The 54,215-nt window shown below is 41.9% G+C and overlaps 1 protein-coding gene and 1 pseudogene across 2 annotated transcripts; both read left to right on the top strand.

Annotated features, from left to right (window-relative positions):
- Positions 1-5,018: 5,018 nt before the first annotated feature.
- LOC147439857 (uncharacterized) lies at positions 5,019-34,387 on the top strand (annotated as a pseudogene).
- A 10,110-nt stretch (positions 34,388-44,497) lies between these two features.
- On the top strand, positions 44,498-48,410 carry LOC147439858 (protein XRI1-like). 2 transcript variants are annotated; one of them, XM_086485591.1, is made up of 9 exons: positions 44,498-45,104; positions 45,285-45,330; positions 45,524-45,640; positions 45,880-45,983; positions 46,315-46,405; positions 46,758-46,884; positions 47,409-47,443; positions 47,537-47,623; positions 47,706-48,410. In XM_086485591.1, exons 1-9 carry the CDS (start codon positions 45,087-45,089, stop codon positions 48,050-48,052), a joined length of 972 nt encoding a protein of 323 aa, XP_086341717.1. In that variant the 5' UTR covers positions 44,498-45,086; the 3' UTR covers positions 48,053-48,410. The 2 variants fall into 2 exon arrangements, with proteins under 2 accessions (XP_086341717.1, XP_086341716.1); XM_086485590.1 differs by lacking the exon at positions 45,285-45,330.
- Positions 48,411-54,215: the final 5,805 nt, after the last annotated feature.

The raw sequence follows: 54,215 nt of genomic DNA on the forward strand, positions 1-54,215 counted from the left end.
TGAGAAACAGTGAGGAGTCGGCGATGCCGAGCAACTTGCCCCTTGCATCAAGTCAAGCAACAGGATGTATCTATCTTCTTGAGAGACCAAAACTCTGCAAATTTTCTATGCATTTGCATCAAATTGATCCACCGTCTAACTGTGCTTGATTTGGATACTTCTCAATGATATATGCACCAAGTATGTAATGCATATGATAATTGTCACAAGCCGTGCTCATGAGCACCCTTGTACGGAGCCTTGATCATTGCAATACCAGCTACAGCCTGATTGACCAGTACTGCGAGGCACTTTGGCACCCTGCAGAAACTATGAGGGTAATCAACTTCATAGAAACAAAATTGAAAGAATGTACCTTGTTTCCGTGCTTCTAGAAAAAATTTAAGTTCAATTGGAAGTATGGTGTATTTAAGTTCAATTGGAAGTATGGTGTATTGGAAATTGGGCTTCTAGAAAAAATTTAAGTTCAATTGGAAGTATGGTGTATTGGAAATTGGGCTTTGCCAATCATGTGTTGATGGTGGCCTTACCTTGGCCAATCGTAATACATACCGAGGCTCCTGGCTGGCTTTCAATTTTTATACGCCCCACTTGGGCATGCCTTGACGAGAGCGAAAGACACGTCTACTATTTGTGTGTAGATCACCTCTCGAAATCGAGGAGCTTCTTTGCCACATAAAGGCATCATAATTTCTGATTTCATGTTATTGATAGCTTCTGAAGACGAGGTTGAGTCCGTGATCATGATGTACTTATCAAAAACTCCATTCGATGAGCAGATAGTGGATGTATTTGTGGCGGCTTGGCGTCAAGTCGATGGCTCATAGCCCTTGTAGTACTCCTCATGATACAGTCGAACAATATTCCAAGTTGCTGCTCCTTAGTGTCTGTCTGCTGCTTTCCATACCTTAGTGTCTGTCTGCTGCTTTATATAAACTTTCAAAAGCTTATTGCAAGTGAAGTTGAATGGGTTATCAAAACCATGGAAGAAATTGTAGAGCTTCTGCATCAAAATACTGAGGATGCTTGCCCTCTTTACAAGGCAGACATAAACGATGAAGTTCACCATGTATACTTTCTCACGGTGCATGCATGCGGCTGAGAGCTTGAATCCTGTGGGAGTGGCCCCTTAGTGTGCTTTAGGGCACCTTTAGGGTGCCCAATGTGAAAAAAACAAAAAAAAATACACACCCCAGCGATGGCGACGATATGCAGAGACTGCATCACCACGCGTACTGCGTTCGTCGAGCCTTTGACGACTTTTGCTCAGCAGGCTGCCATGATCTAGCCAAGCTCAAAAGTTTGCAGTTCCACAAAGGTTGACTCCGACGCTCCCTTGTGTATAAGGGTGCTTACCCGCCGCGGCTACAACTTAGCCGATACCCGCTAGGGAAGAGGCCGATTCCATTGCGTGCTTGTCGGGCCTTGCCTTCCTCTTGTCGGGCCATGCCTTCCTTGCAACCAAAGCGTTCCCCATAACCTTTTTACAGACCGCCTTGCTTGCCTACTTCGCCATGCGAATAGTCCCGAACGAACGAGAGAGAGAGAGAGAGAGAGAGAGAGAGAGAGAGAGAGAGAGAGAGAGAGAGAGAGAGAGAGAGAGAGAGAGAGAGAGAGAGAGAGAGAGAGAGAGAGAGAGAGAGAGAGAGAGAGAGAGAGAGAGAGAGAGAGCATGCAAACTCCATGAGAGACCTCCATCTCCCCTCTTCCATAGCTCCCTTCTTCCTCCTCCCGCCTTGCTTTGATACCAGTGAAAGGACAAGGGAACTCGAACATGCTCATCACCACCCAGCCATGCCCTATATAGGCCCTTGGCCTTCTAAATATAGGGACCCCCTTGACTGCATGTCCGTCTCGGCCCTTGGCCGTGCCTGGTCCTACCCTTGGCATGACAATCCAACACCTCGTCTCTTAAACCAGGCATCTCATTTTCCACTTTACTAAAGTGTCCCTACTCATAGAGCTCTGCTCAAGTCACAACATTTCAGATGCCAAGTGAGGGTGGACATGAAACACTTAAGAATAAAAAGGTTCATCTCGAACAGGAGCTGAAAGAGGTAATCACACAGATGGAGATAGGTTCAAATGCTAACAAAAGATCTAGCTCACAGGCCGAATGCAATGAGGTGTTTGAAGAAGGGCTAGCGGATCGTGCCTACGATACACTTAAGAAATCTCTCCCGTAATAGGTGGAGGTATTAGAGGCTATCAATGTTGCAATCGCTCCAGCACCGATTAAGAAGCACCTTGCTACGCAAGCTAGGCTCACGCTTGTATTTGGATTTAGTGGTGGGCGAGTCCCAAATAGATACAAGTTGACTCAATGGATTTAGGGACCACAAGTTCTTGGGCATGGAGGGGCTATGGAAAATACGACTTACGTAAAGGGCTTGTGCTCAATAAGATTTAAGGAGAACTCCAATGTATAAAAGGTCCTGGAGAAAGGCCCCCTTAGTTTTAACAGGACAACTGTATGTGTGGTGTCATGGGAGCCGATCTTTGACTCGGTGGAGTCTCTCCAAGGGATTCACCTTGTCTAGGTCAAGTTTGTGGGTTTGCCTTGTTGGCTCTGGGATAACATCAAGATGCTAGCTAGTCAACTGGGAACCCCATTGTTTGTCCCTAACAAGAGGGGTCTTGGTAGGACCTCCAACCAGGTTTATAGGCTAGAATGTCGCTAGGACACCATCGAAGAGCATGTTGATCAATGTGGGATCTGGGCTTATAACAATCCCTCTCAATTTTGGAACCTACTTTGGGCATGCTTCGAGTGTAAAAAATTTGGTCACTTTGCCAAGGATTGTCCCAGAAGGCTAAAGTTAGCACTAATCCTAAAATGCAAGATGTTGTTATGGGGCATAGTAATCAATTTTGTGGTGGGGAAGCAATATGGAAGAGAGTGAGAAACAGATAGAGAAAAAGGATGAGACTGGAGCAAGTGGGGAGAAAGAGGCCAGGTTGGGTAACAAAGAAGTTAGGCAAAAGCACGAGAATACTGTGGAGAACCAAAGTGTAGTATCACGCATCCATGAGAGCCCAAGAAATGAAAATGTTTTTGTTTGCTAGACTCAAGTATTAAAAGGGGCCTCATCAAACCTATCCCAAAGCAAGTGTGATGCTCTCAACTGAAACATTGGCACCCCATAACCATGATGTTGGTAGCCTACAAGATCATTGCAAAAACGGTTGCCATGAGGCTCTCCCCTCCTGGACTAAGTGGTCACTCCCCACCATCATGGATATATCAAGGGAAGGTCAATATGATAATATTTTGGCAGCAATGGTCAGTATTGAGTATGCTGACTTCACCAAGCAAGAGTGTGTCTTGCTCCAGCTAGATCTTGACAAAAGCTTACGAACGGATCATGTGGTCATTTATTAAAGATGTCATGAAATCTCTGGGCTTTGGGCCTTGGATGTGTTGGCTAATGAGCGCTCTAGGTGCAGGTAGTCATTTGGAGATCCTCTTCATTGAAAGAATCGTGGGAGCCTTTGAGGTCAAGAGGTCCATCAAACAAGGGTTCCCTCTTACCCCTATGATGTTCTCCGTGGGGTCTCATCCCTTGGTGAAAATGCTCGAGGATAGTGCTACAAGAAGGGAGATTCAAGGACTCTCTCTGCCTGAGAACAACCAACTTCTTGCTAAGCTATTTGCGGACGACTCATTACTCTTTTTTAAAGTCCTGCCCTTGGTTATCATAAAGGCTTTGGAGATAGTGCATATGTATGCCATAGCATCAGGGTCAAAGTGAAGTATTGAGAAATCAAGATTGATCTCTCTTACGGAGAGCGACTCATTTGACTCCTCTATGTGGTCTAGGGAATTTGTGTCGAAAGGAAAAATTCTTCGTCACTTGGGAGCCCCACTAGGGATAGACGTAACACACGAGGAAAAATTCACATGGGTCATGGAAAAGATAAGATGCAAGATGCATAGATGGGAGTACGTGCTCGTTCCCTTCTCGAGTAGAGTGAAAGTGATCAACTTATTCTTGCTCACATACATAGCTTTCAATGGTCCGCTGCTCAAGCTTGGCCAAAGTAATTGCAAAGAGTTCATTAAACCGGTGAAAATATTTTTATGGAAGAACAATACAAAAGACAAGACATCCTAGCAGTGGTCTAGCTAGGAAATAGTTGCGAGACCTCTCAATCAGGATGGTCTCGGGATTCTTGATCCTAGTATCCATGCCGAGACCTAGTGTGCTAAGTTTGTGGCTGCACTCATGAAGCATGACCAATCTTGGGCTATGATGACCCAAGCCATGATTGATAGGTCCAAGCACACATTGGACCCTTGGTGGGCTTGCCTGAAGCGAGAGGGGGGGGGGGGGGGGGGGGGGGGGGGGGGGGGGGGGGGGGGGGGGGGGGCTCAAAAATGCAACACAGCAGCGGAATCTCTAGAGTGGAGAGAACTAGTAAGGTACTTTCACAACTCTAAAACTCATTGGTCCCCTTGACTTTCCAAGACGGGGCACTTATATCTAAATCCATACTGGAGGGAAGCTGCAAGAAAGATCATTAACAAAGGTGTTTGATGTTTGGGCCAACTGTGGGACTATGGTAGTAATTGGTGGAAAAGTATAAGCCAAACGGCTCTCCAGTTCAACCTCAATGGGATTGAAAGGGTATTGATTAGGAGAGTTCTTGAAAAGATTGATACACGGGGTCTACCTGGGTTTGAGCCCGGATTTGAGTGGAGCGCATGGCGTTGGCCCAAGGACACACAATTTTTTAAGCCTCGAATAAAAGAAGTATACCACACACTTATGGCGACTATGGATTGGTTCTCTCAATTGAGTTGAAAGGCTCTATTTGACTGCAGAAAGGAGTATTTAGGCCACTATCAAGAACTAAAAATGTATTCGTGTAGCTACAAGAACTACAAAACTCACTATAACAATGGCCAAGGGCTTCATGTTTGGCCCCATTTCTTGAGCCCTCTGTAGCCTCTTATACCACATTGACAAGCTTTTTGTGCTGCATTTCTGAGTGAAATTTGAGTGTCGGCTGCTTCAATGGGGGGACCATTATCAAGCATGGTTTTGCTTCCAGACTCTACTTTTAACAAGGACTATTGATATTTTTTGCTCAGTATGTGCATCAAGATGCAAGCCCAAACCCTCAAAATTGGTCTTTTGGCACTCTTTTTCTCCGTTTTTCCTAGATTAAGGTCAGAAGATTCCTTCATGTCTGACAAGCAAGCCAATTTTGCCATGCGTATCTGTGAAGCTAAAGCCTCAAGCCGTTGAACCTTTCCTAAATTTTGAGCTGTTTAACATAGCAGATGACTTTGTTACTTTTGAGGAGCATGGTGAGGCCAATTGTATGCTATACGGAGAGTCTGTGCAAGGACCAGATATGACCAAGAGGATGCAGTGGAAGGACAAAAATGTGTGGCTTTCTCTCACCAAGAAGAAAGATGATGATGAGTAGGATGATGAAGAGGACAACCACAATGATGTTGCAAATGAGGAGGGCATATGTGATGATGGAGGAATTGGAGGGCCATGTTTGTTACCATATACATGTGGTAGTGATGTGTGTGAACACACTAGGACCGCCGGGGCATTTTTTCCCTCTTTAGGAGGTTCTTCCCCCCGTGCATTGTATATACGCCCATCACTCTAGGGCTATCTATCTTTCCATTGCACACCAAATAACACACTCTCTATTGTGTGCCTTGAGCTTCCTTCGTCTTCTCCAAGCTGTGTGCGTTTCCCTGCAACCCTAATTCCAACAATTGGTATCAGAGCAGGTTACGTCCTCCCGGGTTTAGTCGCTAGCTGCTCCAGCACACGCCTGCTCACTTTCTCCAATTACAGTGAGGTTTGGCGAGCGTTCACAGGTCTGCACAGGCAATTTTGGATTCATTTCGGCCTCCGTTTCCACTACAGGCAAATCTGCACAGGCAATTTTGTCTTTTTGTGCAAAATTTTTGTCAGTGCCGTTTTCTGCATAACAAGTGCCTTATAGTCATCTACGGTTTGTGCTATATAGCACGTGTTGTTCCCGCTTCCTTTCTCCTCTTTTCCGACAGTTTTCACATCAGGTGCAGCATTTACCATGGCTGACAACAACACAGATGTGTTCAAGATGTTTACTACTGAGGACAGGTTGGATGGGGACAATTACCCTATGTGGGCTTACATGATGCAACATGTTCTTGTGTCAAAGGGCGTCTACAATATTGTGCATGGCATTGATGTAGGTACTGGTTTTGAGGATGAAGGCGATGTTGAGGATGTTGCAGGTCTTGCTGCAAGGATTGCTGCTATTAGAGTTGTTTTGCCTCGGTAGAACAATCTCGTTGGGATGTAAAGGATGCGCAGGCTCATGCATTGATTGCGTTGTCTGTGAAGCACACCATTGTTCCTCACATTCGTTCAGCAAAATCTGCAAAATAGGCTTGGGATGTATTCGCTGGTCTTTATGCAAGTCGCAATGAGGCTAAAATTGCATTGCTGCGTAAAGAGCTGGAGTCGAAGCTTATGCATGAGGAAGATGATATAGAAAATTTCCTTGCTAGTGTCAAGGATATCAATGAGCAACTTATATCTGCAGGAGAAGTCATCTCAGACAGTTCCCTTGTGCAGACTGTTCTTGATACCTTACCAGATTCATACCAGACTTTTGCTAGTACTTGGAGACTAATGACCCAAGGAAATCCTGAAGTTGTCAAGTTTGATACATTATGCACATTGCTATTGCAAGAGTCACTTTCTAGAAAAAATAGGACTACGCAGCGTGCAGTTGAACAGACTTTTATTGCTTCTCAAAGAAAGGGTGGTAACAGCAATGCAACCACTTCTTATGGTTCTGTTGCGAGTGGCAAAACTTATGTTCCTAATGCTTCTACTTGCAGCAATTCGTCTGGAAATTCTGGTGATAAGGGCAAAAAGAAGATGAGTTGCCATTATTGTAAAGCTAACGATCACTTGATCAAGCAGTGTCCTAAGTTGAAGGCCAAAGAGGCTAAGAAGAAAGAGGGTGGTTCCACTGCAAATGCTGGTTCCACTACAAATGCAGCCATTGTTGAGTCTTCTGTGAAAGGAGACTGTGATGTTGATGTCGATGTAGAATGGGCTTTTAGTGCAGAGTGCACTTACAATCCTGTTGTCCATGATGCATGCTTGTCATTTGCTGCAGATTCACATGTGTGGTATTTTGATAGTGGTGCTACAAAGCACATTACCTCACATCGTGAATTGTTCACCTCTCTCGAGTCTGTCCCTCATGGGAATTCAGTCACTTGTGCCAACAATGCCTCTTATCCGGTTCAAGGAGTTCAAAAGATTGTGCTTACTGCTACAAATGTCAGTTCTTTCACACTTGTTGATTCACTTTATGTACCTGGGATCAAGAAGAATCTTTTGTCTGTATCTGCACTTGCTAGACTTGGACTTGTAGTCAAATTTGTCGATGATAGATGTACAGTTCATGATCTCAATTTTGGTGATGAAATTGTTGCATCTGGGCTTTTGTGCCATGGGCTGTATAAGCTCACTTTGTATGACAAGTGTGGAAAAATTTTTGCAAATGCAGTTGCAGATTCAAGGGCTATTTCACATGCAAAACTTTGGCATGCACGTTTTGGTCATCTGAATTTTGCCAGTTTGCTGCGTTTGCAGAAATCTGATATGGTTGCTTCTTTGCTGCTTGTTGAAGCACCTGTCAAACATGTTTGTGAAGGCTGTATTCTGGGTAAAATGCAGTGTTCTCAATTTCCAAAGGATGGTATAGTTATGGCCACATGCAGGTTGCAGCTTGTGCATAGTGACGTTTGTGGGCGTATGCAAACTCCGTCCTTGGGCAATTACCTGTACTTCATGACTTTCATTGATGATTACTCTAGGCATGCATGGGTATTTCCGCTTAAAGCGAAGTCCAAAGTTTTTATATGCTTCAAATAATTTCTGGCTATGGTTGAAAATGTCTCGAAATGTACTATGGGCACCCTACGTTCCGATCGAGGGGGGGGAGTATATGCCTCATGAATTTAATGCATTTCTGGCTAGTTGGGGGGTAAAACACCAATGTACAGTGCCTTATACACCTCAACACAATGGTATTGCTAAGAGGAAAAATAGGTCACTTACAAAAATGTCATGATGTATGGTCAAAACTCAAGCCGCATTCTTTTTGGCTTCAGGCCATTATGTGTGCCACTTATGTACTAACCAGGTGTCCTACAAAAGCTTTGCAGTCTATTACTCCATATGAAGCATGGCATGATAGAAAGCCTTCTATTGAGCACATGCGTGTTTTTGGCTGTTTGGCATATACTTTGGTGCCACAAACACAACGCAAAAAATTGGATGATAAGGCTGTCAAATGTATTTTTGTTGGTTATAGTGCTGAAAGCAAAGGTTACAGGTTATATCATCTGAAACAAAGCGTATTCTGGTTTCACGGGATGTAGTGTTTCTGGAAGATTTTGTTCAACCCTTGTTGTCATGTACTAGAGACAGTAATGTAAGCTCACAGGATATTTATGACACTTTGTTGCCTCTTTTTAGTGGTGGAAGTTCGAATGTAAATTCCAATGAGGCAAATGTACAGCCTATGGGGGTTTTTGAAAATGTTACAGATCAACCTATTACTGATGCAAATATACATGATGTACTTGATAAGGAAAGGGCTGAAAATGAGCAGGCTAGAGGTATGCCAAAATGGCTGGTGTACACTTTGCGTGACAGTAAATTGGATGCACCTTTGTCTAGTAGTACTCGTTCAGGCTCTCGCTATGCATCTTATGCATCAGATTGTTATGCTTTGGCTGTGTCTAGCTTACATGATGTTGAGGAGCCTCTGTCTTTTGATGAAGCACAAAATTAAAAAAATTGTATGGCTGCCATGCAATCAAAATATGATGCACTTATAGAAAATGACACATGCACTTTATGTGATTCGCCTCCTAGCAAAAAGGCCATTGGTACGAAGTGGATTTACAAGTTGAAACGCAAGCCGGATGGTGAGATCGATCGCCATAAGGATCGTCTTGTTGCAAAGGGTTATGCATAGAAAAAAGGCATAGATTATGAAGAGACCTTTGTTCCCACTTGTCATATGACTACTGTGTGTTTTCTATGTGCATTCGCAGCTCATTTTGGTTGGGATGTACATCAATCAGACAGTGTTACTGCTTTCTTGAATGGTGACATATTTGAGGAAGTTTATATAACGCAGCCTCGTGGTTTTGTCAAGAAAGGACAAGAGGACAAAGTGTGCAAATCTAACAAGGCTTTGTATGGGTTGAAGCAATCTCCTTGTGCTTGGTATGAGAAAGCTGACACTCATTTGGTGAAACAAGGCTTTCATAACAGTCCAAAAAAAAAGCACATTGTATGTAAAGCGTGAGGGTGATGTACTTATCATTGTGGTTCTTTATGTAGATGACTTGCTGATCACTGGACCAAATGAGAGACATATTGCTTAATTTAAGGCTGATTTGAATGCTACTTTCAAGATGAAAGATTTGGGGTTGTTGCATCATTATTTGGGCATACAGTTTAAGCAGTGATGGTGGTATTGCCTTGTGTCAGAAAAGTTACATAGAGACATTGCTATGTAAGTTTGGACTTGAGGATTGCAAACCTATTGCCACCCCCATGGAAACAGGTTTGAAGTTGAGTCTACATGATGCTGGCGATCTTGCTGATGTCACTCTTTACCAAACTGGTGTTGGCTGCCTCATTTATGTATGCAACACAAGAGGCCAAATATTCAGTTTGCAGTCTCACAGGCCAACAGATTTATGCATAGCCCAGGGTCTAAGTATTGACAGGCTGTCAAGAGGATTTTCCGCTACCTTAGTGGCACTTTACATCTCGGCTTGTTTTATCCCAAGGAGGGATCATTGCCGCCAGATATACATGCTTTTTCGGACTCAGATTGGGCTGGTTGTTTTGACACGCAAGTGTCCACAAGTGATTTTTGTTTCATGCTTGGCAGTTCATGTATATCATGGTTGGGCAAGAAGCAACCTACTGTGGCCACTTTGAGTTGTGAGGCTGAGTACAGAGCAGTCTTCACAGCTATAGTTGAGTGTGTATGGCTCAGACGCCTTATGGATGATTTGGGTGTTGGACAGGACACTGCCAACACTATCTACACTGACAGTCAGAGCGCACTGGTAGTTGCGAGGAAACCGGTTTTTCACTCTTGCACAAAGCACATTGAGGTGCATTACCACTATGTTAGGGAGAGGCTCTCAACAAGAGAGATCAGCTTGGCTTATGTGCCAACACAGGACAACCTTTTAGATCTTTTCACAAAGGCATTGTGTCGTGAGAAGCTCGAAGCTTTCCACAAAGCTTTGGGCTTACTTCGCTTTGTGGACTGATCATGTCCTCAGGGCATGGCACTTCCCTTTACTCATGTGCCATATCTCGTTCACCGCATCACTCCAGGGGGGATTTGTTACCATATACATGTGGTAGTGATGTGTGTGAACACACTAGGACCGCCGGGGCATTTTTTCCCTCTATAGGAGGTTTTTTCCCCCGTGCATTGTATAAACGCCCATCACTCTAGGGCTATCTATCTTTCCATTGCACATTATGTAACACACTCTCTATTGTGTGCCTTGAGCTTCCTTTGTCTTGTCCAAGCCGTGTACATTTCCCTGCAACCCTAATTCCAACAATGTTGGTGGTGGAGGCGAGGATGATAATGAAAATGGAAAAGGGGATGATGAAGAAGATGAGGACGATAAAATTGAAGTAGAGGATGATGATTATGAGGATGAGTAAGATGATGAAGAGAGAGAGAGAGACATTAAATATTTTATCGACAAAGATTAATCCCTAAAGACCTCAAATATAAATCCAACAAATCTTGACTCAAGACCCGTTTTACTAGAGAGACTTCAAAGGTCTACCTGACAAGCCTTGAACCCTAGATCTAACATCCTAAAGAGCTCAAACATCTACCCAAAAATTATTGAACTCAAGACGTGTTGCTAAAGAGAAGAAGGGAAATCATAACATCATGGGGACAATCTCAAGGGTCCTCAAAATCCAATTTGACGAACCTTGAACCCAAGATCTAATACTTAGCATGAATAGGGATAATAAATATACCACACTAGGGTTGTAGAATGATTGTTCAAGCTTCCTCTTCTCATTCACACACATACACTTATGTGTGTGTGTGTGTGTGTGTGTGTGTGTGTGTGTGTGTGTGTGTGTGTGTGTGTGTGTGTGTGTGAGTGTGAGAGAGAGAGAGAGAGAGAGGAGAGGAGAGGAGAACAAGGAGAACTTTTAACTGCATTTGAACAATTCCAAGAGACCTTAAATATCTGGATTTGATGAGTCTTGAACTTAGAACATATTAGAAGACTTGAACTCAAAACTAGGACGAAGAGAAAGAGAAAGAGACAGAGAGACAAAGAGAACTTTCAATGTCATAAGAGGGATCTCAAAGCTCTATCACCTAGACCGTATGTGTGTGTGTGTGCGCACACGCGTGCACACGAGAGAGAGAGAGAGAGAGAGAGAGAGAGAGAGAGAGAGAGAGAGAGAGAGAGAGAGAGAGAGAGAGAGAGAGAGAGAGAGAGAATATAATTTTCAAAGATCTTCCACCGATGACTCTTGAACACACACACACACTCTCTCTCTCACACACACACTCTCTCTCTCTCTCTCTCACACACACACACACACAGGGTCTAGGTGTGCTTTGTTAGATACACAAGCCCAAATAAACAACTAAACAAACTAGCACACATAATTTTATGGAGAGAGAGAGAGAGAGAGAGAGAGAGAGAGACTTGGTCTGCTTGCTCGATATACACACATCCAAATAAGCACACAAAGCTTTATGGCCCTTTGGAAGGAGGTGTTTTCATACTAAAGGGCCAACACATGCATATACATAGTCCCAAATTTTGGTCACTTCCAAAGGGCCATAAAGCTTTGTGTTGGTCGCTCAAACTTGCACGAGAGAGGAGGGAGCAGTAAAACTATAATTTTTTAAAATTTTGTGCACTCGACAATTTGGTGAGCAATTGCTCATCCTGCTTTGGCTCAAGGCTAAGATTGCGTTTGCATTTTCATGGTAGCAAGTTTGACCTCGGCTATTTCTTGTTGATTTTGGCTTGGATTGAGTGCTCCAAAATGGAGTCGTTGGAGATTCCATGCAATGGATAATGGAGCATAGTAGTATAGTGTAGTATAGTAGGAAGTAAAACGTATAGATTCTAGAGATTACAAAGGCGCTCTTTAGTTCCACAATGGAAGTAAAAACAACATATACCTTTAAATAAATCACACATGTAACATGTGTTGGACAATTCTAGAGGCAAAACCAATAAATTCTTCTTCTTATTCTCTTCTCTCTCTTCCCTCCCCTCCCTCCCTTCCCGGACTAAGTGGCACGAGCATGGGGAGGTGGAATCTATGCCGAGAGGATTGTGGGTCGTAGATTTGGGCGCGAATATCTTATATTACTTTTTTGTAGTTTAGGGTACCTTAGATTACAAAAATAATCTAGGGTACCCGTGTTTTGAAGTAATCTAAGATACCCCATTTTACGAACTTGGGCTTTGAACCCGTGACACCATCCATGGGAGTCACATGCCCTAACCACTTCGTCCTTGCACGTGTTTTTGAAGCATGGGGATCCTAATTTACTTAAAACACGTGTGCAAGGCGATAACCCTCGAAAGTAATCTAGGGTACCCTAGATTACTTTTGTAATCTAGCATACCTTAGATTACTTTCGACGTAGCCATCCAAATCTACAGCCCACAACCCCGCACTGTAGATCCCATCCCTTGAATGCCCGTGCCACTTAGTCCCGACCCCCGACCCCCGATCCCCCTTTTTCAATATCTTATTCATGATCAAATTTTCATCATTGCTCTTTCAGGCTTTGTTGTTATCGAGTGATTATTACCTCATTTAATCAAGGAAAATTTAAAAGTCTTCTTTTCACGATTGAGTCTTGTCTTTGGAAAATTTAAAAGTCTTCTTTTCACGATTGAGTCTTGTCTTTGTAATGGGTATCTTTTGTGTGCTCCAACCGATCCAAAATTTAAGCATTTTAAAACAAGCGATAAAATCATGAGGCTGCCAATGATGAGATGAACCTAAATAACTTGAGTTAAACTAGAAACAACATAAAGGAAACCTCGATCTAAAGCTTTAAAAGCAATTATTTCTTTGAGGGTAGTTGAACTTTGAAATTTAACAAGAAAGATGACGTCGAGGGTTCGAGCCTAGGTTTTACTCACCCACACATCTACCTGGACCACTAGGCTACAAGTCCATTGGCAAAGAATTTATTTCTCACCTTCTTCATCTCACTTAATTCAAGATCCTTTTTGAACAAAAAAGAATGGGGTGCCTGAAAGATGCTTTGCGATCTATTGGACCTATGATAAACTTGATGGTGCAGAGGTAGGCTAGAACATGGTGTTGGCTTACCTTCAATTGTATGCTACACAGAGGATGTGTATAATGGGGAGAGAGATCAACTAGCGATGGCGGAAAGTTTTGAATATTGCACGCTATTGGTCATGGTGATAATCATATTATGCATGGCTGCAACTATTATAAAGTTATATGCATTTCTGCTTTGGCTCACCACCATTGCATAGAGAGCCTCATGCTCCACAACTCCCCTCTCATCTCTCTCTCTCTCTCTCTCTCTCTCTCTCTCTCTCTCTCTCTCTCTCTCTCTCTCTCTCGCGTGATAATATCTCCTAAGGTTGTACTACAGAGTGGAAAATGGTAGCATCTTGGAGTGATTGTTGAAAAGCTAGAGTTAGAAACCCTTTTCCAAACAGAAAAAATGAGAGAGAGAATTGCCTCCTCTTCCACCCTCCTGCAACTCTTATCTCTTTTTCCTACATTATCCACGTCCCTTGCCCTCAAACCACACCCATCCAACCCACATTACCTTATGCTACAATCCATATGCCCCTAGGTTCCTTAGCCTCAAACGTCACACATTCCTTCGCACTCTTTGACCCTTGGCTACCTCAACACCACCTATACCAATGAGAGCTTGTGCCTGTGTACGTGCACGTGTGTGTGCACGCACACACACACACACACACACACAGAGATGTGAGTTCTAACTTCTACATGCAGACTGGCAGTTCTCACATGTAGAAGTGACAATTGTCCTTTTGTCTTTCCCAAAAAGAGGAGAGGATCTGAAAAGATTTTCCTCTCATTTGTTTTTGAAGACCTGGTGGCCCCTTGTTCTTTTGGCTCTTATTTTTTTTAAAATCATTCCTAGGGTTATTCCCCTAACGATTCTCTATACCTTCCAACACGTGTCTGGAGTCCTGTGACTGCTGTGTACACACTACACAATGCTTGTGAGAGAGAAAGAGAGCTCTACATAGGCTGATCTAACCCTCAACCTGCAGAAGACGTGTTGCTTCCCTTGGCCTGTAGTTAGTAGACGCCATGAGAGACAAAGGCAACTCTTGGCAATTGACATATGAGCAACAAATCTGCCCTTTTGTGTTTGCGTATGTTTGTGTGTGTGTGTGTGTGTGTGACACAGAGAGAGAGAGAGAGAGAGAGAGAGAGAGAGAGAGAGAGTTGTCCTTCAGTATATCGACCAGAGCACCGCCCACAACTAAGGTTACAATTGATGCTACCCCACACTATACACCTCCATTACAACTTCTCTGCATGCCTTGCATGCCTTCCATGCCTCTGGCAGCTGTGCCTGGCACAACATCTCAAAGAATTTGTTGGTGTAGAACCTAAGAGAGAGAGAGAGAGAGAGAGAGAGAGACTTGATGGAAAAAGAGCTCTTCCTTTTCTCCATTGGCTTTACCCTTGCCCAATCCTAGAGATTGTGGGCTCTGTTCCTTATTGGATGGTGGTGCGCGTAGTCATCATGGCAATAGTTTCTTGCTTAGGACAAAGGCCCTCTCTCAGCTTTCCCTTGTTAGCATGGGTGTTCTCAATACCTTCTGCCTAGTAGTCTTTGACTACCTCACAGGTCCCTGATGGTGCTTCCACCTCCTTGCAACTGACAACACCTTTGTCCTTCCAGCTTCAAGCTCCCTGCTCTATGAGCATGGTGTTTGATAGCCGTAATTCCAATCTTATTACACCATGGTTACTCTCCATCTGTTTCTCTTTCTATACTTAGGCTTCCCCTGCAGTTGGAGGTTTACGACTCATAGCACGAGAGTTGGAAGTTGGGTTGTCTTACGGACTTGGTTAGTGCCCATGTGGGATGGGAACTTCTTCTTCTTAATACTCCATAACACCACAATACCTGTGGTAGATTTTCATGTGGCGGATGATGCATGCACTCTGGAGCATCGCTAAATGCCAATAAGGACATGTTCTGAGCTGGAATGCTCGTATCTTAGAAAATTGGGGTTGTATGTTAGCATGCTTAAGTATAAAAGGCGACTAGTAGTGAGCCAGGTACTAAAATTTGCGCTATGTTGAGGAAATTAGGATCACACATGCCATGGATTTGGTCCAATTTTGGGGTTTGGGAGTTCTAGTCCACTCACTAGTGGACAATAGCGCTTCTCAAAGAATTGGCCTTTTTCATAAATCGTCCTTGAAATCAATGTCTTTTGTCTTTGTAATAAGTATGTTCTGTCTTTGTAATGAGTGTTTTTTGTTTCCACCAGCCAATCAAAAAACAATCTATGTTTTAAATATAACTTCTATTTTTTCATTAGCAAAAAAGGGAAGGCATCACTAAGGGCTCACCCCTTTGGGGCATGCCAAAAATAACCTTTCCTTTTTCATTAGAAAATAATCAAATAATTAAGCATTTAAACAAAAAAACCTTTCCTTTTTCATTAGAGAAAAGGGAAGGGCATCAATAAAGCCTTAACCCTTTGGGGCAGGCCAATTTTTTTGAAGAAAATTTCCATTGGGTGAATGAGGCAGTGTTCATTCATTAGATAGAGAGGCGTGTAAAGACAATCATAGATATATTTATTTCATTTTGTAGAACTCACAATAGTGAGTAGATTATATTAGCAGCCCAAAAGAATTACAATTACTAGTCATGCTCGTGCTAAGCCATGACGTCTTTCAGCAAAGATTAGTTAATAGGGGCGCCACCCCGCGGCAAGGGTGAAATACTTGGCTGGCTAAGAATCAGACTCTTACCCATGCAGTTTTGACATTGCTGCAGTCACAACCTTGTCCCACTCTTCACAGTTTCTCCGTTTTCCAATGGAAATAATCGCTACCTTGTTTGTTGAATGATCTCCGTGAACCTTGCTGTTTCAATGAGGTTCTCGAAAAGTCAACAGTTCCTGGCCTCCCATACGTGTTTAAAGTAACAGAACCTGACAATTTGTGTACTGATATGAAGTAATTAGCTCATGATCTCCTTCCCACCCAAGAGAAGATCGTTCTTGCAGAACCCAATCTTCCATGTCTTTTGAACCCACTTGCATATCTTTCCTGCCAGACCACATATCCCGGAGAGTCCTTGAAAAGGTGGGGGAGGTTCTCACTTGTTGATCTGCATTTGTGAGCATCTATCTCGACCAATACCTCTAGCTAAGACCTTCACCCCAGTCGGAAAGGCCCCCATAGCACCTTCTATATAAAGCTCTCATCCTAAGCGGCCATTGTGGGCACTAGATGTTCTTTATAATTGTCACCCATCTTGCCTCCGATGATTGCTTGACCTATTTTTTGTTCAGGAGAACCGGTCCAGTGAAGCCATCAGGATGTTATACACCTCCCTGGTGTGTGGTTTATGGAAGTGTCTATCTATAGGCCACCGCCATGCTTCCAATCAAACCTAGACTCGTAGGTCGGTAGGCAACAATAGTTAAGCTGTTCTAAAACTCTATTGACCAGCAATCTTTCACTAATTGTCTTTGAGCATTGTCACCAGGAGATGAGATCCAATGGCAAACAAAATGGGAGCTAGTGGGTAACCTTGCTTGATAGATCTTTTTACCTCAAAAGACCCCACAATCCGCTCATTAAATAAGAGCTCAAATTGGTTACTAGCCTACCAACACCCAATGTGCTAACCAACCGACACATCTACGGCCCAAAGCCTAGTGATTTCATGACCTCTTTGATAAAAGACCATGTGATCTTGGGTAAAGTAATGAAGAATTACATCATTACTAGGCTCTAATGAGAGAATTGCAAAGAGGGTCTCTCTACAAACCTTGACACCTGCCACTTCCACGAGACTAAGTGACAAAAAATTTAATGCGGGGGGGTGAAGGGATCGACGGCCCGAAAGTGGGAGGCGGGATCTCTAGGCGGACTTAACCCGGGCAACACAAAAATTGAGGCAAAAAGGAGACCGAGCAATGCAAAATTTTGGTTCTCTATCGATCGATTTTGAACCCACCACCTCGCGGCCTAAGTTTTGGTCACATGATTTAACCAACTCACCCACCTGCACATGTATCAAGGCTTGGTTTTATGATGTTTTTTCCTTAAAAAACATGCACTATCTGGGTTTAAGGGGTCCAATTGTGGTTGGGTTTAGTTTTGATGGGACTATTGCGGCTGGGATTGCATAAAAACTCGTGTGTGGACTTGGCAACCATGGATCCCCTCACCACCCTGCATTCAATTTTGTGTGTTACTTAGGCCCTTGTCACACGTGATTCTCGGTCATGTCTGGTGCAGCACATGCTGTCCACAACGCCCAAGAGACTTGCAGAATGCGCTGAAGCTGTCACATGAGGTGGAAAGACTGCGCTCCAATCAGCGTTGAAAAAACATCACTAGGGCAGGAGAGGGCGGGGGTGACCCCTCGGACGAAGTGTAGAAGCATTGGCCATGAGCTGGACCTCCACGTCCACTATTTCTCTTCGTGACCACCGCATTGTGTGATAGCAGCAAGCTCGAAGCGTGTTGCATGATTGGACCAGCTCAGAATGCAACTCATCCGTCCAACCTAGTGTGACACAGGTCTTAGTCCTGAGGCCTGCCACTTACTCTGTGTGTGTGTGTGTGTGTGTGTGTGTGTGTGTGTGTGTGTGTGTGTGTGTGTGTGTGTGTGTGTGTGTGTGTGAGAGAGAGAGAGAGAGAGAGAGAGAGTATGTGGTGAGAGAGAGAGGGGGCCGGGGGGGGAATGACATCCAGATATAGATCCTCCATCATTGCTTCTTCCTGTGTGTAGCTTGTTCCCTCTCTCTCCCTGCCTTTTAGGTCAAGAGTTATGGAGATCTCAATCATTACTTTCAGAAGGCCGAGAGCTATGGCAAACTCCACATATTCTTCTTCTGTATAGCTCGTTTTCTCTCTCTCCCTATCGCTTAGTAGGTCAAAGTATGGGTGCAAAGCCATTTGCAGGGTTACGATCTACAAACCTCACTCACTCACTCACTCACTCACTCACTCATGAGAGAGAGAGAGAGAGAGAGAGAGAGAGAGAGAGAGAGAGAGAGAGAGAGAGAGAGAGAGAGAGAGAGAGAGAGAGAGAGAGAGAGAGAGAGAGAGAGAGAGAGAGAGAGAGAGAGAGAGAGAGAGAGAGAGAGAGGTACTCAAGGGTGTGAAACCCTGATAGAGAGCTTATGGTGACTTTCATTGTTGCTTTCTCTGTGGAGCTTGTTTCCTCTCTCTCCCTGCTGATATCCAAGTCAAGAGCTATGGGCGACCTCTACCATTGCTTCCTCAAAGAAGCTCGTTCCCCCTGTCTTCGTGTCACCGCTCAATGGGTTGAAGTTCTTGGGATGCCCTACCTTCACACTTGGCGCATTTTTCTCCAATGGGTCTTGCCTCTCAATGGATCAACATGCTTGTTGTGCTGGCATATTGTTGATCCCAGAAGCACGTGGTTTGGGAAATTAGGTGGATGCTCAAAAGAGGGTTTCCACTCTAGATGGCTAGTCTATCACAAGAAGTTCTGAACAAATTCTCACAATAATTCCCACATTGCGACTTACCTCAAACATCATGAGCTTTTGTGAGGGAGGCACCGTATACCTAGCTAGGTATGTGGTGCCTCTTGAGCAGAAGCTCATGATGTTATGCAGTGTATAAAAAACACTGAAAAAGACTCGTTTTTCCTACATGAGAAATTTTCCAAATCTTCTTGTGTATGTACTTGGGTAATCTGTGCCTTGGGGCAATTTGTGGGTGATTCTTGTAGTGGTGGCTTTTGCTATTGCATTTTCTAAGGCATAGAGAGATTATGAGTAGGATGCAGAGAAGTGGAAGTACCCTAGTGATCTCCTCGGTTTCACTAAAATCGAAAGCAGTTTGGGGAGTACATTGCACAACCTGAAGAATCGTCACTCGATGTTGCTCACTACTAGGGAGCGCCTCGACAGGTTCTGCAATCTATTCAAGTTGGGAGTGGCAAATATTCAAGCCAGTGTCAATGGGCTGTTGGAAATCATAGCCAAATTGAAGGCCGGTACTCGCCGCCTACCGATGCGGCTCAAGGGCTAACTCCTCCAAGCCAGCCATTGCAAAAATGGTTGGGTTCATGAAATTGCTATTTGAGCTTTCCTTGTCATCCTTTGCTTCTTTTGCCACTGGTGGCATTGTTGATGGTGCCCCACATTTGCCACTTGGTCCTTTTGTGTCCTCAATCTTGATTGAAGGTTGCAACCCTTTTTTCGGAGGCTGCATGTTTTTTCATCTCTTTAGAGCCTAGTTAGGAAGAAGAGAAAGGTAGCTCAACAAAAGCACCAACACAATAAAACAAATATGACCACTTTAGAAAAGCACCAAAAAAATAAAACAAATATGACCATTCAAGAAAATCACCAATGCATTTTCTTTCTCTCTCTCTCTCTCTCTCTCTCTCTCTCTCTCTCTCTCTCTCTCCCCCCCTCCCTTTCTCTCTCCATTGTGTGTAGATATGGCTATCTTCCTCTTCAAACCCCCATGATCTAATTGCACGACCAAATCCTAACAAGTGGTATCAAAGCTATGGTTGGGGTGCAATTGTGTTTTAGCACTTTCTCTCCTATTGATCTCACCAATTGACTGTTACTCGTTTCTTAGTTAGCCATTGATCATGAATCACTATCTCTCATAAGAAAGTTTGTCATAGCCTTGGGCATGTCAAGTAATTAATCCACTTCCATCAATGCATGTATAACCTTTGTTTACACCGACCGAAGTCCAATTTTTGAAGCCGTAACCTTGTAGAATAGAATTTGGGTGAACTTTTGTGCATCACAAGAGTCACAATTAGCAATCTAGAAATCTACTATCAGCCAATATGGAATCTGTTTTGCACAATTGGTGGAGCAAACCACGCATCAATAGTAATTGGTAGTTGACATCTGCTATTGCCTTCCAACAATGCAGATCATCAATATTTTTTAGCGAAGCAGCTGTTAGACCCCTCCTTGCCTATCGCGGAGTGCTCTTGACCCTCTTCTCTTTGCATAACTTGAGAAGTCAAGGCCCTCAAGAAGCTCTCAATATTGCTACTAGGGACTCATCAGACTTGTTGGTGGCATTTGCTATACTAAAAATGCAAGATAGAGAAGCTATCTCTTAGTGAAGCAGCTCCTCCTAACAAATCTTGGCCACCATCCGCAGGCGAGCTCGGCCTCAAACTCGTCATCAATCTCACCTCTATAGAAGTGATCAGCTTTTAGTAGCGAGCATCCAAGGATACATACCGTTCTTTTGTACATATGCTATGTTGTAAAATGTATGATATTGTACATTTTTGTATTATTGAGTACTACAAAGTGTGCACTTTTCTTTATCTCTCTCTCTCTCTCTCTCTCTCTCTCTCTCTCTCTCTCTCTCTCTCTCTCTCTCTCTCTCTCTCTCTCTCTCTCTCTCTCTCGTGTGTGTAGCTATGGCTATCTTCCTCTTCAAACCCCCATGATCTAACTGCACCACCGGATCCTAACAAGTGGTATCAAAGCCATGGCTAGGGTGCAATTTTGTTTTATCAGTATCTCTCCTATTGATCTCACTAGTTGGGTGTTTCTCGTTTTGATTTTTCTTAGATTGTGTGCACAATCCTACTTAATTGATATAGTGTGTGTGGAGTTAGCCATTGATCGTGAATCACTATCTCATAAGAAAGTTTGGCATAGCCTTGGGCATTTCAATTTATTAATCCACTGCCATCAATGCATGTATAATCTTTGTTTACACTAACCAGAGTCCAATTTTTGAAGCCGTAACCTTGTAGAATAGAATTTGGGTGAACTTTTGCGCATCACAAGAGTCATGATTAGCAATCTAGAAATCTACTCTCGGCCAATATTTTTCTGAGTCGGCATCTGGTTTGCAAAATTGGTGGAGCAAACCACGTAGCAATACTAATTGGTAGTCGACATCTACAATTGCCTTCCAACAACGCAGATTATCGATCTCTTTTAGTGAAGCAGTTGTTGGCAAGGCCCTAATCTACACATGGAAGGTCAAGGGGACTCCTAAAATAGGGACCAAGGGTCTATATAGGTGTAAGGTTGGATAAAGATGAGCATGTGGTAGAACTCAAGTCCTTTAAGCTGTATTAAAGCCATGTTGTTGGCCACAAGGTGTGCAACATGGTCTAGGAACTCATGGAGTTTGGTTTAGCCAGTTGGATCAAGATTTATGAGGGTCCCTCCCACTCATGTTGCTAAGTGTTTATAGTTACCTCCACACATAATTAATTTTTGTACTTGGAAAATTTCTATTTACTGATATCACTATATGAGACATACTCTACATGGAGAAATATGCGTTGTTGGAAATGACAGTGGTGCCTATTTTTCCAGTTATGTGTCACAACAAAGTCCCTGAGTGTCAAATACGTTTATTAGCCCACTTAAAGCATGTACTATTAGGAACATTTTGGGTGGCCAAAAAATGTCGGATACCTAGTAAGAATTGTTAATGTTTCAAGTACTATTAAACATTATTAACAAATGGTTTTTCCAAGATTTTTAGGCTGTAATTTTGCATACCTATATTGCATATTGCAAGGCTATGTCCTGTTAATGAAAATGCTTCATTTCTTGTACATAGATGTGATTTATCTTCACATTCTATTATGGTCCAAATATTTTAGCAAGGCTATTGTTTAATTATAGTGGGAAGTATTTAGTTTATTTTGTATATATATTTGCACATTTATTCCCTCATCTTCCTATCAAAGTCAATGATGCAAAGCCAGAGAGAGAGAGAGAGAGAGAGAGAGAGAGAGAGAGAGAGAGAGAGAGAGAGTTGAACCAACCAACATTGGCAATCAATTGATGATTTACATGGGGACAAAATGGTGCTTCTATATTCACTTAAGAAAGTTTCCCTAACTAGACTTTGACAAATTAGTAAAATAAACACCTAAAGCCAAATACATACTGGGATCACATTGGGCTATTCACTTGAGATGCTATAACTTTAACACCCACTCTACATCTCATAGTGGACATATGTAGGAAGATCGAGTGAGTGAAGAAGCTACCATGGACACCCCAATAGCTATACACTCCATTAGATACACCTTGATTATGATTTCACCAATACTTTTACCATTCATGACTATGAGCACATCACATCCAAACTTTCCTGGACAATGAACTTTGAAACACGTCATGTCCATAATCTGGTCATCAATAATGAATTGGTGCACTTATCCATAGTGTTTTAGATACATTTGATTGGTTCCTTTTCCAAATGCATGCGCGCGCGCACACACACACACACAAGAGATTACCAAAGCATATTTACAAGTCTTTGTACATGGGTCTCCCTAGCCTCATCCGAACTTGCTATAAATTGTACATCTTGATAGCAACATTTGCATATCTAAAATGTGGACTCCCACCTAAAACGTGATGGACTTCCCACAATATACTCTCTCTTCGTAGGCAATCAAAAGGGAGTTCAACTCCGACACACTGCACGCAATATGCAGTGTCAAATCGATCATCTCACACATTCCCCTTGGATTCCATATATGTAAATGCAAGAGACAAGAGATGTCAGTGCTACCTACAAGTGGCAGAACACGAAATAAATGTATCCAAAAAATTAGGTAGGGGTAGTGGTTTTTCTTGCTTTTGACATGTATGCCTCGATCTTTTCTTAGATGATTTTGGCTAGAAATGTCTAAATGGCTCTCTATTTTGTTGTACACCACAAATCAATTGGTGGTTTGGTCATTTTTGAAGATAACATAAAAGCTTAAGTACAAAGGTACTTTCGAAAACTTAAAATTATTTGAGCATTGTGATGGTGCTTGAAGATACAAAGTATTATACTAAACGCATTGAAAACTAAATCATTAATGAGAAAACTTGAACTAGATAGATCTTTTCCATTATCCTTCATTTTTTCAAATATTTAGTTTTCTTGAAGCTTTATCCCTCTTCCTATCTGTGGTTTTTGAGTTTCAATGGCTTATTCTTGTTGTCCCTCTAACAACATCACTTCATATGTTTTTCACAATATAAGAAAAGATGGAAACTATGCCTTTTCATGTAAATGACTGGGCATAAAGGTGCATCCAAAGTGAATGGGATGAGATGCACTAAAAACCCAGTAGAAAGGATGCCGCCTTGCATTCAAAGTGACACACTTTGGTTGGTTGGACATGCTAGCTAGAGTACAACATGTTGCTTGGCAAAGGACATGGTGTTGAACTTAGATGAGTATCCTCATCTACATTGATTCTTTAAGTGAAACATATGTGCTCTCATACTTTGCCCAATGAGCAAGAATGGCAAGAGTAAAACATGTTTACTTGGCCAAGGACATGGTGTTGAGCTTAGATGAGTATGCCTATCTACATTTATCTTTTTTTTTTGGTGAAAAATTGTAGATGTCTTTCCAACCACACCGGTGGAGTGAAGACTTTTAGAAAACTTGAGTGGCACATTCAAAGAAATTCATAAAGGAATTGCAGATGTTATGTATCTATAAGACACCATCATTTTACAAAAGAATTGATTTGGTTGTGTATTGGCATAATATAAGGTTCCAACTGAATTGTGTACACATAGAGAGCTCAAGGACTTGCTAGTATGCCTTATTTATGCATGCTATACTAGGCTGGATACTCACTTTGCAATCTCATAGGTCAACAGATTTATGCATAACCCAGGGTCGCTGCACTATCAAAAGGATCTTTTGCTACTAAGTAGCACTTTAAATCTTGGGTTGTTTTATCCCAAAGGGGGATCATTGCCGCCAAATTTTGCTTTTTCAAACTCAAATTGGGCTGGTTGTTATGACACAAGAGTGTCCATAAGTGATTTTTGTTTCATGCTTGATATTTCATGTATATCATGGTTGAGCAAGAAGAAACCTATTGTGGCCACTTCTAGTTGTGAGGCTGAGTACATGGTAGTCTTTATAACTATGATTGAGTGTGTATGGCTTAGATGCCCATATGAATGATTTTGTGTTGGATAAGACACTGTCAAAATAATCTACAATGATAGTCAAACCGCATTTGTTGCGAGAAACCTAGTTTTTCATGCTTGCAAAAAGCACATTGAGGTACATTGTCACTATGTGAGGGAAAGACTCTTAGTAGGAGAGATAAGCTTGGCTTATGTGGTGACATAGGAAAACCTTGCAGAATGTTTCACAAAGACTTTGCCTTGAGAGACTTTTGAAGCGTTTTGCAAAGCTTTGTTCTTGCTTCCCTTTGTGCATTGATAATGTCCTTAGTGCATCACACTTCCCTATACATTATGCACCAAATCTCATTCATTGCATCACTCCTAGGGTGGATTTCTTAGCATATATGTGGTAGTGATATGCATTAACACACTTAGGAATGTTGAGGTACCTTTTCCCCCACTAGGAGATTTCCCCCCTTGTGCATTGTATATACGTCCATCACTCTAGACCTATCTTATTTTTCAGTGCCTTGAGCTTCTTCTTCTTCTTTGATCTGTGTGTGCATCTTACAACCCTAATCCTAACATAAAACCTGCCTCCACCAATAGATGCAATATTTGCAGGACCCCATACATAAGAATGCACTAACTCCAACACATTTTTTTGCATGCTTGTCATGAGGAAAAGATTCCTCTAAAATTGACAAGGCTCATGAATTTATTTAACTTAGACATCTTAAATCATGGGAAACTTGTAATAAACTCTTGAATTTGCATAGTTTCAACCTTTGTACATTAACATGTCCAATATTCTTATGTCAAATTCCAATATCTATAACAACTCTTGAACCTTATCGAAACATCCCAACTTTCATCCCAGATACATCTACATCCAGAGTGAACATTCTACCTACGTTCTTACCTGATCAATGACTTACATTCTTATTATGTTTCTCTACATAACAATCATCAAAATTAAACCTACAAACCATGTTGAACCTTTTTCCAATAAATACCAATTTTTTTGTAATGTTTGGTATATGCAATACATCAACTAGGTACTTCACTTTGACATTTTGCAAAGGTGATGGGACGTGTTATATATTCCCCATTTTCAACATAGCCAAGACTCTATAAACTTTGCAAGTACCTGGCACATTTCATATATGCACAATGGGATGTGTTGTATTATCCCCAATTTCAACATAACCAGAACTCTCTAAAGTGTGCAAGTCCTTGAACCATTCAGCATGACTAGGTATGTAATTTGATGCACCCAATTACACATACCATACGTTATCAACACATTTTGATACAATTGTAGAAATCATGTTCATCATTTGTTGCATTGAAAGAAAAATATTTTTCACTAATCTACATCCTTGCTAGCAGTTGGATAGTTCTTTTTCTACCTTCTTGAAGGATAGTCACACTCAAAGTGGTCTTGCCTGCTGCCACTTCTAGCATCCATTGCCATTGTTATTTGGATTATTTTTGCAATGAACCCCACAACTTATTTGACTCCCTGCCTCAAATATTTTCTTTATCATTGATATTTGTCTTTGATTATTATACATCTGCACAATGTCTTTGTTGGGTCGTAGGGAAACACACACAGCTTGGAGAAGACAAAGAAGCTCGAGGCGTGCAACAGAGAGTATGCATTGCTTAGTGCACAATGAAAGATAAGCTAGCCCTAGTGTGATGGGTGTATATACAATGCACAAGGGGAAAAACCTCCTAATGAGGGAAAAAATGCCCCAGCGGTCTTAAGTGTATTCACAAACATCACTACCACATATGAATGGTAACAAATCCCCCCTATGAGTGATGCGGTGAACGACAACTGGCACATAGAGTATAGGGAAGTGCCATGCCTTGACAAAAGGATCCTCCACAAAGGGGAGTACGCCCAAAGATTTGCGGAAAGTTTCAAAATTCTCACAAGGCAATGCCTTTGTGAAAAGATATGCAAGGTTATCTTGTGTTGACACATAAGCTAATCTGATCTCTCTTGCTAAGAGTATCTCCTTGAAATAGTGATAATGCACCTCAATGTGCTTTGTGAAAGCATGAAAAACTGGGCTCCTCGCAACTACCAATGCACTTTGACTGTTAGTGTAGATGATTTGAAAGTGTCCTGTCCAACACCCAAATCAACCATAAGCTGGCATCTGAGCCATACACACTCAATTGTGGCTATGAAGACTGCCATGTACTTAGGCTCACAGTTGGAAGTGGCCACAATAGGTTGCTTCTTGCTCAACCGTGGTATGCATGAACTGCTGAGCATGAAACAAAAACCACTCGTGGACACTAGAGTGTCATAACAACCTGCCCAATCTAGCTCCAAAAAAGCACGTAAATCTAGTGACAATGATCCCCCTTGGGATAAAACAACCCAAGATGTAAAGTTCCACTCAAGTAGCGAAAGGTCCGCTTAATAGCCAGCCAATGCTTAGAACCTAGACTATGCATAAATCTGCTGACCTGTATTGCATACATAAATAAGGCATCCAATTGATAAAGAAGAGGGACATCAACAAGATCACCAGCATCATGAAGACTCAACTTCAAACTTGTTTGCATGGGCGTGTCTGAGAGGCCCAGGAAACTACCTTGTTCAGATTCACCACCCAACCTCCCATATATAGCCCTTGGCCCTTGAATCCCCAGTCCACACTGGGAGCCGGCCTCCTGGCCCGGGCCCGTGACCCCCCCTGGGTATGCCCTTGGCATGCCATTACTCTCACTTGAAGAAATGTTTTCCTCCATGAAAATAAAAGTGGGAAACTTCTTCTTAAGAACACTAATGTTTTCCCAAGTGGCACCTTCTTCAAAATTGATCTTTCCACTTGACTTAAGCTTGACGACGTACATGATGACGTGTACATAAATCGTGATAGTTGAGGATTCGCTCACGTTCATGCGGTGGGGTAAGAGGTTCAGCAGATTCAACCAAAATCTGCTGGTTGACAACATTGTCGTCCCCATGCAAGCATTTACGTAAACGGCTTACATGAACTATCGGATGGACATGAGAGTTTGTAAGCACGATCACCAACTCGCTTGAGTATCTTGGAAGGCCCACAATATCTTGGAGATAATTTAGGTGTTGGCCCAGTCTTCAGACTTTCTGAATGCTCTGGCACACACAAAAATACCTCTTCCCCTTTTCAAAGGTAACTTGTCGACATTTATCATCAGCGTACTTCTTATACCGATCCTGCGCTTGTCAGACATCCTGACGAGTAAATTTTAGCATATCCATATGGTCTTTGATAAAATCCTTAACTTGTTGGAGTTTTTTGATTGCCAACCCCACCGTAACTGGTGACCTAGGTTGAAAACAATACATTAGCATGAAAGGACTAAATCAAGTCATGACATGCTTAGAACTATTGTAAGGAAACTCAAGAAGAGGTAGGTACTCTTCCCAGTCTGTTTGTTTCTTTCTAACGTATGCTCGTATCATATCCTCTAGCACTTGGCTAACTTGTTCAGTCTGACCATCCATTTTTGGATGATTTGCTGTACTGAGGTTGAGTTGTGTACCCAATTGTTTAAACACAGTCCTCCAAAAATGACTGTTAAACTTGGGATCATGACCACTCACAATGTTACTTGAAAATCCATACAACTTGTACAGATTGTCCACAGTTAACTTAGCTAATTCTAGAGTCTTTATGGTCAACTTAGTTGGAATAAACTTGTATAGTTTAGTCAACCGGTCTACGACCATCCATACCGAGTCATGACCTCGTACATTGGTTGGTAAACCCACAATAAAATCCATATAAATAATTTCTTATTTACCATTGGGAATCTCCAAAGGATGCAAGAGTCCTCTTGCCTTTAGGCACTCTACTTTGTTAACTTGACATTTCTGGCAATGCAAGACATAGTCTTGAACAAAGCTATGCAAACCTGGTCAGTAAAACTATCGTCTGACAAGAGCATAAGTCTTTTTAATGCCCGAGTGCCCTGCACTTGGACTGTCATCACAATCATAAAGAATTTGGCATCAAATGTTCGTGTCCATCGGTACACAAACTCTCCCTTTGTGGAGTAGGTACCCATTATCGATGGAGAAATTCTTCCATCTCTTCATTTCATCACTCGACGGAGGAGAACTGTGTGTGGAGGTTAACATAACACTACCAACATTGGAGTGAGAAGGATGCCACATGACTCCACACTTTGGAGTATGCGTCGTCATGCTCCCTTCAAAGAATCCAAAAACTCATTTGCGAAGTTCCGTGAACAAAAGAGAATTGATCTCAAGCATACAACTAAGAGCATCAGTCACCACATTGTATCGTCCTTTTGATACCAGAGCTTTGCATCATGCTCCTAAAGAATCTCAACCCACCTGGCTTTTTGACCCTTCAAGTCAGTTTGTTTTGTAAACCATTTTATGCTTTCGTGGTCAAACACAATCTCACACTGAGCTCCATACAAATATTGATGCCATCTCTTTAAGGCATACACTATTGCATAGAGTTCGCATTCATAAGCAGATTAATTTTGTTGCACTGAATCAAGCTTCTTGCTTTCAAATGCAATTGGTCTCCCCTAGTGTAGAAGGACTGCTCCAATAGCACAATTATTGGCATCCGTTTCCAAAAAAAATGGTTTCAAAGGATCCACAATAGCTAGAATAGGAGCTGTAGCTAATGCATCCTTAAGCGTATCAAAACTTTGTTGTTGAGTGGCACCCCACCAAAAGGTTTTCCCTTTGCCTTTCAGTTGGTCTGTCATTGGCACAACAATATGAGCATAGTTATTAATGAACAGTCGATAAAAACTTCCAAATCCCAAGAAAATCTGTAACTCTTCCAAATTTTTGGGAGAATGCCACCTCCGAATGTCATCCACTTTGGAGTGATCCATGTGCAGCACATAAGCTGAGATAACATGATAGTGAATTTCCTCCTTGAGAAAATCACAGTTTGATTCTTTGGCATATAAGTTGTTTGCTCTTAGCAATTCAAATACCTGCCTCAGATATTGCAAGCGCTCTTCCTCAGAAGCATTGTATATGAGAATGTCATTGATAAAAACAATAATAAACTTGCCCAAGTACGGTCTCAAGACGATATCCATGAGTGTCATGAAAGTTGCGAGTGCCTTGGTTAACCCAAAAGGCATAACCAAAAAATTGTAATGTCCAAACCTTGTTCGGAATGCATTTTTGGGTATATCAACAAGTCAAATACGTACTTGGTGATAGCTCGACCGCAATGTTAGATAAAGGCGGTGTGCCTCATCGTGCTTTGCGCGTGTCCGTCGGCCAGTGTCCGGTCGTCCACATGTATCTCCTTATTCTTTATACATACAAAGAATAAGGAGCTTTATTATTCTCACAGTGTGCTCATATAGTGAGATTTGGGAGCTCCACCCCACATCCCTGTGTTATGCTCTCTCTCTCTCTCTCTCTCTCTCTCTCTCTCTCTCTCTCTCTCTCTCTCTCTCTCTCTCTCTCTCTCTCTCTCTCTCTCTCTCTCTCTCTCTCTCCATCTTCGCTGCACACACACAAGTATTCAATCCATTCCTTAAGAATTGGTATCAGAACTTGGTCGGGGAGGCGGCGCAGGCGCGGATCCGCAGCGCTGTGGTTGTAGCAGTTGTTGGTGAGCAACCACCAGATCTATGCTCATGGAAGCTTGAGGGACATTCCCAAGCTTGAGAGTAGGGTGTATTGCAAATGTGTATGTCTTTTTTGCAGCCGTAATTGCAAGGAAAATGCAAATTTTCATTTCCGTAGGTCATTTCTCGGGTTCCAAAACAGTGTTTTTTGCGTAACTTTTGCATACAGAATGCGATTTATGCAAGGTTAGGGTGTAACCTGGGGTTTTGGCATGCTCCGGATGCAATGGTGATGTCCATTTGGACCGAGTTTGACCTCTAAATTTTTTCCTGCAGCAGCTATTTATTGTGTGTCGAAATGTATGATCTGTGTGGTCAAATGCTCAAGGAGACTCATGTGATTGCAGTTTGAGCTCGGCATGTATGTCTCGAGTATGTTTTTTGGTAGTCACAGATAGAGCAGGTATTTGTGTACTAGATTTGTAGGTGTTTGCAATGATGATGCAAAGTGTGGAGATTGATGCATGCATTTGGAGTGCGGTTTGATGCGCTTTGGTTGCTCATGGTTTTGAGCGTGCAGTCCCTTTGGTTACTGGTTTTGTAGCCGTTTTGCTGACGAAACTCTGACGATAATTTCCCAACAGTTTTATGCGCATTGTTGACACGATCAAGATTGTGATTGCTTGTAGCACTGAGAATTTGCGTACATTGTTTTCCCTTTTGGGTGGTGAATCATGGACGTGTTTTGCTCTGCATTTTTGGTCTTGAGCTGTGAGTGCTCGGACATTTGGAGCTTCCACTTTTGACTCTCAGCTACAGGTTGAGTCTAGTACTCCCACAAGTGCTGCCATTTGTAGTTGAGGAGATCTTTTGTAGTGTTCTGTCTTGCATACCGATTACGACATATCAAGTGTCTTGAGATTTTGCTTTGTGTATGCTTTTGTGGGATAGTGGCTAGAGTTTACTAGCCATAGTTTGTGATCGAGCTTAGCTCTCACATTGATAGGTTTACAGGCAGGTTTGAGGGTCATTTGTGAGCTGAATTTTTTAGCCATCGTTCCCTCTTTGCAGGTGTCTATGTATGGCTCATTTGTAAGCTAATTTGCGGCACAGTTGTGACATGTTTCTTTAGCTATTTTTGAGAGTTGAATTTGGGGTTGTTTTGGGACTGATTTGTAGCCATATTTTCCAGCCATACATGAGCTTGTGTTACTCTACAAGTAAAATTCTTGTTACTCTTGATAGTGGAGTTTTGACTCCCACTTTTACACAGGTTGTGTATGCTACGATTTTCTGACCCATTGTTCATTCATTGACACATTTTGGCAACAGTTTTTCACTCACATATGTATGTCATTTGTGGCACCGTTGAGCGATACTCCGGCTAGAGCGGTTTGGCTCAGTGTATGACTTTGTGAGGTGATTCCAGACGAGTACATTCCCGGGAATTTGTTGTTGTCTCCGTTGCGATTTACTGTTGAGTTTTTTTCTTGAGTTACAAAGGAGACTCTGCTAAAATTTTGCCAGATATGTATGCCTATTGCATCGTCTAGTGAGCTTGACCGTTTGCTCACCTTCTTTGCTTGAGATAGTGGTTTGCTCTTGGGTGGGAGAGTCTTGTGATCTAGAGCATTGTTTGCCATAGTTTTGGCGTGGATATGGAGACACTTGAGGGTAGAGGCGGTTCTCGCTCACGATCGCAACTGACATGTTGGCACTGCGGCCACGATGGGCATATTAGGCACCGTTGCTTCGGACGTATGAGGAAGCGGAAGAGACAGATGCATGGTGCTACTATGAGGACAGATGCTAGAGAGTATGCATGCGACAAGCATGTCACTTTTGCGTCTAGCTTGCCTTCAGACTACTTTGTGTCTTGGGATAGCACATTGTCTATGCGTTTTTTACTAGACAAGCATGTAGTTTTTCACATGACGCCACGTCGTGATTTGTTTTTCTCTTTCTCTACGAGATGTACGTTATGTACTAGGACTCAACCAGAGTCTCATTTCAGTGCGTCAATTGCAGAGTAGTGGACATTGTGTACTTCTTGGAGAGTGATCATTTCAGATGCATAGGGGATCACTGGTGATAGCCATAGGTGCTAAGAGTGGTTTGGTATACCCTTTGCATATTTTTGACACGCGAGGCAGTGTATTCTCTGTGTATTTGCAGCCATGTTTGGAGTAAGAGATGAGGCGTGTCTCTTTTACGGATGTGTTGCATGGAGAGCATGTCGTGCATTTGTCTTGTGGTGACGTTCACGCAGACACTGGTATCTCTGGGGATGCACAGCTTGGTCAGCCATCAGTTGAGGTGACATCAGTTGAGCCAGAACGATGCATTGTTCTATGATGCGTCTCATACGTTTAAGGGTGACAATGTCCTTCAGAGAGTTGTGTGTGATTGCAGTGGTGTTGATTTTGTGGTTTTGCAGTCATTCTCAACAGATATACCTTGGCCAGACGATGCTGACATGGTGATGCATAATCAGGTGGTTCCTGTTGAGGATGCATATGGCAATGAGGTTGCTGACAGGGATAGATTGGCACACATAGTGCATGTTTTGTCTGCTTTTGGGTCTCTCATGTCTGACCTTTGGTCTCGAGACTTGCTCTTGCTTATGCGGTTGGTGCATTTGCAGTGGGAGTTGTCAGTTGTGCGATGACTGACATTGGCATTGTGCATTGTGGAGCCATGCATGTCTGCCTTGTCACTTGATACTTGCATGATGAGTGTCATCGTGGCTCTAGTCCTAGTGGTATGCATGTTGCATTTCCACTAGAGCAGTTACAGATGCACTCACGTTGTTGCGTGCATTTTGAGAACCCCGTTTTTGGTAAATTTGTACATACGGACATGATGCCCGATGTCAAAATGGTGTGTGCACTTTCTTTTTGTGGGGTTTTTAGCTTGCTTTAGCAAGCATATGTACATGTACTGCAAGTCACTAGTCTAGTGACAGTTGTTGAGAGAGTTTTTTGAAGTGAGACTTGTATATAACTTAAACTCATGTACAAACTTAAAAAAGTTCAGCCAAACTCTATAATTTTGCAGGTTTGAGCTCGTTGTGTCTCCTTGATGGTTTCTGTTGCAAATTTTTGCCCCCACCTTGCCTACTCTACGTGTAGTCGTGTTGGGACAGCTCCCTGTTCGCATCAATTTTTCATGTAGCGGCATGTAGATTCAAATTTGTTCATCTTAAGCTTTCTCGCCATTCATTTTTCAAGCTTTCTCTCAAGCTTTAAAGTGCCCCAATTGGAGTTGTGCTCTTCAGGTTATGACTAGTTCTCTGCAGGGTTATGGCTATGACAGCCTAGTGGCAAATTGTGTGTAGACAGATTGGGAGGGCATGTAGCTATGAATTATGGAATTGATGTTGAAGCTGTGGGTTTGTGATGTTTAATGGTGAAAGGGGAGGCCCTTTTCTTCATATGCATTGGTCGGCGTGTGCTGTAAATCCATGCTTTGGCAGGGTTTTGCTCCTATGTGACATAGTCTCTTGGGTGGGTGACGGCCAGTAAATTCCCAAGGGGACTACTCTTGTTGGACTTGTGGTGTTTGAAAGGGATTTTCCAAAGCTTTTGGTATTATTGTAGTTCTTTTTCAACGCTCTTGGGTGACATTGCTATAGAGGTGTTTCAGTTTGCTTGTTGCCCAACAGTGTTTTGGTGCCCCCCACCGAGGATCTTCTTCAAGTGACCTTCAATTGACAGCTTTGATGGCTATGGTGATAGAGTTTCCAAGGTTCTATGGCCATGTTGGTGAGGATGCTGATTCATTTATTGAAGAGATGGAGTTTTCTTGTTTGATGGTAAATAAGGAAGATCCAATGATTATGCTCAAGATTTGTTCTTTTGCTTGAAAGAGGATGCAAGGATATGGTATGATGAGTATAATTTTTGGTTGAAATCATCTCAACCTCCATTGGTGATGACTTATGATGAATTAAAGAAGGCTTTTCTTGAGAAGTTCAAGAAGGTAGAGGACCCAACGGATGTATGGAACTCCATTGAAGGACTTGTGCAATGTGATGATCAAAGTGTAGATGCCTTTGTCAAGGAGTTCAATGCTTTGTGGAGAAGATGGTGTGTTGCTTTGGGTAGTGATGCTCCTCCTCTTATGCTTAATAAGTGTATGTTTATGCAAAGTTTGATGGCTGATTTGAAGTTATAGGTTGAGCTTAAAAGTCCACTTACATTTGAGGATGCAGTACGGATTGCAAAGCATAGGGAATGGAAGTTAGAGAGAATGCAAGAGCTTGGATTCCAAGAAGATGTGAAGCCAAATGTATCTTATGTTTTAGACATAAATATGGACAACGTATGCAATGCAGACTTCCATGTTTCTCATTCTCTTGAGCATGTGAAAGAAGAATTCCATATGCATAATGAGATCAAGATGAATGATTAAAGTATTCCATCTTTGTGGTTTAAGCGCTTTGATGTCAACCTTCATGTCAAAGATGATGATGCTAGTAAAATGGATGTAAGCAAGAAGGCTACCATGGTCATGAATGACTCTCAAATGCAAGGAAATGAGAATTTTGAATAGCCAAGTCACATGGATGATGCTTGTAATGTATGATCTAATGGGGAGGAGTATGTTTGTGATACAAATGTAACTCTGGGGAGTTCTCTTTGTGTAGATGAAGTAGTCAAAGATCACATGATGGAGGTCAAGGAAGTTAGCAATGGGAAAGATGGTGCTGTGTATGATGAGGGTTTTCAAGTATATGCTTTGGGTGATTGTATGAAAAAGGGTGATGACGCAACTAAGTATACTACTTGTGTTGTTAATGAGGACCCTATCAATGAGAAGCTTCATGGCGTGCATGATGCTGTGGGTGATCCTGCCTTAATTGATGAAGAGAATATTGAGTTTTTAGAAGATATGGAAAATGATGGAGATTCTCTTGTTATGCCTCATGTGAATATGGTGGATGCTACCTTGTTTGATCCTCTTATTAAGAAGCCTAAGGTATATATGGAAGATGGCTTACATATCAAGCATGATATGGTTGAATTGGATAGAGGCTTAATGAAGAGTGGGAAGAATGAAATGGATATGCATGAGGATATAAAAATGACTGAGGTAAAAGTTGAAGACTTTTTGGATGAGATGTTAAAGGCTTCCTTGCATGCTATAATGATGAAACGGTCTTTCTCTATTGTATTTGTTGAGAGTCCTTTATGCCTAAAGAGGATTTGGATTCTACACATGGTTTGTGCTTTCATATTAGGAGTGGGAAAACTGAGATGGCTGGTGTATCTTCATGCATTTTGTGCTTATGTTGTATGGCCTTTTGATCCAAGTGGGCAAGATTGTTATGCTACTCCTGAGCATGAATGCTCTAGTAGATTGGGGGGTTGGCAAACTATGTTGCGTGCATTTTGAGAACCCCTTTTTTGGTAAATTTGTACATACGGACATGATGCCCGATGTCAAAATGGTGTGTGAAATTTCTTTTTGTGGGGTTTTTAGCTTGCTTTAGCAAGCATATGTACATGCACTGCAAGTCGCTAGTCTAGTGATAGTTGTCGGGCTGCTGTAAGTGCCCGTGAGTGAGTTTTTTGAAGTGAGACTTGTATATAACTTAAACTCATGTACAAACTTAAAAAAGTTCAGCCAAACTCTAGAATTTTGCAGGTTTGAGCTCGTTGTGTCTCCTTGATGGTTTCTCTTGCAAATTTTTTCCCCCGCCTTGCCTACTCTACGTGTAGTCGTGTTGGGACAGCTCCCTGTTCGCATCAATTTTTCATGTAGCGGCATGTAGATTCAAATTTGGTCATCTTCAGATTTCTCGCCAGTCATTTTTCAAGCTTTCTCTCAAGCTTTAAAGTGCCCCAATTGGAGTTGTGCTCTTCAGGTTATGACTAGTTCTCTGCAGGGTTATGGCTATGACAGCCTAGTGGCAAATTATGTGTAGACAGATTGGGAGGGCATGTAGCTATGAATTATGGAATTGATGTTGAAGCTGTGGGTTTGTGATGTTCAATGGTGAAAGGGGAGGCCCTTGTCTTCATATGCATGCATCGGCGTGTGCTGTAAATCCATGCTTTGGCAGGGTTTTGCTCCTATGTGACATAGTCTCTTGGGTGGGTGACGGCCAGTAAATTCCCAAGGGGACTACTCTTGTTGGACTTGTGGTGTTTCAAAGGGATTTTCCAAATATTTTGGTGTTCTTGTAGTTCTTTTTCAACGCTCTTGGGTGACATCGCTATAGAGGTGTTTCAGTTTGCTTGTTTCCCAACAACGTATTTGGAGTGAGCCAGTGGGCATAGGTTGAGAGCCGTCTTTTCTCACCTCTTGTATATACTAGTTCTAGGCTAGTCTTCTCGCCATTTATTGGCACACAACCTTTAGTGGGAGAATGTTAGGTAAAGACGGTGTGCCTCACCGTGCTTTGCCCGTGTCCGTCGGCCAATGTCCGACCACCCACATTTATCTCCTTATTCTTTATACATGCAAAGAATAAGGAGCTTTCAATTATTCTCACAGTGTGCTCATACAGTGAGTTTGGAAGCTCCACCCCACATCCCTGTGCGTGCTCTCTCTCTCTCTCTCTCTCTCTCTCTCTCTCTCTCTCTCTCTCTCTCTCTCTCTCTCTCTCTCTCTCTCTCCCCCTCTCTTCTCTCTCCATCTTCGCTACACACGCACGCCTTCGATCCATTCCTTCACATGCAAGTCTATCTTTGTAAAATTACGAGCATGGAGAGCTTGTCAAATAGCTCATCCACTCATGGTAATGGGTACTTGTTCTTACCCACGGTAGTCGACGCACATGTGTATACTACTGTCCTTTTTCTTCACCAATAGAATAGGATAATCCCATGGTAAAGAACTCGGTTGAATAAATCTTCTGCTAAGATAGTCAGCAAGCTGACGTTCCATCTCAGCAGCCTCATAATTACTCATTCTGTAGGGTGGTTTACTGACTGGTTTATTGCCTGCAACCACGTCTATGCCATGTTGTACAGATCGTGTTGGTGGTAATCCTGATGGTAAGTCATTAAGAAAACATCTTGAAATTCCATTAATAAATCTTTTAACTGACTAGCAACCTTTGCTTGTTGAGAAGAGAGAGAAGTGCCATTGATGGAAGAGATGAGAGAGAAGCATGCAGCTTTGAGGAATGTTCAACAGATTCAATATTTGAAAGAAATTGACACAATGAGTAACAGAAGAAAACTTCTTCTATTTCATTATCAAAAGTGAGCTTCATAAATGTATGCCCAAGCAATGATGCAAGAGGTCCTAGTCTATTGACATCTCAAAAAAATCATTTAAGTTAGCCTCAAAATCAACAATGTGCTTTGGTGTAGGGAATTGTCCGTTTATCAATGTAGAGGACAATCATCGAAAGTAAACCATCTACATGATTGACTTACAAAGTTTCCTCAAGTGGACTATTCTAAAAACCATCGGTAGCCAAATAAGCATGTATCTGATCATACCAAACATGAACATCTTGCTTTAGACTATAAAGCCTTTTGCAACATGCAAACCATATTTTTCTAACCTTTTTGAACAAAAGCATGAGGCTGGGTTACATGGAGGTCCTCATCCAAACCACCATTCAAACAAGTGGTCCTTATGTCAAACTAATGTACATTGCAAAAACTTGAAACTTAGCCTTTCCCACATGTAAATGCACTCTAACTCCAAAATAGAGGCCGAAACGCGCTGAAATGGAAATTTGGATGCATGTCCCAAGGACTAAGAGAAATCTAAACCACATATCTCCCACAAAAATCATCAAAATTGGAGACTATTGTCGATGCCTCCGAAAGTCTTGCGGATGGGTGTAGTACCAGCTCAGAAGGGAAGAGAATGTGGAAACCCTTACCCTCAACCACTTTCTTTTTCTGCTCTTCTTTGTTGCTCATAGCCCCTTGGCCACAACTAGTCTTTGATACTAAGTCAAAGAATAGAGGAGAAGGGAGCTTAAGCTTGTTACCATATATATGGTAGTGATATGTGTGAACACACTTAGGACCTCCAAGGCATTTTGCCCCTCACTAGGAGGTTTCCCCCCCCTTTACATTGGGTATACGTAGAGATGTTAGAGATGCGTAAGCTCATGCACTGATTGCATTGTTTGTCAAGCGCACTATTACTCCTCACATTCCCTTATCTAAATGAGCAAAATAGGTTTGGGATATTCCGATTGGTCTTTATGCAAGTCTAATGAGGCTAAAATTGCATTGTTGTGTAAAGAGCTGGAGTCAAAGATTATGAATGAGTAAGAAGACATGGATACCTTTCTTGCTAGTATCAAGGATATTAATGTGCAACACATTTCTGTAGGCAAAGTCATTATGACAGTTCACTTGTGGAGACCGTTTTTGATACATTACCAAATTCTTACCAGATTTTTGCTAGTACTTCGAGACTTATGACCCAAGGAAACCCTCAAGCTGTTAAGTTTGATGCATTATGCACATTGTTATTATAAGAGCCACTTTCAAGAAAAATAGGGCTAAACATGTGCAATTAAACATGCTTTTTTTTGTTGCTCAAAGAAAATGTGGCAATAGCAATGTAGCCACTTCTCATGGTTCTTCTGAGAGTGGCAAAACACATGTTTTTACTTCTTCTACTGGAGTCACTTCATCAGGGAATTCTGGTGAAAAGGGAACAAACAAGATGGGTTGCCATTATTTTCAGGCTAATGATCACTTGATTAAGTAGTGTCCTAAATTGAAGGCAAAAGAGGCCAAGAAGAAAGAGGCTAGTTCCACTACAAGTGCATCTATTTTAGAATCTTTTGTAAAAGGGCATTGCGATATTGATATAGATGCAGAGTGGGCATTTAGTGTAGAGCGCACTTATGATCATTCTATCCATGATGCATGTTTGTCAATTGCTGCAAATTCACATGTGTGGTACTTTGATAGTGGTGCTTCCCTCATGGGAATACGTTCACTTGTGCCAATGATGCCTCTTTTTTGATCTAGGGAGTTGATAAGATTGTGCTGAGACTGCTATGAATTCACACTTGTTGATGCACTTTATGTACCTGGGATCAAAAAGAACCTTTTGTTTGTATTTTCCACCTCTTGAACCACCTTCAAAGCATATTTATGAAGGATTTATTTTGGGTAAGATGTAGTTTCAAAGTTTTGAAAGGATGGTTTAGTAGGGGCTACATGTAGATTGCAACTTGTGCATAGTGATGTTTGTGGGTCTATGCAAACTCTGTCCTTAGGAAATACTTATACTTCATGACTTTCATTCATGCTTACTCCAGGCATGCATGGGTGTATCTGCTTAAAGCTAAGTTTGAAGTGTTCATGTGCTTCAAGCAATTTTTGACTATAATTGAAATGTCTCTAAATGTACTATGGGCACCCTCCATTCAGATCGAGGGGGGGAGTATATGTCTCATGAGTTTACTGCATTTCTGTAAATGTACTATGGGCACCCTTCATTCAGATCGAGGGGGGGAGTATATGTCTCATGAGTTTACTGAAATGTCTCTAAATGTACTATGGGCACCCTCCATTCAGATCGAGGGGGGGAGTATATGTCTCATGAGTTTACTGCATTTCTGGCTAATCATAGGATAAAACACCAATGTATACTGATGTATACAGTATTACTGAAAGAAAAAACAGGTCCCTTATGACGTTGTCTTGATGTATGGTCAAAAGTCAAGCTTTGCCACATTCATTTTGGCTTGAGGCTATCATGTGTGCTACTTATGTACTTAAGAGGTTTCCTACGAAAGCTTTGCACTCTATGATTCCTTACGAAGCATGGCATGATAAGAAGCCATTTGTTGATCACATGCACATTTTTGGTTGTTTAGCTTATGCTTTGGTGCCACAAACGCAATGTAAAAAATTGGACAAAAAGGCTGTTAAACGAATTTTTGTTGGTTATAGTGTTGAAAGCAAAGGTTACACGTTAGTTTCAAAGTTTTGAAAGGATGGTTTAGTAAGGGCTACATGTAGATTGCAACTTGTGCAAAGTGATGTTTGTGGGTCTATGAAAACTCTCTCCTTAGGCAATTACTTATACTTCATGACTTTCATTCATGCTTACTCTAGGCATGCATGGGTGTATTTTCTTAAAGCTAAGTTTGAAGTGTTCATGTGCTTCAAGCAATTTTTGACTATGGTTACAAATGTCTCTAAATGTACTATGGGCACCCTCCATTCAGATCGAGGGGGGGAGTATATGTCTCATGAGTTTACTGCATTTCTGGCTAATCATAGGATAAAACACCAATGTATACTGATGTATACAGTATTACTAAAAGAAAAAACAGGTCCCTTATGACGTTGGCCTGATGTATGGTCAAAAGTCAAGCTTTGCCACATTCATTTTGGCTTGAGGCTATCATGTGTGCTACTTATGTACTTAACAAGTGTCCTACGAAAGCTTTGCAGTCTATGATTCCTTACGAAGCATGGCATGATAAGAAGCCATTTGTTGATCACATGCACATTTTTGGTTGTTTAGCTTATACTTTGGTGCCACAAACGCAATGTAAAAAATTGGACAAAAAGGCTGTTAAACGAATTTTTGTTAGTTATAGTTCTGAAAGCAAAGGTTATAGGTTATACCATCCACAAACAAAACGCATCTTGATTTCACGAGATATTGTGTTTGTGAAAGATTTAGTTCAACATGTACTAGGGACAATAATGTATGCTCACATGACATTTATGACACTTTGTTGCCTCTTTTTAATGGTAAAAACTTGAATGTAAATTCCAATGAGGCAAATGTACAACTTATGGTAGTTTCAAAACATGCTATGGAAATCATCTTACTCCTTAAGGAATTTGTGGATGTTTTTGCTTGGGATTACCTTAATGTGCAAGGTTTGGATCCACAATTTTATTATCACGTCATCAACTTGAAGAAGGTTGTCATGCCAACTAAGCAACGATGATATCAGATGAATCCGCATGTTGTAAAACAAGGGTAAACAGATTAAAGTTGGATTCATTTTCGGAATATATTTCACCCATTATGGTCATTCTAAAGAAAAATAAGAAGTTGCAGATCGACTATCAAAACTAAATGTGGCTACGATTCCCAATCCGTTTTCGTTGCCATTTCTAGATCCCACTTTAGATGATGTAGTAAGAAAACAAATGTACTTTTTGCATGGCTACAATAATTAAAATCAAGTTCATATGAATCCAAAAGACCAATCAAAGATGGAGTTTTTGTATGCACACGAATCAGTATGTACATGTACAAGATGTACTTGATGTGGAAAAAACTGAGAATGAGGAGGCTAGAGGCGTCATGAATCTTATGTGCTAGATTGTTATGCTTTGGATATTTTTGGTTTATGTGATGAGGAGGAGCCTCTTTGTTTTGATGAAGCACATAATTCAAAAAATTAGATGGCTGCCATGCAATCAGAATATGATGCACTTTTAGAAAATGACACATAGACTTTATGTGATTTTCCTCCTAGCGAAAAGGCCATTGGTACAAAGTGGGTTTACAAGTTGAAACGTAAGCTGATGGTGAGATTGATCGCTACAAGGCTCAACTTGTTGCAAAAGGTTATGCACAACAGAAAATCATAGATTATGAAGAGACTTTTGCTCCCACATGTCATATGACCATTGTTTGTTTTCTATGTGCATTGGTAGATCACTTTGGATAGGATGTACATCAATCAGACATCGTTACTACTTTCTTGAATGATGATTTATTTGAGGAAATTTATTTAAGGCAGCCTCGCGGTTTTGTCAAGAACTGTGCAAATGTAAGAAAGCTTTGTATGGGTTGAAGCAATCTCCTCGTGCTTGGTACGAGAAAACTGACACTCGTCTGGTTAAATGAGGCTTTCTCATCGTCACTCTATATGTAGATGATTTGTTGATTACTAGTCTGGATGAGACACACATTATTGAATTCAAGGCTGATTTGAATGCTACTTTCAAGACGAAAGACTTGGGACTGTTGCGTCATTACTTGGGCATATAGTTTAAGCAGTGTGATGGTGGTATTGCCTTGTGTCAAACAAGTTGAATAGAGACATTGCTATGTAAGTTTGGACTTGAGGACTGCAAACCTATTGCTACTCCCATGGAAATGGGTTTGAAATTGAGTCTTCATGATGCTGGTGATCTTGCCAATGTCACTCTTTATCAAACTACTATTGGATGCCTTATCTATGTATGCAATACGAGGCCCAATATTCAATTTGCAGTCTCACAGGCTAGTAGATCTATGCATAGCCCAGGGTTTAAGCATTGGTAGGATGTTAAAAGATCTTTTGCTACTTGAGTGGCACTTTACATCTTGGGATGTTTTATCCCAATGGGGGATTATTGCCGCTAGATTTACATGCTTTTTCGGACTCAAATTGGGTTGGTTGTTATGACATGCGAGTGTCCACCACAGGTGGTTTTTATTTCATGCTGGTTGAGCGAGAAGGAACCTACTGGGACCACTTCTAATTGTGAAGTTGAGTATAGGGCAGTATTTACAGCTATTGTTGAGTGTGTATGGATCAAATGTCTTATGGCTAATTTGGGTGTTGGGGAAGACACTGCAAACATCATATACACTGACAGTCAGAGCACATTGGTAGTTGCGAGGAACCCAATTTTTCATGCTTGCACAAAGCACATTGAGGTGCATTATCACTATGTCATAGAGAGACTCTCAATAGGAGAGATAAACTTTTCTTATGTGCCGACACAAGACAACCTTGTAGATCTTTTCACAAAGGCATTGTCTCGTGAGACATCCAAAGCTTTTCACAAAGCTTTGGGCTTGCTTCCCTTTGTGGATTGATCATGTCCTCAGGGCCTAGCACTTCCCCATACACAATGTGCCAGATCTCGTTCACCGCATTACTCCTAGGGGAGATTTGTTACCATATATATGGTAGTGATGTACGTGAAAACACTTACAAACGTCAGAGCATTTTTTCCCTCACTAGGAGTTTTTTCCCCCTGTACATTATATATACGCCCATTATTCTAGGGCTAACCTATCTTTCCATTGTGCAATAAGCAATACACTCTCTATTGTGTGTCTTGAGCTTCTTCATCTTCTCCAAGCTGTGTGTGTCTCCCTGCAACCCTAATTCCACAAAGCTCTTGCAAGCACACGGATACATAACCAAGAGGGCACATACTGGAGATGTAGGCTGTAAGCTGCTTCTTTTTCTTCACTATACAAAATGATAAAATAGTCTACAAAGCATAAGTAGGAAACTAAAACATAATGAAATGGCTATGTATAATGATCAATTTGAAACTACTAGTGAGTGAGTTGGCAAGAAAAGAGTCATCACTCTCGATAGGTAGACCATGTTGGTGAAGTTGGTGAAGTTGAGCTGTAGTGCCAAAGCTATAATAAACGTGTCCACTACCTTGTGCCATTGATGAAAGTGGACACCAATGATAAACCTGAGTGAACATTGTGATGAGCTTGATGTATGAACAAGGGGAGGGGACTCATGACTATTTAACACTTCAAGTGCCATATGGATCAATGGTCTCAAGGACTTGATAGGACACGATCAAATGTCCATTGTATGATCTCATGCTAAACTACAATTGGACTCATTGTGATCCCATTTGAATTGAGCACAAAGTGAACCCAAGGTGATCTCCATTTTTTGTTTTAAGTGAACCATAAGTAAACTACCTCTTAACGCCTCCTTGTTTTTTTGCTTTATGACTATACTCACATACATAGCAAGAAATGTGCAATAGCTTGTTGATAAAGACCCACACCTCACATGGGACTCTTGATAATGGAGGTTTCAATTAGTCTCGTGGAAGGTAGTGCTTGAAAAAGTCTGTTTTCCAAATACTTGGTAAATTGACCATGTTGTAAGGTTTTTATGCTACACTTCTTCAATTCGTGTGGATTTTCTTACATTTTGACATAAGAGATAGAAGTAAACTTAAGGGGGGTTTGTTGGGTTTGTGGGCTTTATCCTATGCTTTGGTATGTATCACCTCTAATCTATTGGATGCTTAGGGGGCATAAATCATGTCGTAGCATGTGGAAAAGAAGCTTAAAGTGTGTAGGTACCGATGAGGGGTATTTCTAAATGGTGTTGACTCACCTAAACTTAGTAAAATGATGCATAAAAGGGCCTAAAATAGTACCCACAAGTTCTCTAGTGGATTTGGGTTGATTTGGAGCCTCTTATGGATGTCATGTATGATGCCAGATGAGATGCCTTCTCTAGCTCTATATAATGAACCTCTTTGTACTCGCTTTCAAATCAATAAAGTTATCAATTTGTGTTTACACTCTACTCTAATTTCCATTGAGTAATTAAATTGTCATTAGCATGTCAACACCATGATAGTTCGGTGTTTTAAACTCCCTAATCCCTACAAAGTTGGCATATCAACAAAGATGAAGAGCTTTAAGTGCATCTGCTATGGTTCAACCTCTGTAACATGCAGATGTGAGTGTGTGAACACAATCCCGTAACACTAGCTCTTGCAAAAAAGAAAAAAGCCTTAGAGGTAAAAATGAAACCTTTATAGGTGGGCACTTTGGGGTTGAGTGAGAGCAAGAAATCTATAATACTTCTAAGTTCTCGGGATCGAGAATTGCACAAACAGAAGGGTAGTGAAAGCAAAAGTAGCCAGTAAAAGCAGCCACACTCACAACTTCACAAGCCAACAACAAGGTGCTTTAAATTTTCAGATAGTCTCAACATAAATGACCTTCTCCTCTCTCTCTATCTCTCTCCCCCCTGCCTGTGCATTGTGTTTGGAAAACATTCAGTTGCTTTGAAAACACCCCACCTCCATCCCCCACAGCTGCCTTCCTTCACTAGGGTTTTAGCGCCTTGTCCCTTGACTCAAAGATTTCCAATCCCCGACGCCATTGCTCCTGTTAAAGCTCTGTGGGGGTTTCTTTCTTGGCTACGGGCTGCTTCTTGCAACCAGCAAGAAGGTTTTTCTTGCTCATCGCGTATTCATCTTTTAAGGAACGCACACGCACACGCACAAGTGTATTACATTCTTCACCAGCTCAAATTCTCAAACTGTGGCTTCGCCGTCACCTCTGACCTGCATGCCAGTGAACATTCCCGCACTCACCTACACACACATGCATGCATGCATGCATTGTGAACCTTCTGTAGCCTTCGCTGTGCAAACGCTCGATCAAACACCCTTTTTGGAGAATCTCGCACCACGTTTGCAGTAAAGTCATTCTGAAAGTGTAATCGATATGGATGACAATAGTCTGCTGAGAGATAGCTGGACATGGATGGACGAGGACTTGAGGCTCGATGTTGGGTCCCCTCCAGGTAACCCACGTGCCTTTGCTTTTCACTTTGTGTCCTCTCCAGGCAATTGAAAGAACGTTTAAATTAAGGATAGATGAGATATGGCATTTAAGCGGCCCATATAAATTGTCAATCTGTTTATCTGTTTCTTTGCTGATATTTCCTTACAAAGAAACACTGCCTTTGCCATTATCTGCCTAGGTAGAAGGCAAACTCTATACACAGAGGATAATCTGCATCCGCAGATGTATGTGCAGTTGAAGCGCCTTTGTAATTATCTTTCAACTAAAAGGAACACGGAAAATGAGGTTTCAAAGGCCTACATTCCGAATGCATCGTAGGGAATTGGGCTTCACAAGTCAGCTGCTTCGTAATATCACATGATTGTTTTTGGAAAGGATGGTGATGATAATTGATGGCACATTTTTCTGGTTGTGCAGCCATGCCCGATTGTATATGGGATGATTTGGTGGACAATGAAGCTGTTGTGAGAAGCCTTTTCCCATCCTCCCCTCTTAAAGATTCAGATCCTCTTGGTGTCTCCTTGGAGCAGCAAGGTTCACACACCCACATGGGCATTCTCATCTTGTTTTGCAGTTTGTATTACCAATCATCATGTTTTTGCATTGCATGCATAATGGGTAGTAATCTTCTCAAAGGAAATGGCATTCTGCTTTAAAGAATGCTTCGTAGATGTTCCAAGCTTCAATATCATTTATATGCCAAGATATAAGTGTGTTCTGAGTTTCTTACATGTTGAGCTAAAGATTCTTGACTTTGCATTTATGTGATATAGACTCTCTGGATTGCAATCCGGCTCCTCTTAAGCGAAGGCGCATTTTGGAGTTAAGTGAAGACAATTTGATGGAGATTAATTCTTGCCTGCCTGAGCCGTCAGAGGTGATAAACACATTTTTTGAGTTATAATAAGGAACTTTTAGGTAATTAAATTGGCATACACCCAAGTGCCACATTCCCCATGATGTGCTTGCGCTCACGCCCATGTACCAGTATACATACCCTAGTTTTTGAATGCAATTTTATACTAGGCCCCGAGGAGCACATGTGGCCACCTGTGAACAAATTTCATATGAACAAATTTAATTGCAATGGTCAAATAGTCATAGGAAAATAGAAATATGGTGCTTGATAGGCCTTTTGGGTTCCCATTTTGTCATGTTTTGCATGATTTTTTATGGAATTTGTCATTTCCGAGACATGCTCATGCCAGGCCAGCAATGACTTCCTTGTTGCGGTGTGTGAGGATCTACAGCGAGCTGATCCTTCTTCATCTTCAGGCTCTGCGTGGTACATCACCAATGGTGAGCCAACTGAATTTTGGAGAGAATTTATGTGGCACTATGACGCATACTGCATATATCATGAAAATTACAATGCAATCGTGATGGACACCAAATAGCGCCTCGGGGCGGGCAGTCTTCAAAATGTGCACCATATCATATCACGTCGGTTATTAGGAGAGGATAATGTATACTCCAAAATTGTATACCTTCATATATATAAGAGGGGAATGAGGGTTTTCAAAAAACACTCAAAAGAGTAAATAGAGCATGTACATCGGAATATTATTGATAGTATCTACATAGGAAACTTTTGATGAGTGACTGCTGTGGGGATAGAGCCAATAATATGTTATTCCCTATAAATTTGCAGAGGAGTCACTTAGCTCTGTTGATGACAACATTGAGCAGTCTTCTGGAAGCTGGCGGATTGATTGTATTAGTGACAATGACACAAATCATGTGCAAGGACTAGTTCATTGCCCGGTTGACTCTCCTCTGTAAGTTGAGACGCGTTGGATGGAGTTTTCATTTTACTTTCATCACTACCCTTATCATTTGTGAATTTTTTTTGTGAAGGGCAAAGGGACCATTGCATTTTTTAAGTAACTCCCTTGCATTTTTCAAGTAACGTTTGTTGCATCTCCAGAAATTTAATTTAGAAATGTATGCTTGTCTGGGTGAGTGTATGTGTGGGAGCATATTCTGATACCAGTTGGAGACGCACTATTATGGTGAATACTAATACATAATGCAGCTGATGATTACATTATTTCTTACATGATGACCATCCTGCACTCTCCTTCACTATGGGTGAATCTAGATTTTCTCGATTCTTCTACGTGTCCGTAACTTTTATCAGCTCATCACGTTCTTCTGCATGGCTCTAAGGCGTAACTTTTATCAGCTCATCACGTTCTTCTGCATGGCTCTAAGGCGTCGGTCTTTACTTGTAATCTTTCCTTCTTTGGCACCAATCCCATTTCAAAAGTTACATGTTCTTATGTGCGAAATTCTATTTCAGAACCACCAAGGCCATAGCAGACTGCAAGAAGTCAGGTATTGATTGCAGATGTGGGAAGTCACTAGGTATAAATGTACATAAACATAAAAAATTCTTTATAACCTTTTGCAATGTTTTGTTTTCTTCAGTTTTCATGCCACCGACCAAGCGAACAATGAGCTCTGCCATCTCAAAGGGGGGGCGTCAGATTCATCGACAGACACTCAATTCTCCAGGTTTGGGTCACTCCTGCATCAATTCGTAGATTTACAGGCTTGGTTTAAGCTTCCAAACAGTTCTTTGATTACTTTCCAACAGGCTATGGTCAGTGCACAAAGTCATGGCAGGATATTGTAGAGACATCTTCTCGATTGAAGAAGCCGCTATCGGCACAGCCCTCAAAAGACTGCTTGAGTTCAAGGGAATGTGCGATTCCAGTGTTGGCATACCCCTTTGCACTCGTGAAGCCTATTGGAATACAAGGACATATTACACTTCAGGATATAAATCAAAGGATAAATTCGAGTCCTGGCAGGGTCAAGACCTGTTTTGAGCAACCCAAAAGTACATCATCATCTCCATATTCGGGCAAGTCTGTGCTTGCTCTCACAAAGATCTACACTGAAGGCAATGGGACTATCACGATAATGAGAACGAAGGGCTGATAAACATCTCATGAAACTCTGCACACTCTGAGCTATATTTTGCTTGATAATACAAGTTGAGCCCCTTAAGCCCAATTTTCAACACCATCCATTATTTTTGGATTTTCTTGAAAGCATACACCCCATATCCTTTTGGAAGCACTTAACCTTGTTAAAACCTGAGAAATTCTCACCGAATGCTTCAATGCCAAAGATGGCAGTGCTACCAAGACAGGGACTTGGTTCAAAATATAGGTCCTTTTGATTTGGCCTGAACATCTATTACGTATCGCAATGAGAAACATGGTGAACCCCATACATCGCTGTAAAATGCCGGCCGGTTGGTAGGGCTTGGCCACAAGGTAGTAAATAATTTAGAGTTGCATTCCAAAGTGTGTGTGTGTGTGTGTGTGTGTGTGTGTGTGTGTGTGTGTGCGCGCGCGAGACAGAGAGAGAGAGGGTTTTGAGACCATTGAGTTCACTATAAATATCAAGGGGTTCACAGGAATGTCAAGTACACATATTGCCTCATCTCTACATTTTACGTACCTCAAATGCCAGGTGGTAGTGTGGCGTGCCTCAATTTGATGTGGGTTTCAGGTTGGGATGGTACATGGGGCTTAATGTTTCCAGGACAGCCCCTTTAGAGTGATGATGGTGTCAGGCTGCTCTTCCGGTTGTTGTCGGGTAGTCTACCCAAGCTGCGAGCGATCGTTGACAACCATTTGCCATTGCAGTAGTAACGACTCAGACATTGCCCTTGGTGAATTTGAAGGATCTTGATGAGTTGCTTCGCTCCTAGGGTAGGTAGCCCACCTTCATGGGGTCTTGTTCAGCTATATTGCTTGCTCGAGGGTAATCTCTATGAAGGGGGATACTGAGTTTTTCTCAGCTTTGTCGTGTTGCTGCCTTGCTCACCGATCGGCTCGCATTCTACAATTGAGGTGGAGGGTTCGTACGGGGCATAACCGTTAGGCTCAATTTTGGTCTCTGTTTCCACTATTGACATGCACTTGCACTTTGAAGTCTATCCCATATCATGGATTGTGCTATATACAACTTTCTTTTGTGTGTAGTTTTTCTTCTACATAGGTAACTTTTGCACTAGGTGAGTACCTGCCATGGTTGACAACAATGATGTTTTTTTGCATGTTGTTTGTCTTGGACAAATTGGATTGAACAACTATCCACTTTGGGTATATAAAGTAATATGTCCTTGTTGCAAAGGATGTTTGGAACATTGTGCGAGGTTATGATATAAGACGAGGCTCTGTGGATATAGTTTCTTTTCATGATGACGAAGGTACTAGTAGTTATGCAACTATGTACTTTTGCCTTTTGTTGAACAGGTGAATTGGGATGTTCAAGGATACGTAACTCATGTGTTGATTGCATTTTTGTTAAGCATTCCAATACTCCACACATTCGCTAAGCACAAGCAACAAAACAAGCTTATTAGATTAGACTAGTGTCTTTGTATGTAGGTTTAAATTTGGCAAAAACTGCTTACCTATCGAAGCAGCTAGAGTCCAAGGTTAGGCACGGGGAAGATGTGGAGATTAAAGATCTCAATGAGTAGTTAATTGCTATTGGTGACGTCGTTCCAGGCAATGCTCTTGTACATACAGTTCTTGATGCTTTGTCAGATTCTTATCGAACTTTTGGCTCCACTCTAGGCTGTGATAGAGAGTAAATATGATGATATGAAGTTTGATACTCTTGTCTTTGTATTTTTGCAAGAGGCCCAATTTAGAAAAAGTAAGGCTAAGCAATGTGCTTGTTTACTTACGAAAGGGAGAGCCTTCCGTTTCTTTAGTGAGAGAGTGCAATGGACACAAACAAAGTGGATTAACACTGTGAATGAAGGTGCTGAGATTGATAGATAGAGAGAGAAGAATACGACACCAGAATGTTGTCAAACCCTCCTTCGAGGGTCCCACTCTCTATGGCGAGAGTGGTCTACTATTGATTGTACAAATCTCTACAATGCCTTAGACTTGCCGACGATGAGAACGACGACGAGATGGGTTGAAATCTGAAAACGCTAATGGCTAAAATCTGCAAATCTTGTATCTGTTGAATTTTGACTCTGTCGGTGATGATGTCGATAACGACGATGCAACGACGACGCGTTGAAAACGTAGATGCTGAAATTTGCATTTTTCGGGCTAAAACTGCAAACTATGTTGGATCTGATTGTGCGGCGAGGAGTTGCTGCGGGAAGGTGAGATCTGCGAGGTTGGGGGTTCTACTATGGCGTTTGATTGCTGAAAACTAAAAACGTTGATGCTATTTGGAGACTTGTCGCGATGAATCTGCAAAACGCTAGTAGGTCATGTTGATGCAAAAACGCTAGGGTTGAATTTTGATCTTGTTGAGGAAATCTGATAACGTTAGGATTGATTTGTGATCTGCTGTTGCAAGGTTGTGGCAAATGCAAAAATGTTGGGCTTGTCTGCAATGCTGAAAATGCTAGGTTGCTGATGTAGAAAACGCTAGGTGTCCTCTTGGGGTCATGTTGAGAAGGTGCTTGTTGAACACGCGTTTCCTGCTGCCTCCTCTGCTAGAAAGTGCTAGCGCTAGGTTTCTTATATACATGCTTGGTAAATTTGCCCTACCTAGTTCCCAACAAAGGTCACTTAAAAATAATAAGTGAAAATTGGCTAAAATAGGAAAAATAAGTCTCTCGATGGGTTCTAATGGAAATCTGATGATCATGCTGTGTGCAACTAGAGGATATGCATCTATTCTAAGTGTTTGGACATTCATGGTGTGCGAACAGACTCAAAAAATAGTCAGATCACTTCCTAATATAACTGAACTGAACCCATGTCATGAAGTAGCTTGTCTACGTACACATAGGGTTAGATGTGCACATGACATCCCCTCCTTTTCAAAGTGAGGTACTGGTACCGAACTGTATGGCGTCGAGGGAGATTGCCAACAGCGTATGGAATCCTGTGAAGGACTTTTCGCCGGCCCACTCCGATGCGTGAGTCATGCGATACTTCAACTTCATAAAGGTTTGAAACTCTTGCTTCTTTGGGCCATGCCGAAAGCGACACAAAGTCATCTGTGGCTCCTTCAATGCTTCAACTTCGTCTATAGTCATGCGTCTACCTTCTTCAAGAATTTTTGAGAATGAAAATTCCTGAAACCACTTCCAACACAAAAACATGAAGATACCCATTCCATGTAAAGTGACTGGAAAATTCGAGTCTTCCTCAAAGACTGTGCATGCAATGTAGATGAACATATAGACGGAGTCTCAAACCGTTCATCAACACACGCAAAAATTGGGATCGAATCTTGACTTTCCGATCTAAATCAATGAACTGTGGCAAATCACAATGGAAATGCCGATGCTTGATGCTCAATCTTTCTTGTGCTCTTTCGGATACTGTGTCATGCCAAGAAAGAGACATGGGAATGTGAATTCCTTGAATGCAAACATTTTCATCTTTTCATGAGTAATCTACATACATCCGTGCTCATTCATATGAGGGAATCGTGCTCATTGTACAATATGTCATGCCTATGAAAAGGGATCACATAAGGACAGTGACTAAAATACAGGTAAGTATCACGAATGAAACACTCAAACAATGCGAACTGACTAATCATTCGAACACATAATACTTCTTGTAGGGGTTCTTTGGACCTCGACTCGAGAGCCAAGATCGGTTCTTCGTGATTGATCGAATCTGCACTGAGATTAGCTTCACTAAACAAAGTATCAACTAAACCATCATCCTTGTGAACAATCACATCTTTATCCTGCAAATCATCATGCTCATGAATGATCACATCTCGATCATGCAAATCATCGTGCTTGTGGATAATCACATCTTGATCATTCAATCATCATGCTTATCATTATCAAGCAATCCATCATGCTTATCATTATCAATCAATTCAGCATGCTTATCCTGATCATGCAATGCATCATGCTTATCATTATCATCCAAATCATGTGTGTCATGCTTTGGAAAAGAAGAGACTGAGAGAGTCGCCTTTTTCTGATTCTTTTCAATCTGTGCCTGCACATTAGAAAAGAATCGAAACAACTCTTGTATGTGTTGGGCTCTTTGTTCAACTGCCAAGCATGCGTGCTCGCGCTCACGCTCAAAGGCTACCCTTCTGTTTTAGGCTGCCAAGCACGCTTGCTCGCGCTCACGCTCAATTTCGGCTCTTCTTTCTTTGGCCTCCAAGCGTGCTTGCTCGCGCTCACGCTCTATGACTGCCCTTCTTTCTTTGCGTTCACATGCTAAGGATGCCATTCTTTCTTGGTACTTACCATCAATTGCTGCCTTTCTTTCTGCTGTTCTTTTTTTGTGTTTTAACTTCCTGTCCATCATCATCTTGTCAAAAGCCTCCATAGGAGTGAGTGCAATCCTTGGCGTAGAAGGGGGAGGGTCAGAAAAACCTACTGGTGGGGAAAATTCTTCTTCGCCACTTCCATGCTCATCATCTCCATGCGAAGTATCCATTCCGCTTCAGGTAATGACCATACACTAAGTCGTGGGTTCTTAAATTTACAAGGAACTTGGGTTCTTGTGGGTCTTGGGTTCTTGAGGTTCTTGAGTGCTGGAGGTTCTTGAGGGTCTTGAGGTTGATCTTTAGCTTGTAATCTGTGTTAGAGAAGGATCTTATCTTCACCCGCGCTCTTCTCTTTTCCGCGGGCGCACCCCTTAGCGGCCTTGCGCTCACACCAAGGTTGCTTTTTCCCACCTCACGTCGATTGGCTGGCCGCTAAGTGCACGGTGCGCTCTCAATGAGTGAACAAAGAACAAGGGGAGGCTGGAGAAGCCCTTCTTTCTTGCGTTTCTTGTCACTCTTTAAAAACACGATTAGGAATCGATACGCCCAAGCGAATTTGGGTTATGTGCGATCATAACAAGCAAAAAAAATTCTGTGGTTCTTTTGTTGACTAATACAAAACATTGCCAAAGCTCTGTTACCAATGTAAGGTGCAGCGGACGTGAATGTTGAACTTTGCTCAAGATGAGTGCTCCGAACTGTGCTCAAGGTTCCTTTTACTTACAGAAGGGAGAGCCTTCCGTTCCTTTACTGAGAGAGTGCAATGGACACAAACAAAGTGGATTAACACTGTGAATGAAGGTGTTGAGACTGGTAGATAGAGAGAGAAGAATACGACACCAGAAGGTTGTCAAACCCACCTCCGAGGGCCCCACTCTCTATGGCGAGAGTGGTCTACTATTGATTGCACAAATATCTACAATGCTTTGGCCTTGCCGACGATGTCGATGACGATGAGGATGACGACGAGAGGGGCTGAAATATGAAAACGCTAATGGCTAAAATCTGCAAATCTTATATCTGCTCAATTCTGACTCTATGTTGGTGACGATGTTGATAACGACGTTGCAACGACGACGCGCTGAAAAAGTAGATGCTGAAATCTACGCTTTTCGGGCTAACTACGCTGGATCTGATCGTGCGGCGAGGATCTGCTGCGGGAAGGTGAGGTCTGCGAGGTTGGGGGGTTTATACTACGGAGTCTGACTGTTGAAAACTGAAAACGCTGATGCTATTCGGGGACTTGTCGCGATGAATCTGCAAAAGCTAGTAAGTCATGTTGATGCACAAATGCTAAGATTGAATTTTGATCTTGCTGAGGAAATCTGCTAATGCTAGGACTGATCTGTGATCTGCTGTTTCCAGGTTGCTGCAAATGCAAAAACATTGGGCTTGTCTGTAATGCTGAAAATGCTAGCTAGGTTGCTGATGTAGAAAACGCTAGGTGTCCTGCTCCAAAAATGCTAGGTGTCCTCCTTGGGTCCTGCCGAGAAGGTGCCTGTTGAACACGCGGTTCCTGCTGTCTCTTCTGCCAGAAAGTGCTAGCACTAGGTTTCTTATATACATGCTTGGTAAATTTGCCCTACCTAGTTCCCAACAAAAGTCACTTAAAAATAATAAGTGAAAATTGGCTAAAATAGATAAAATAGGTCTATGCACTATAAAATTGCTCCTGATGGGTTCTGATGGAAATCTGATGATCATGCCGTGTGCAACTAGAGGATATGCATCTATTCTAAGTGTCTAGATATGCATGGTCTGCGAACAGACTCACAAAAGTGCCAGATCACTTCCTAATCTAACTGAATTGAACCCATGTAATGAAGTAGCTTGTCCACGTACACATAGGGTTAGATGTGCACGT

This window comes from Adiantum capillus-veneris, chromosome 16 (assembly GCF_014529385.1).
Source record: "Adiantum capillus-veneris isolate H3 chromosome 16, ASM1452938v2, whole genome shotgun sequence".
NCBI lineage: Eukaryota > Viridiplantae > Streptophyta > Polypodiopsida > Polypodiales > Pteridaceae > Adiantum > Adiantum capillus-veneris.

What these genes read in the sequence shown, in the direction of transcription:
- LOC147439858 (XM_086485590.1), top strand. Translation starts at nt 45,026, where the DNA reads ATGGATGACAATAGTCTGCTGAGAGATAGCTGGACATGGATGGACGAG. An exon ending in CGATGTTGGGTCCCCTCCAG is followed by an intron (nt 45,105 to 45,523) that starts GTAACCCACGTG and finishes CTGGTTGTGCAG; the next exon opens with CCATGCCCGATTGTATATGG. An exon ending in TGTCTCCTTGGAGCAGCAAG is followed by an intron (nt 45,641 to 45,879) that starts GTTCACACACCC and finishes TATGTGATATAG; the next exon opens with ACTCTCTGGATTGCAATCCG.